The sequence below is a fragment of the Podarcis liolepis genome (genome assembly GCF_965112155.1).
Source record: "Podarcis liolepis genome assembly, chromosome: 14".
Taxonomy (NCBI): domain Eukaryota; kingdom Metazoa; phylum Chordata; class Lepidosauria; order Squamata; family Lacertidae; genus Podarcis; species Podarcis liolepis.
In genome coordinates, this window is record NC_139569.1 from 30,219,128 (window position 1) to 30,274,584 (window position 55,457).

At 46.0% G+C, this 55,457-nt stretch overlaps 2 protein-coding genes across 4 annotated transcripts; both read right to left on the bottom strand.

The window, feature by feature from the left end:
* Positions 1–7,162: 7,162 nt before the first annotated feature.
* On the bottom strand, positions 7,163–13,800 carry LOC310693299 (F-actin-capping protein subunit alpha-1-like). Of its 2 annotated transcripts, none has more exons than XM_083475242.1 (2): positions 13,697–13,800; positions 7,163–8,159 (listed from the first exon to the last, which is right to left on the bottom strand). In XM_083475242.1, the coding sequence occupies exon 2, from the start codon at positions 8,146–8,148 to the stop codon at positions 7,273–7,275; it is 876 nt and encodes a 291-aa protein (XP_083331368.1). In that variant the 5' UTR covers positions 8,149–8,159; positions 13,697–13,800; the 3' UTR covers positions 7,163–7,272. The 2 variants fall into 2 exon arrangements, with proteins under 2 accessions (XP_083331368.1, XP_083331369.1); XM_083475243.1 differs by having other exon boundaries at positions 13,727–13,782.
* Positions 13,801–24,563: 10,763 nt separating this feature from the next.
* On the bottom strand, positions 24,564–38,682 carry FAM174B (family with sequence similarity 174 member B). Of its 2 annotated transcripts, XM_083475279.1 has the most exons (4): positions 38,112–38,682; positions 28,783–28,914; positions 28,257–28,328; positions 24,564–25,618 (listed from the first exon to the last, which is right to left on the bottom strand). In XM_083475279.1, exons 1-3 carry the CDS (start codon positions 38,408–38,410, stop codon positions 28,280–28,282), a joined length of 480 nt encoding a protein of 159 aa, XP_083331405.1. In that variant the 5' UTR covers positions 38,411–38,682; the 3' UTR covers positions 24,564–25,618; positions 28,257–28,279. The 2 variants fall into 2 exon arrangements, with proteins under 2 accessions (XP_083331405.1, XP_083331406.1); XM_083475280.1 differs by lacking the exon at positions 28,257–28,328 and having other exon boundaries at positions 38,112–38,677.
* Positions 38,683–55,457: the final 16,775 nt, after the last annotated feature.

Here is a 55,457-nt window from a genome sequence, read left to right on the forward strand (position 1 = left end):
TAGAGATGCTTAGTTGGGGAATGGCCAAAAAAAAGGTTGGGAACCACTGGTCTAAACTAAGAATGACAAAACCTCTTCGTTCCTTTCTCTACAAATTACACACTGTTTTTCTGTCCAGTTTCCTCAGTAAAGTGATATCCAGACTTTCCTCTCTGGACTCTGTCAGCATGATTTAAGTGAATTGCTAACACTTCCCTCCAGCATTTTATTTTTAGTAGATGGGATTTTTGCTTGTATGGAACAGCATTCCTACATGGGAGCCCTCAGCCACACTTGTTGCTCACATACCAGCAAATTTATATTGAACAATTATAGTCAATTGGGATGCCTTGCACAACAAGCCCACTTCCTGTTGTGGAGCGGTGGGAGCCACAGTTCTGGCAGATAGAGGATGACCCAGAGGAAGACACACCAGCAGCTACTGGGGGCCCTTGGGACTCTGGCCAGGAGACCTCAGCACCCAAGTGGAACATGGAAGGGCATCAGAGGATATGGATGAGAAGCCAGTGGGAGAGCAGGAAGAAGATAAGAAGAAGAGATCCCACAGCCCTCCAACAGGGAGGGGGCTAGGATGCTGGAGTAGCTGATAGACAATGCTGAAATGGGGGAAATGACCGGGAGAATCAGAAATCAAGAAGACAAAAACTTTGGGCGGCTTCCACAAATACCAAAAATACACTGCCTTAAGGTGTCTTCTGACGGAATAACGGAAACCATGGAGGGGTGGAGGGAAGTCTTAGGGTTTTTATAAATGACTTTTATTGGTTTTACATACAATCACATTACGTAACATCATATCCTCTTGTTTTATCTCTTTGGCTCGACTGAGCCTAAGGACTTCCTTCCCTCTCGTCTGATGGTTTACAAAATTAAACTGTACATCTTTACATTTCGCTTCGTTTCCTATCCTTGTTATATCATTACCTAAAAGATTATATTACTGAACCTGAATAGGTAGCAATTTTACCTTACAGATTTTCAGATAACCCTGCGAATGGTGTTAATTGCTTACAGTTGTCTTTCAAATATAATATAAACTTGTTCCAGTCCTTTTGGAATGCTTGGTCTCGCTGGTTCCGGATTCTTCCCATCAGTTTCGTCAGTTCTGCAAAGTCCATCATTTTCATCTGCCACTCTTCTTTTGTTGGTAACTCCTGTTGTTTTCATCTTTAGGCTAACAAAATTCTTGCCACAGTTGTTGCATATAAGAATATTTTTTTATCTTGTCTCGGTATCTCTCTACCCACTATACCTAATAAAAATGCTTCTGGTTTTTTTAACAAAGAAGTCTTAAGATTCAGGAAATCCTAGTTTGTTTAAGAGTATGACTGATATTTGAATTTAAAATATATTTGTAAAATTGAATATTATTTTTTTTAAGGATGCTGCCGAAGCATGACTTCCCACCCCTGCTGCCTCCAAGGGCCAGAAGGCAGAGGGCAGAACAGCTGAGGCAACTGGTATGAAGGAGTGCAAGATAGAGAGCTCATAACTCACCACCTGAAGCCAGTTAAGGGCCAGGTCAGCACTGAAACCAATGGAGCCAAGACTCAGGTGGAGAGTCTGTGCCCAGCAACTGAGGACTATATAAGAGGAGAGGTAGCAGGCACTCAGGGTTGCCACAACTTTCCAGGGTGGTTGCTCGCTTGATACGAGAGTTGCATGGGAAGTGACACTGGAGAATGGCAGAGACAATGACAACTGAGGGAAGTGAGAAGAGCATCACCTGAGCAGTGGAGGAGCATGTTTTAACTGATTGTAAAAGTGCCCTTTCTTTGGAAATGATCAAAGACTTTCCGGGTGATGTTGAGGTGCTCCTGTGAGAGGAAGCACACAGCTTGATAGCAGCTGCTAATGGATCGCTCTGGGCTGGTGGTGTTCCAACCAGGAATACCATCATAGCTTCCTATTTGAGAGTAGCTCCCTATGTGAGACGGGAGGTGCTAAAAGCCCTTCTGAAATATACTCGGAGGTGCATAGTGATTTCATGCTCTTTATTGCATCTCATAACAGTGAATTGAGTCCCCCCCCAAAAAAAACCCTCAACCTTCAGGCTTTATATACATTATTTATACAATGGGTCCCGTGTGATTGGCTGACTCTGCTTCCCTCCTGGAGCCTGATTGGGCTGCTCCTGCAAGTCAATCAGTTATTGCATTCTAGGATCCTCCTGACCTAATAGGTTGATTCATTTCCTCCTGGGGCCTGATTGGGCTGTTCCTGCAGGCCAATCCGGTTGTTGCATTCTAGGATCCTACCTGCCTATTGGTCTAGGATCCTAGCTCAGTACATAACACCTTCCCTGTGAACTAAAATCATCACACACACACACACATTAAATGCTCATTAAATTTTCTGGTATGTGGTTGAACCCCACATGAAAATAGTAACAGCCTAGATGCACCCTGACTCTCTAAGATGCTACAGAAGTCTTTCTAAATATAATAATATTTTGTTCCTTTTTCCATGCGGAAAGTTACATTTGTTACTCAACAATTATATTCCAATTGAACAAAACTAGTCACTTCCCGCTCACCCAGCATCAATGTTTATAACCCAAATGACGTGCAGCTGTGTTTTAAGGTTCTGTCTTATCTAATTTCATCCTCTCTAATGTGTTTCTTAATATGTTCTGCTATTTTCTTACACTTCAAACTCCCCTGTGGTCTTCGCATATGGGGGGAAAACATTTATATAGACTAGAGAGGGTCTCCAGTCTTCTTTAAGATGCTATAGGTTGTTTTTGCTTCAACCCACAGTGTGAAGCCGCTTGCCAGTGTCTGCTGTGTGTGTGTGAACTGGCACTTTATTACATTCACCTTGAGTCTTCACAACAAGAGCATGATGGATTACGTTTTGAGAAACATCAGTGGGGAAAAGTGCTGCCGGAACACACACAAAAAGGCTTTTTGCGGTTATCAAAGGCTCTGTGCAATTAATGACTTCATTAGCAGGCCTTCAAAGCCGAGCGTTCTCAGGGAATCTTGTGTGACTGCAGGAGGGGACGTCAACGCAACACCCACAAAACACACGCCTGGCATGCAAGCACATATTATTTAAATCTCTGTAATTTACTAAGCCGCAAGGGGGTGGTCCAAGCTGATAACCTCCTCTTATTCTTTGAAGTTTTTTCTTTCCATAAAGGTGCAAGGCTGAAAAACGTTGGATGTGGTGGGTGGGTTTAGAACCACCAAAGCTGGGGGAAATGGGAATCCAATAAAGAAGGCTTGCTTAGGACAACCCTATGAGGTAGATGAGACAAATAGGAGTGACTGGCCTAAGGTCATCCAGTGATCTTCGTGGCTGAGAACTCGCTATTGACTTTAAAAATAATGTCAGCTTTGATGATGTGACAAAATCATTGGTGAACAGTTTAAAAGAATACATCACAGACTGAAGCTTAGGAAGAAAAGTCTCAGTTGCGGCAATTGTTGCGTACTAGAAGAAAATGGCACGGCTTGGTTAAATGGAGGTTTTAGCGGTTGTCATGACTCAGCCCCACAATCAATTCTGTTTGATTCCAGAGTTTAAGAGCATAACTTATAGAATCATAGAATTGTGGAGTTGGAAGTGACTCCAATGTTCATCTAGTCTAGCCCCCTGCTATGCAAGAATTGCCACTAAAGCATGGGTAGGCAAACTAAGGCCTGGGGGCCGGAATTGGCCCAGTCACCTTCTAAATCTGGCCCACAGATGGTCCAGGAATCAGCGTGTTTTTACATGAGTAGAATGTGTGCTTTTATTTAAAATGCATCTCTGGGTTATTTGTGGGGCATAGGAATTCATTCATTTTTATTTTTATTTTCAAAATATAGTCCGGCCCCCCACAAGGTCTGAGGGACAGTGGTCCAGCCCCCTGCTGAAAAAGGTTGCTGACCCCTGAACTAAAGCATCCATGACAGATGGCTACTCAACCTCTGTATAAAAACCTCCAAGGAAGAAAAGTCGACCACCTTCTGAGGGAGTCTGCTCCACTGTCAAAAATATCTTGCCCACAGAAAGTACTTCCTGGTACAACTCTGTAGCGAAGAATTAGAGCATGGGCTTTTCTTTTTCCTCCTCCCACCCTGGCATTGTGTTTGTGTGTGATGTATAGTAAAGGTAAAGGGACCCCTGACCATTCGGTCTAGTCGTGGCCGACTCTGGGGTTGTGGCGCTCATCTCACTTTATTGGCTGAGGGAGCTGGCGTACAGCTTCCAGGTCATGTGGCCAGCATGACTAAGCCGCTTCTGGCGAACCAGAGCAGTGCACGGAAACGCCGTTTACCTTCCTGCCGGAGCGGTACCTCTTTATCTACTTGCACTACTTGATGTGCTTTTGAACTGCTAAGTTGGCAGGAGCAGGGACCGAGAAATGGGAGTTCACCCCGTCGTGCGGGATCGAACTGCCAACCTTCTGATTTGCAAGTCCTAGGCTCTGGTTTAACCCACAGCACCACCCGCGTGCCTGTGTGTGATGTATATTAGATTGTAAATCTGAAGGCAGGGGCTGCCTTATCACGGGTATTTGCAAGCCATTCTGGAAGCCTTTGGGCGGGGATAAAAATGTTCTGTTTAGTTTTAATTAAAAGAAAAAGAAAAGAAAAATCCGCAAGCACCATCAATTGCCATCACATTACAAAGCTCCATGACAACTTGCCAAAGGAAGGTCGTCAATAGTGGGACATTTCCAAGCTGAGCAGAGAAAAGCTTGCTACATCTTTTTGAATTTTGTTCAAAATTCCCCACCATTCTGGGCTGTCGTATGAATCGAAGCCAAGCCTCGTTGCCTATCGCTAAGCATGCCCTTATCATTTCTAGCAACTTGTGGCATCTTGCCAAGCCAAGTTAGAACTTGGTTGGGAGCTGGGTTAGGAAGGTTTGGACAGCTGGTGTCTCATTGTTTTTGGAAACGCGAATGCATTCCCTCTCTCCACTCAGGCTCAAGGGAGACCAAGTCAAGCGCAGTGTATAAGCTGGACAGGTTTGCGCTTCTGGCTACCATGAGCTTCCCATGGTTACTGATAATACAAGAGCTAAATCTTCCCCAGCTCTTTCTGTCTCTACCCTTATTGTTTGGCTCCCACGTCTGTCAATGCAGGGGCCTGCATGGCAAAGGGGAACAAATCCTTTAAGTTGCAGCATTTGGGACTTTTTCATTTAGATGTTTTTGGCCTACAACTCCCATGATCCCTAGCTAGCAGGACCAGTGGTCAGGGATGATGGGAATTGTAGTCTCAAAACATCTGGATCGCCAAGGTTGAGGAAGCCTTTGCTAGACGTTTATACAGTTATGGTTGGTATGGAGAAAGTGTAGAGAGAAAAGTATTTTCTCCCTCTCTCCTAATATTAGAACTTGTGGACTTCCAATGAAGCTGAATGTTGGAAGATTCAGGGCAGATAAGAGAAAGTCCCTCTTCACACAGTGTAAACCAGTGTTCCCCAACCTTGGGCCTCCAGCTGTTTTTGGACTACAATTCCCATCATCCTTGACCACTGGTCTTGCTAGCAAGGGATGATGGGAGTTGTAGTCCAAAAACAGCTGGAGGCCCAAGGTTGGGGAACACTGGTGTAAACTGTGGAACTTGCTCCCGCTGTTGATGCCCACCGATGTAGATTTAAAAGTAGATTAGACACATTCATATGGCAAGCTGGGATCTGAAGCAGCAGCCAGTCATGGCCCCATCCCTTGGTGTAGCCTCCTCCAGCCAGCACCACGTGGAGTTCTGCTTCCTTCCTCCTCCTCCTCCCTGGACCTAAGGTTCCCCATCCCTGGTACACAGGGAACTTAGCATTGCAGAACCCATCTTCTGGGTCAAGGATGAGGAGAATGAAACATTTTCAGCTTGTGTTATTAAAGCCATTTCGGCGCTACATCCTGCAGTTTGCCTTTTTCCAGCAGACAGAGGGCAGGGACTAGGGAGGACTGCAGCTCTTCCTAAGCCAGACTCTCTGCTTTTTTGGAAGCAGGGTGGAAAGCGGGCTCGCCAGATGTCTCTGGGACTGACCTGCTCCAAGAGGCAGCAGCTTGATGAATATCTCCGTGGCTAATTAACGCCTGTTTTCCAAAGAGAATGGGAGGGAAAGGGGATTCATGCTCCTCAGATGGGAATCTGCATGTGTGCGTCACACTGTGAGTATCCGTAATAACATCCCAAATGACAGCAGCAGCTTTCTATACAGACTGCCCCTCCCCAGCTCCTACACACACACACACACACGCCGCAGCTCACTCACGCTTTATGTCTGCCTCTAGGTCTATTTTGGACTGCCTTGTCTCTTTTCATTTTCTCCCATTTCCTTTTGCTTCCCTCTAATAGGACAGGCTGCTTCTGTGTATTCTCTCTGGATGACCTCCCCATTTCCCCATAGCTGCTGCACATAACATCACACACAAACGCACACACGCCAGGCACCCACAGTGTTGGGTAGAACCCGGTGTGCCTGCTCAGGTTGGACTTTTGGGCTTTGTTTTGGGGCATGTGGTTGGCCACGGTGAGAGTACAGAACACTGTCTCTTTCTACAGTGTTCAGTATGCACACAGCAGCCTCTGCCAACATCTCCTCTGTGAAACTGGTGCCACACAATACAGATGCCATGTTTGTAAGAATTGTATCTTTCAGTGGGGCAGCACCCACACTCAGGAATTACCTTCTTTCTTACAACTGCATAGCAGGTCTTTTGTGGCACCTGTAATAGTGCCAGTTTCACAGACTGAAGTGGTCAAACAGGCCTATTTAAGGTAAGGCAATCCCACAACCTGACTTTGCTGGGGTATGGGCGGCGCTGTGGTCCAAACCACTGTGCCTCTTGGGCTTGCCGATCAGAAGGTCGGCAGTTTGAATCCCTGCAATGGGGTGAGCTCCCGTTGCTCGGTCCCAGCTCCTGCCAACCTAGCAGTCTGAAAGCACACCCAAAAAAGTGCAAGTAGATAAATAGGTACCGTTCCGGCGGGAAGGTAAATGGCATTTCCATACACTACTCTGGTTTCGGTGCTCCATTGTGCCAGAAGCGGCTTAGTCATGCTGGCCACATGACCTGGAAAAACTGTCTGTGGACAAACACCTGCTCCCTCAGCCTGTAAAGCGAGATGAGCACCGCAACCCCAGAGTCGTCTGCGACTGGACTTAAATGTCAGGGGTCCTTTACCTAACTGAATCCCACATGAAACCAGCAACAGCCTGGAAGTGCCCTCACTTTACTTTATTTTAAAATGCTATTCCAAACATCTCACATTTCCACAGGCATTGCCTCCCTTCCCTCATCCCTACTGCTGCATTGAAGTGGGATGTTCACTGGCTAGCACGAGCCGCAACAATCTTGGTCATCACAACCTTCTCCCAGTCAAGGCTGGTGCGGGTGATGGGCAGCTGTCTCCGAAAGGACTTCAGGTATGTGCCATTCATGTGCTGATATTCTTCCATCAGCCCACCTTGGATCTCGTTTTCTGCCTTCTCCACCAGCTTCGCAAAGTCTTGTGCTGTTTGGGTCTCATCCGTGACCAGCAGGGTCTCCTCGACGTCCTTGATGACCGTCAGGTGTGTGTTGCCATCCTCAAAGTAATGGGCTTGGACCATGATGGTGCCAGACACCTCGGTAGAAGTGGAGGCCGGTGCCAATGCAAAAGTCCATTCTGACTTCCACAGGCCATTCCAGAAAGAAGAGGGCTTGTATTGGTGGCTCTCGATGCAAGCCACAAAGATCTTCCGGACAGCTGTGTCCTTGATGAAGACGCTGCAAAGCCCCTCAGGGTAGTGGTTGCTGACATAGACCTTCAAGGCCTCTTGAAGTGCTCTCCTCCACAGTTCACCTTTCTCGTCCTCCTCGGGTTGATCCTGGAAATTGCTCGGCAATCTCTTCAGGTGGTCGTACTTGAAGGAGACTCTGTTCTGAGGGTCCAGGAAGCGGTTCTCCTCCAGCTCATTGTGACGGGTCAGCAACACCTCGCACTTTTTGCTTTTGACTGGAGTGAAATGATCTTTGTTGTGCACAGCGCAAAGGCTGGCCACCTCCTCACACATCATGGTGTCGTCATCCACCAGCATGCGCAGGTCACTGAAGGCCTCGTTGAACTCTCCGGGCGGCGCCTGCTTCAAGAGTCGGCTCACCACCTGGGCTTTCTCTGGCTTTGCTAGGCTGTGGTCCCCAGACTCTTGTTCCTTTGACATGCTTGCCTAGTCTGCAAATGACAAATCATAGGATTTTGGATGCAGCTGACCTACAAAAAGCCTAAATGGATTGACTTATTTTGATGCACTGGCTTCTGACACTTGATCTATAAGGACCCACCCTAGTTGCTATAGTACTTTGCTTTATACTCAGGTAGGTAGCCGTGTTGGTCTGACACAGTAGAAATATATTAAAAAAATATAAAAAAATTGTCTAGTAGCACCTTAGAGACCAACTAAGTTTGCCATTGGTATGAGCTTTCATGTGCATGCACACTTCTTCAGATACTGTTTTTAATTGTTGTGTTTTACATTGTTGTAACCTGCCCTGGGATTTTCCAGTGACAGGTGGATAATAATAATCTCATACTCTGGGTGGCTTCCAACATACATAAAAACATAATTAAACATTAAAAAACTTTTTGATACAGGGCTGCCTTCAGATGTGTTCTAAAGGTTGTATAGTCAGTTAACTCCTTAGCTCAGGAGTTGCCTAACTCCACACCCTCCAGCATTTCTCCGATGAAAATAGGGATGTCCTAGGGGAAAGCGGGACATTCTGGGATCAATTCAGAAACTGGGACATCTTCTGTAAATCTAGGACTGTCCCTGAAAAATGGGGACACCTGGAGGATCTTTAATCTAGATATATTTTGGAAAGTTATTTGTTCACTATGCTTTTGGACACATTTTAATACAGTATATTGCAACCAAATTCTTAATGGTGGCTCCTAAGATCAAGGATCAGGTTTCTGTCTATGTTTGGATGCAATTGGACGCCATTTTGAATCATGGTGGTGGACTGAACCTTTCAAAACTGCACTTATTTTAAACCACTTATTTAAAAACTGTACTCATTTTGTTGGTTTCTCAGAATCCCTGAGCAACAACTGAGTACAAGTAGTAGTAATGATAAATTATTACCTTTTACCACCAGGAACCTTCTGGAATCAAGGGAATTGTTCAAACCCTCCCTTGTTGAGAAGACTGAGGATTTTCTCAAACTAAGTTAGAACAGGCCTACTAAACTCAATGGCATGGTTATCTTAGCTCCATGAATTTCAGTAGGCCTACTCTGATAAAACTTAGTTGGAGACAAGTCTGGGTCTGTAATCCTATGTACACTTAGTTGAGAGTGGGGGCTCAGGTCCATAATTTTCAGTCACGAGTCCAGCAATTACCGTACATTTATCACTGAATTAGAATGATTGGCAGCCTATAGAAAAGTTGATTGGTGTTTGTTCCAATTCAGCAGTAAACAGCAGGTTTTCCTGGGGGAAATGACAGGATGGAGGGGGGGGGCAAATCCCTGCTCAGACCTGTGCTTGTAAATCATTGGCCTGTGCCCATAAATCACAGCACAAACAGAAATATGGGTGAGCTCACAGTTTAACTGCAGTTCCTGGGGCTTACAGGCCTGAGGAGACCTGTACAGAACATTAAACTGAGAGAGAATTGCATGATGACTTCTATCATTGCAGGATTGCTTGGCCACCTGGCACTGTCTTCACATTGATTCTTCAGCGGCGGATACCATATTTGGTCCCTGAAGCTGCCTACACAACCTGGGCTGTGTGGCGTCACTGCAGACCAGCAACTAATGGCTTGTGGCCCTTGTCCACGGACAACCACTTTGAGTAGCGCTGCACTAAGTGAAGCAGAAGCCATATCTTTTTCCAAAAGTCAGCTCTGTCCAAGCTGCAGATGCAAATGATAGCCTCAAGGACAGCATTTTGCCAAACAATCAGGTTACATCCAGACAAGCTGTTCATCATTTGTTTTACCAGGAGGTTACACAACTTGCATCAAAGAGAGTGCAATCCTACGTTTTCCACTGCATTTTCCAATCACTTTCCTTAGCACAACAATCTGATTGGGAGGGGAGATTTGTTTCAAGTGAGCTCCAAGACAACCATAATTGTGCAAGCTGAATTTTCCAGCCTTTGACTGGATCCTACCCAAAAACGACAGCCCGAAAGCATCCTGCAGTGACTGTTTATTGACCATTAATTCTGACTTGTTTATGGAGTGCTTAGGGTGATGTTGAGTCGAGCAAATGTTCTCCCACAGTTCCCAGTGCACTGATATGTCACTTTCCTTATCGCAAATGTCTGCTTTCTGGGGGAGGCAGGGTTGTTCTACAAGACCCACCCCCCAATCAACTATAGCTGCATACCCTGAGTTTGCCAGAATGCGATTGAGTCTGGCTCCCACAGGGACAGCCTGGCAAGGGCCACTGAGGTACCTTTGGTAATCCGCACAGAATTCTAGCCCAGTGGTTGACATTAATTTGATTTGAACTGATTTTATAATGAATTGATTTTAGAATGCTGTATTATTTTACTGTTGTTAGCCGCTCTGAGCCTGCCTTTGGCTGGGGAGGGCGGGATATAAATAAAAATTATTATTATTATTATTATTATTAGAGACTCTTAAGAGGAATAGTAGCATGCAGGGTTGGCATGACATGTTTCGGCACCTAAAACCAAAAGCCCCACTGCTGCCCCAAGAAGCTCTTGCAGAGTCTCCATTGCTAAGCAGGTGGGCCTTTGAAGCAGCTCCTCCCTTCATAAGAAGCCAGTTTAAAGCCCCATAGCACTGCCCAGCAGCAAAGCTGGGTGGCAGAATGCCTCTCCTCTGGCTGCCTTGGGAAGAGGGCAGGCATTCTGCAGAGCTTTGCCCCTGGTCCCTCTCTGCCCACAGAGACCAGGGAGACTGGCTGTAAAGGTGTGCCACTCCTTGGGGCAGGGGCAGATCTACATTTTAGGGGGTCCTGAAGCTTGAACTGTTATGGGGGCCCCTTCCCAACCAGAAACGAGGTCTGGGTAACCCCTGTTATCTTCTTCAATGGGGTTGTTCCATGACAGAGCACCACATTTTTTTAATCTACACCTCAGATTTTCATTTAAATTGCTGCACTGGATCACCTCACATGACAAAGTCTCCAGTGCGAATAAATATTTCCTATGCCTTATAGTTTTCAAGTTATGCGGGGGATGAAAATTAAGGAAATGTTATACACACACTAATAATGTTGCTTTTGGGGCCCCTGAAGCTTAAGCTTCGTTAGTTCCATAGCCTTGGGCTCTGGTAAGGTAAAGGTAAAGGTACCCCTGCCCGTACAGGCCAGTCGTGTCCGACTCTGGGGTTGCGCACTCATCTCGCTCTAGAGGCCGTGAGCCGGCGCCGTCCGAGGACACTTCCGGGTCACGTGGCCAGCGTGACGAAGCTGCAGCTGGCGAGCCAGCACCAGCGCAGCACACGGAAACGCCATTTACCTTCCCGCTATAAAGCGGTCTCTATTTATCTACTTGCACTTAAGAGTGCTTTCGAACTGCTAGGTGGGCAGGAGCTGGGACCGAATGACGGGAGCTCACCCCGCCGCGGGGATTCGAACCACCGACCATACGATCAGCAAGTCCTAGGCACTGAGGTTTTACCCACAGCGCCACCCGCGTCCCGCAGGGGCTCTGGTAACAGCTTCCCAAATATATAATGGCATTTGTTTTGTGGTGTACACAAACCAAAGGGGACGTAGACAACCACCCCCACTTGAGCATATGAACCTTTAGATGTCCAGATGCAACAGGCATAGTTGTCTTTTTGTGAATCTCTCTGTTTAGCTGGTGGCAAAGTCATGGTCCAATATTGATAGTTTTTGAATATAGTAGTAGTAGTTGTCCCTTATTAGTCACCTTTTTTGCTACAGCAGCTCAAAGCCACTTAGAATATTTTAAGCAAAAAACAAACCCATACATTAAAACCTTCCTGTGTTAAAATATCCCATCCATGTGAAAAGGCCATAGATAGGAAAAAGCCCAAAAGCCTGGCTAAAAAGGAATGCTTTTGCCTTTCGCCTGAATGTATGTAATGATGGCACCCTGGGGAGAGTTCTTAGAACCTGGGAACTGTTGGATGCATTAGGCATCTAAGGGTGGCGCTGTGGGTTAAACCACAGAGCCTAGGACTTGCCGATCAGAAGGTCGGCGGTTCAAATCCCCGCAACGGGGTGAGCTCCCATTGCTCAGTCCCTGCTCCTGCCAACCTAGCAGTTCAAAAGCACGTCAAAGTGCAAGTAGATAAATAGGTACCGCTCCGGCAGGAAGTTAAACAGCATTTCCGTGCGCTGCTCTGGTTCGCCAGAAGCAGCTTAGTCATGCTGGCCACATGACCTGGAAGCTGTACACCAGCTCCCTCGGCCAATAAAGTGAGATGAGCGCCGCAACCCCAGAGTCGTTCACGACTGGACCTAATGGTTAGGGGTCCCTTTACCTTTACCTTTTATAGCTTGGTAACTGGTGTGGGTGCAAGTTCTTTTATTCTGACGCTTTCTTTTTCAGTTGTTTCAATTGATTATCCTTCCTGGAAGAGACACCTATGAATGGGGGTTCGTGACTTATTACTATGTGTCAAAATAAGAAGACAAGAAGGGGAATCCATCCCAGAAACTGGTGTTTCTACCACCAATTGTCTCTCTAGATCATTTGTAAGTCTATGACAATGTGCACTGGCTGAGGTTGATGGGAGTTGTAGTCCAAAACATTTGGACAGCACCAGGTCAGCAAAAGCTGGCCTAAAATAACTATTATACCAAGACGATAGGATACTGCAGACCTAAGTTATTCCAAGTGAACTTGAGACTTTAGAGCATGGAACATACAGCCCTTCAGAGGCTATTGAACTACAACTCCCATCATGCTTGACCAACAGCCTTGCTGGCTGGAACTGGTGGGAGTCAGGAGTCCAATAACATCTGGAGGGCTACAGCCCTGCGCTTTTGAGCTATTTAGTTGCTCTGATGTTGACTTTACCAAAGCGTTCAGGAAAATGAACATTTAACGATCACCTTAATTAGCACCTCTGCCTAATTTGCTAAATGGGAGATGCCTAGATTGGAATTTACAAATAGAGTATAATGATATTTTGATCTGCTGCTCAGTGCATCTGAAATGTGTTTGGTTTCTAACGGTTCTTTTCTGAACCCTGTCTGAATGAACAGAAATATACTAAGATGTTTCACAATTTCAGCGTATTCCCCCGCTCTTATCTTTTATCTTTATCATGAGCCGAGTGTTTTTGGCATTCAAGAGGATGTTTTGAAAGCCAGCAGGTTGGAGGGGAGGTACTCAAAATCTTTCCCCAAGAGAAATTCACTTCGACAGACAGCAAGCAGTGCAAGAGAGACCACAAACAAGCTGCCATCTCCTGACTTCAAAGCCGTCTCAGGTCAGATCGGGACTACTCTGAAGCACCAGATCAGACCCCAAATTGGAGTGCATGCAGAGCCCTACAAACAACATCATTAACTTGCCTGTGTGAAGGGTGTCCATCCCATAATAAGTACCCATCTGCAAGCTCCTTTAAGGTTCCTGGGTGTTAGTATTATGAGAGAGGTTTTCTTAGCCACTGTCTCCACCGACTTCACGATTTTGAAAACCTCTGTCATATGGCACATGTTTCCTCTTCAATTATCTTTGTTTCTATGAATCTTGACCCTGGACCACACAACACTCTGAAATCATCAAATAAGAAGGTAGGCTGTACACACCTGAAAAGACACTTGGGGAATTATCCTGACCTGTTTCCGCTGCACTGTTCAAGTAGGGATTTCAAAGTGGTTGCATTCTATGTTCCCATAGCAACCAGGAGATACCTACCTGGGTTCTATATGAACAGTAGCATTACCCATCCGGTGAAGGGAGGACAGTTCCCCACTAAAATAACTCAATTACGCATTCTCTAGAGCTTTTAACAGCTATGACTCTCACGTGGTGCATCCCTCAACCTGCTCCTTTAGAACCATCTTCCTTAACCTGGTTCCCTCTAGATGTTTTGGGAAACGGTCACACTCACACCTTCTTTGTCATTAACAATCCCCAACCCATTGGAAAGGAGAGCAAGAGAGAGATTTGCAGCTTAATTTACACTTTCCATTCTCCTTGGCCCTGAGTGAATTGAACCCTTCTCTTAACCAAAAGAATTGGGGGGGGGGAGGGCGTGTTTAAATCCTAGAATACTTAACACATTTGTCATATCAAATGTCAGCAAAATGCCAACAGTGTTATAACTCTCAAGAACTGACAAAGACATTCAGCGTAATTCTGGGCATGGGAGCCTCTGTAATTTCTTTTTGGACAAAGTCATTTTGCTAATTGCAGATTTGAAAAGAAGCATAATTAGGAATGGAGAGAGAGAATGAGAAAGAGAGAGACAATTCCTTGGCCACAGAATAGATTAACACCATGGGATCCTTCATTATCTTTTATCTGTGTGAGGGAAAGGAGATAATCAGGGAGGTGGAAGGAAGACAGTGCCTTCATTTATGCTCTTTTTTTAATGTGAAACAGATCGTGGTAACGTTGGTTTCTCTAGTATGGATTTTGTTCTTGCTCTTTTTTGCAGTTCTCTTGAGGTCGGCAACAAATACGCAGTTAGAAATGGGGCTCCAGATAATCAAAATGCTTCTCAATTGACCTCTTCTTCACTAACCAAAGTGAAGATAGCAACGCAGGATGCTTTGTGTGGGGTGTTTAAAGATGCTCATTTCAGAGGGAGGCTGAAATTCATTCACAGAAAAAGTGTCTGAGGGCTTATCCATACTTACCTTTTACCTTGCTCTTCCCAAGCACAGTGCCATGCTTTCAAGCTCATTGTCTGAACGCTCTTTGCTCCTCCCCTGGAGTTTTCCCAGCAAAAACCTGTTCTTTAAAGCTGAGGCACAACAAACAGCAATTCAGGTGTTCCATGGATTTCCATTTGCTCCAGTTCAGCTTTAAAGAGCAGGTTATCACAGGGAAAGCTCCAGAGCAAAAAGAAAGGATGTTTGGGCATGTAAGGATGTTGTGAGTCTTCACTCCTTAATAACCACAATGAATTCAGCCCTGCTACTTTAAAGGACGCTGCTGTTCCCACATTCCATGATGCTCCCTGCTCTCTTTGGAAGCAGCCATGGAGCGAAAATCCACTTCATAAATCCCAGAGATTCCTCCAAGCAGCTCCTGTAAAATGAGATAGAGTAAGCAGCTGGTTTTGGAAGAAATTAGTTGCTAATATTCAGTGAGATTTGCTGTGCAGTCCCAAGGATGAAACGATGACTAAATAAAGGTGTGTTGGGGGGTGGGGAAAGTTTCACCCCACAGAATATTCATCCAGTTAGTACTTCTTCAGGCAGATCTTCACAGTACTGTCCTTTTTTGGCATCACACACACACAGAGAGAGAGAGCTTTGCCACTGACTGCACTTATTGGGGCTGCAACTCAACTCAGCTTCCAGGTGAAGATACGTACACAGTGCTCACCTTTGCAAGTACCTTCATATTGTAGTTGTATACTTAAAAAATAATTTGGGCATGCATCAGCAAATATATACAGAGTAGAAAGACACAACTGCAGAAGGCAGAGGCAGCGACAGAAGCGACTGCACTTCAGTTTGCACAGGTGGGTTGGAGCAGAAACAGCTTTGAATTTCATCTCTGATCGCTATGGCAACCTTCCTTCCAAGGTGATATGAATCTGGTCGCAGCAGCAGCCGAGAGGAGGTAAAGGTCACTCCTGCAGGAGGAGATGGGCATTGATGAAGGCCTTTTTAACAGGTCCCCACGGGGCTGGCCTTTGAAAGCTACCTGAACACTTTGATTGTGGAAGGGAAAGGGATGGAGAGAAAAACCTATTAGAATGGTTTCAGCAAAGTAGCGATAAAGAAAGTGCATTTTCTGATGCAAACAACCCTATCTGTTTCCTGTCTATTGATAAATTTCTGCAGCTATTTTGGGGGAGTGTTTTATAGGTCAATGGTTCCCAAATCTCCCCCCCCCCACAGACCACTTGAAAATTTCTGACGGTCTTAGTGGACCCCTTAATGGTTTTCCATTTGTAGCAAGTGTAGTGCAGCATGTTAAATGTTGTACAATGTTTACTTGTATTTTTACAAACACACCACGAACCACCTGAATCCATGGACCACAGTTTGGGAACCCCTGTTATCGGTTATTATATGACATTTGTTGCAATATAGTATTATTGGCAGGGGTGCCAACTTGAATAAAATATTGGGGGGGGGGGCAGGTAAGCCCCGCCCTGCATAATCAATCACATGACACAGTTCACGGACACCATTTGAATGGCAATGTCCATCAACTTGGGGTGGGGTACTCAAATATTTTATTGGGGGGTGCAAAGTAACCTCAACACCTTGGAGTTGGCTCCTATGCCCACAAAGTTGTTGTGGGGATACAATGGAAGGAGTGAGCCACATGCATAGCATTGAGTTCCTTGCACAAAAGTGTGTGGAATTTTGCTCCGAGGTGGAAGGGATCCCAGCCTTCAAGATGCAGCCCAGGGGGCAACTGTGCCATCAGAATGGGCTGGGGAGTTTCTGAGAGGTCAGGCTGTTGCCTCCTTAGCTGGAAAGGACTCCTGGTGACAAAAGTTTCAGGGGCTTGAAATAAACAAATTAAGGTCTTATATATATAATAAATGTTCATGGATGAGCCAGGCAAACACGTACATAAATGTATGGGCCACAGGTCTGAGGCAGCACAGGAGGGCAGCCCTGGAGCCATTTTGGCTCCCAAACTGACCAAATGTTTGCTCTTCAAGGTCAAAGGAAAATGGAAAGGCCTCCCCATTGTATTTTCATTTTTTAAAAAAAAACTGTCTTAATGGTATATCTGTGTATGAATAGGGTGAGCCTTTGACCTGGCTCAGGAACTATGTATTTGTCACTACAAAAGACTGGCCAGGCTCCCCAGGATAGCCAATCAAGTAAGCATTAACAGGTAACCTGCCAGACAGGAGATAAACAACGACAGGAGATAAACAATGCACTCAGATTTCTGTTGTAGACCACCCCTTCTGTGATGTAGATATGATGTGTCTGGGGGTGGTCTTGGACTCCAGGGCAGGCAATTTAAAATGTCTATATAAGGGCAGGCACGCCTTTGTTCGGGGTCCTCCTCCTTCTCCTGCGTGTGAGGGGAGCACCCTGTTGCAACAGTTCAATAAAGATCAGGCTTACTAGCTGCTTTGCTTCTCAATATTCTCTGGTTGGCCTCTGTTATTTTCTCTGACCGATGGAGAACCTACAAAGGACTCTATAAGGGCTCTTGTGTCTCCCATAAGGGAATAAGGGCAGATTTCCGTTTATTACAGGCTTGTGTTAGGCAAAATTTGTGATGGCCAAGGCCACCAAATGGGACCAGGCCTCCATTATGTAAACGTTCCCTTGCTGCCTTCCAAAAATCTGAACAAAGTAAGCTGTTTTCTGCCAACAACACAATGAGGCAGATTGAACTTTGCATCAGAACCGTTAGGAGAGCCTGCCGAGTCTTCCTTCTCATTTCAGCTTCGCTAATTTGGACTAATGACTGGGGAAAATGCTCGCTGGTTCATCGGAGGGCAGGGAGAGCTTTGCATTTCATTACCCTCTATGAACCATATTATAGATTTGGGCTATTGGATTATAACATTTATAACGGGACGTTTTGTTAAGGTGGGTTGTGGTTGTGAACGTTCCATCCTTCATAGTTCAGACCCCATTGTTGTCATCCCATCTCTCTAGCTTAAGCACCTGAGTAAAAGGAAGAGCTAGTTATGCTTTGTATCCTATTGATAACCAGGCTTACTTACTTATGTGCATATTCCTTTGTCTCCTGGATAAGAACCTTTGTTCATGCTCCATTTGGGGAATCAGCTGCTCATCAAGACCTCCATCCTTTACCAGGCCACCATTATTTTAATGTCTCCTACTAACATGCATTTCATAGTTCAGAATACATTTCCTAGGAATTCTATTTACAAAATACCATAGACCGGTAACCCTTAAAGCAGGCTTCTGCTATTGCCCCTATAGTGTGAAATGTCCTTCCCTCTGCCATGTCTTTCTGCCCAAGCTTTCCGTGACCAGTAAGACTGGTCCCTGTTATTGTTTGGATTCCCTAAACCTTCTTTTAGTAGGTTTTTATGCTGCTATTTTACACCGTGTTTTTGTTTTGTTGGTGTGTGTTTTTTATTGATGGTGTTGTTTATTGTTTTTATGTTGTGTACTACTTGGAGATTTTGAAAATGTTAAGGAGATTATCAATGATTTTAAATAAAAAGAAACAGTGCATCCTATAATATACTACCAGCAAATTCCTTCTCTGAGAGTAGAATCCTTATGCAGCTGAAACATCCATGCAGGAGAAGCACTAACCCTGAATGCAGATAGAATGTGTTTTGCAAAAACGTGCATATTGGGCAAAATTCCGTACATTACAAACATATGTAAATTAGGAGAAAGTCAACTAAAATGGTGATGGATTTGCATGAGGAGGTTTTTTTAAAAAACCCAACATGCATAAATGCAGAGAACTGAATTTAGGAATGGGAAAATGAGAGACAGAAAGTGAAAATAATAATAATAATAATAATAATAATAATAATAATAATAATAATAATAATAATAAATTTTATTTATATCCCGCCCTCCCCAGCCGAAGCCGGGCTCAGGGTGGCTAACAACAATAAAATAGTACAAAATTCTAAAATCATTCATTATAAAATTAATTCAAATCAAATTGACAGATTTGCCCACTTTGCATGCAGAAGATCTCACATTCAATCCCTGACATCTCTGGGATCAACTCCTGCCTGAAAGCCTACAAAGTTTCTGCCAGTCCTTATAGACAATACGGAGCTAGAGATGGACCAATGGATTGACTCAGGAGTGACCCACATGACTTACCCCAAAGAATCCTGGGAACTGTAGTTCCCTGCTTGCCCTTTACATAATTCTTTGGGGGAGGTCATCTGTTTTAAACATGCATTGACTGTGCTTTAAACATATGGTGTGCATGTGCCCCTGTGTCACCCTTCATTACTCCTTGCAGGCCAAGGCCACATCCATTTCCGAGTGTCTTGCTTCTAGATGCCCTGAATCCACTCCAGAGATTTAATAGCGCGTCCAGAATGGGCCGTTTTTGCAGCTTTGAGCACAATCACCTGGGAAGTTCTGCTTTGCACGCCCTGCTGATTATCAGTCAGAGCTCCACAAGAGCACGGTGCCCTTTGAACATTTCCTCTTGAGATCATGCCACAGATTTCCCTCTCTTTCTTCCCCATCCTCCCAAGTCTAGCAAACACTTTAAACGCTAAATGAGTGCTCTGTGTTCCAAATCTGCCCTGGCTCTGATTTCAAGACAGGAGAAACGCCCTTTTGAACATGGCCAGGCAAGAAATTCTCCTTTTGTGGTGCTTTGTTAATAAATAGCATGCAGTGGCTATAAATAAAAAGAGGTGACTGGATAATTCCTCACCCTCAGCGCTATGCAAAGATGAGAAGGGAGGTGAAACAAATGAAGAATTCCCCACTGCAACTCACCAGTACTCTTAGTTAACTGTGTTTATGTTAGCACAGGAAGCTTCTTCAGCCTGACGGCCATATTCCCAAATCAACAACCTTTCGATATGTGGAATGGGAGTGGGAAGGAACACCAAGTGTCATCTAGTCCAATACAGGAATCACAGCTAAAGAACCCCGGATAGATAGCCATCCAATTTCTGTTTAAAAACCTCCAGTGAGGATCTAGCACCTTCCAAATTGGTCCATTCCATTGTCAAACAGCTCCTACTGTCAGGTTCTTCCTACCGTTTAGCTGGAATATCCTTTCTTGTCATTTGAATCCATTGGTTCCAATCCTACCCTCTAGAGCAACACAAAAGAGCCTGCTCCATCGTCCATGTGACAGCTGAAATAAAAAAACTTAAGGTCCTATATATATAATAAAGGGACACAGGTGGCGCTGTGGGTTAAACCACAGAGCCTAGGGCTTGCCTATCAGAAGGTTGGCGGCTCAAATCCCCGCGACGGGGTGAGCTCCCGTTGCTCGGTCCCTGCTCCTGCCAACCTAGTAGTTTGAAAGCACGTCAAAGTGCAAGTAGATAAATAGGTACCGCTCCAGCGGGAAGGTAAACGGCGTTTCCGTGCACTGCTCTGGTTCGCCAAAAGCAGCTTAGTCATGCTGGCCACATGACCCGGAAGCTGTACGCCGGCTCCCTCGGCCAATAAAGCGAGATGAGCGCTGCAACCCCAGAGTTGGTCACGACTGGACCTAATGGTCAGGGGTCCTTTACCCTTTTTATATATAATAAATGTTCATAAATGTACCAACCAAGCACATACATAGATATGTGGACCACATGTCTGGAGCAGCACAGGAAACCATTTTGACTCCCAAACTGACTAAATGTTTTCTCCACAAGGGGGGGGGGACCTTCCCATTGTCTCAGGAATTGAGTAATCACCATCTCAAAGGAATGACCAGACTACCAGGAAAGGCAATCAGATAAGGTATTATCAGATAACCTGGCAGACAGGAAAAACAACAACATTCAAATTTCTGTTGTAGACCGCCTTTTCTGTGATGTAGGTATGATGTTTCTGGGGGGTGGTCTTGGGTTACACCCCTTCTGTGATGTATGTATGATGTATGGAGGGGTGGTCTTGAGCTCCAGGGCAGGGAATTTAAAATGTCTATAATAAGGGCAGGCACACCTTGGTTCTGGGTCCTCCTCCTTTCTCCTGCGTGTGAGGGGAGACCCTTTTGCAACAGTTCAATAAAGATAAGGCTTACTAGCTGTTTTGCTGTTCAATATTCTATGGTTGGCCTCTGTTATTTTCTCCTACTGATGGAGAACCTACAAAGGACTCTATAAGGGCCCTTGTGCCCCCCATAAGGGAATAAGGGCAGATTTTGTTTACAACACAGCTCTTCAGATATTTGATGACAGCTATCATATCTCCTCTCAGGTCTTCTCTTTTCCAGACTAAATGTATCCAGCTGCCTCAATTATTCCTCATAAGGCTTGGTTTCCAGACCCTTTATCAACCTTGGTTGCCCTCCTCTGAACACCTTCCAGCTTCTCAATATCCTTCTTAAACTGTGATGCCCAGAAGTGGACACTGGACTCCAGGTGTGGTCTGACCAAGGCAGAATAGAGCCTATTACTTCCCTTGACCACTAGCCTTCCATTGATGCAGCCTAGGATAGCATTCACTTTGTGTGTGTGTGTGTGTGTGTGCGTGTGTGTGTGTGTGCGTGTGTGCATGCTGTATGTATGCACACATCTTCCTACATGCAAAAAAAGTAAGACTGTTGTCACACTGAGGTCCGTGTGGCCACCAACAGCATTTAGAGGCAAACAGACCAGTTGCCCTTTCCAAAACAAAAGCCGTCCTGTGAAATTCATGCACTAACACATTTTGCAATGCAGTTCTGCAGCCAAGTAATAAGTAAAAAAATGCATGAACTAGACCAGCGTTGTGCCTAAAAATGCATATATCAGCAAAAAGAAATACCATACCAAAGGCATGTTATTAAGGGAAACGGCTTTGCAAAAATGTGTATCTTATGCAAAACTGCATACAAAAATGTTCATCAGAAATTTACACTAAAATGCTGGTGAATTTTCAAGAGGGGATATGACCCCTACTCTAGCAAGCACCCCCTCCAACCATTCAAGGCCCTCCAAAACCTGAAACCGGCACTGGGTCTTAAACATCAGTTTCCAGCTCTTAAGATGTCTGAATCCTAGCCCAGAAGAGAAGGCAGGGGAACTTGCAAACGAAAGTAGATTTTCACCCAGAGACCAGAGCTCTTTTAAGGCCATTACCTGCGTCCGTAAAGCAAAAAGCTTTTTCTTTCTGGATAATGAGAGACAGCAGGGGGAGAAAGAACCGCACACCTCTGGGATCAAAGAGCTGAACCAGAAGGATTGGAAGGGCAACAAATCAGCGAAACTTGAGGCAGATAAGGCTTATTCCAGCTGTCAAAACAGTTTTCTCATGGGAAAAGTGTGCAGGCTCAAATCCTTGCACTTAACTCCAAAACCTAGTTGGGAGAATTCCAGTGTTATGACTGAGCACTTATGTCATATTTAGAACATATGCTTGCATGATGCCACCACCCGTTGCCCTCCAAAGCCCACCTTTTCCATGAAGCTTGTGGTTTAACCCCTCAAGTCGTCACCACCATTAAAGAAAAGCTTTCATCCCTCAGTCATCATAATCTTTCCATCTCCTTCCTCTTTCAGTTTTGCTCATCTCCCTCTGGTGTCTTAGTTTAGATTCTAAGTGGGAAGGGATGGTTAACATTTTGCCATTTTGTTTTAATCATTTATATGTTTTTATCCTGTATTTTATTCTGTGAACCGCCCTCAGATCTTATGCTTAAGGGTGGTATATAAAATCACCGTCATCAAGTACCTCAGACCAGGAATCTGCTTTCTTTTGAAGTTTAAAAGGTAAAGGTAAAGGGACCCCTGACCATTAGGTCCAGTCGTGACAGACTCTGGGGTTGCGGTGCTCATCTCGCTTTATTGGCTGAGGGAGCTGGCGTACAGCTTCCGGGTCATGTGGCCAGCATGACTAAGCCGCTTCTGGTGAACCAGAGCAGTGCACGGAAACACCGTTTACCTTCCCGCTGGAGCAGTACCTATTTATCTACTTGCACTTTGACGTGCTTTCGAACTACTAGGTTGGCAGGAGCAGGGACCGAGCAACAGGAGCTCACCCCATTGCGGGGATTCGAACCGCCAACCTTCTGATCGGCAAGTCCTAGGCTCTGTGGTTTAACCCACAGCACCACCTGTGTCCCTTTTTAAGCTTACGTTCCTCAAATTTCAAGCAAGCCTACCCAGACATATACAAAGGTTTTCAAAACCTTTACTGATTTTATCTGTGTTTTATTAGGTCCACTGCTTAGGTCACCTTTTGATTAAGCCAGGTAGGCTAACAGAGATAGATAAATCATGAGCTCGACAATCTTGAACCCATTCGCCCTCACAAGCACCATCTCAGGTAAATATTTGCCATTTTCTGCATATGGAAGGGAGATCTTCAAGAAAAGGCAAGGTCTCGGGCAAGGGCCAAGATCTTTCAGGACAGTTGGTAGTATGAGCAAGGGAAGACTTGAGGGCAGAGGTTCAGGGACTCACACAATAGAATAGGGACCCAAACACAGCAGGACTGGCTTACTACAAGACCATCAAATCCAGAATCTCACCTAGCTGATGCTTGGGGTAGGGTTGAGGGGTCTACAACAGGGGTGTCCAAACTCTTTTCAAAGAGGGCCAGATTTGATGAACATCCATGAGGGCTGACCAAAGGGCCAGCCAAAGTTGTTGACCTTTTAGGATTGAAGTTGTTGAGCCTTTTTAAGGATTTTACCCCAAGAAATAAACTGCCCCACAGGGGGACAGTTTAGGCCCCTAAACTGACTTTGGACATGCCTGGTCTACAGTCAGTGCCAATGCAGCAGGATTTAACCATCACTGGTGAGCAAGGATTTAATCCCACTCTGTATGTTCAAAAGACAAAACTTGGCAGCAACTATTCCAACCAGATGTACATTTTTAAGGGCAGGAGGAGATGATCATCAGCCCTGTCCCTCCGAGGAGGAGCTGACATCAAGGGGTTTCTCAAAACAGTTCTATTTCATTTGAAATCTGCCCCAAGAATAACACCCGCCCATGGAGAACTCCACCCAGTTCCAAGCTATCAGGAAATCCTAAGAGTTGATGAGAGGTTTTCGGTTTCTGTGTGACAGCAAAGAAGCAAAAGGCAGGCAAGCCTCCCGTGGCTAGCCCTGAATATTTCTCAACCCACGTCCCAAGAAGGGCAGGTAAGTTCACTGGACAGAAGGCAGCAATGCAGAGAGGATTAAAACAATCCCTTTCTCAAAGAGCAGCAGGTCTGTTAACGCGGACCTCTACTAAATGTCCAGTTCTGGGAACAGAACATCAAAAGAAGTCAGCATCCCTCCATGAGGATGCAGAGAAGGTTTTGATAATAGTACCACCATGGTCTCAGGGTGAATGAGAGGCTGCTGGAACAGAAGACTGCAACCTGTAGACGAGAGAGGGAGGGCCATTGCAAAGGGGAATTGTTCTCTCCAGGCTGCTTTGCACAGAAGATGAAGTCTTTCAAAGAGACACGTGGTAGAACATGCAGTTGTGTTAACAATGGCAAGGAGGTAACTTGGTCTGTGCTGGAAAAGAGACCAGCTACAGTGGAACCTCAGTTCTCGAACCATCCCGTTCCTGAACATTCTGGCTCCTGAACATTGAAAACCCAGAAGTGTTCCAGTTTTTGAATGTTCCTTGGAACCCGAATGTCCAATGCGGCTTCCAATCTGCAAAAAGCCTAGCTGCCAGCCATTCGGAAGCTGCACCTCAGAATTCAAACATTTCGGATGTCGAACGTCCTTCCGGAATGGCTTACATTCAACTTCCAAGGTTCCACTGTATTTGGCTTTGTCTTACGCATGGCAAAAGCTGGACCCTGGTCGACCAAAGTTGAAAACAATGTTAAAAATCATTTTGGTTGGTAACAAGAATATTTGACCAGGAGCACATGACAACGCAAAAAAAGCAAAGTCATCCTAATTGCTCTTTAATAGCCTCACTGCAGATTGTCATGAAATACAATAGAGGTGAGAAAGAGGCGACTCACAGGCAGAGGGAGACACAGACACAAAACAACACTCGGTGTAAGGCAGGAATCGGGAACCTGCAGTTCTCCAGAGGTTACTGGACTCCCGACTCCCTTTAGCCCCAGCCAGCACAGCCAACAGTCAGAACAACATCTACAGGGTCACAGGTGAGCCCCCCCCCCCACCGGCAGTAAGGTTTGACTTCCTCTGGGACAGGGAAAGAGGAGCAAGGGGTTGCCAAAAAAGATCTTTCCTTTCCTCCTGAACTGGCTGGGTTTTTCTCCCCCTCCTTCTCAGAGTTTGCCCTCCCCAGAGGATTGTAGAGATATCCCCTTAGAGAGAAGGCAGAGAGCCTTATTGCAAGAGCAGATGATTAGTGCAATTGTTATCAGTAGTAGTAGCAAGTCATCACAGCGGCCCACGTCTCACCCACAAATAGCAAAACACACACACACATTCACACATCAATACACAGGTTCAATCAATTCAGCAGAGTTTGCACAAGTCCTGAGCTTCTGTGAGATGAGCAGAGGTTGCTACAACCCAGAACCACACAATGCCAGGCGTTTTAGTTGCCGTGGAGAACAACCATCCATCTAAGTTTAGTGCTTCTGAGCAGAGAGTTTTTTGGTTAGCCTGGGTGCCTTCGAACAAAACTGGCACTCCTAATAACTAGGGCTCTGGGTTGGCCTACAAACATTGCAGGTAACCAAATCTGTAACAAAACAAAAAGAGAGGGGTTTTTTTCCCAGTTGAAAAGCACCTCCAGTTCTTCCAACCTGGTACCCAGGAACGTAGTAGCAATGTATATGCCTGATGCTCAGCTGTCTCCTGTCAAAATCCATCATAAATTATGTATGTATATATTTTTGGAAAAGTGGGAAATTGTAAGTTTTGTTGATGCTGAGATTCTGTCTTCCTTCTCCCCTCTGTTGCCAAGGTTCTTGCCAGGTTCTTGACAGGAGACCTCCATCCTGATGAGCCTTGTGCAACAGCCTCACCTGGAAGAGAAATGAAATAATTAGCAACAGCAGAGAAGTGTGTCTCATAAAATTCAACAAGATGCAGGCCATCCTCACAAGCTGGGTATGTGGCCAACCTAGTCTCTTTGCTCCAAACCCATTTTGGGCAGTGGGCAACCAGCTTGGCTCTGTCAAGCAGTCAGAGAAGGAGCAGCTGAAGGGAGTCTGTGGCTCCCCAACATGAATTGGGGGAGGGAACACTTTGCTCCCACTGCCAGATACCTGAGACAGCCAAGTTAAAGGGAGGCACATTCTGGCATTGGCCAAAGGACTAAGTGTCCACTGGGATGCTGCACCCCTTGCCTCCCAGGAAGAAGAACATAGCAAAGGGGAGCCCAAGGTGCCACCAACCATCGGCCAAAAGAGGAGCAGCTTCTCCAATGTTTGTTTTCCTCTGCCATCCCCATCCTTATTTCCTTAACATGGTGAGTCTGCATGCCGGGACTGTCTTCTCTCTTAATATATGTACAGTGTTAGGAATGTTATGTACTTTAATGAATAATAATAATAATAATAATACTTCAAAAACTAAAGGCAGAGAAAGACAAAAGTACATTTGCCAAAGACAGAGGTATTTTGCAACACATTCACTATCCACAAATAGGCAACACGGGCAATGCCAGAGAAACAATACTGAGCATATATATTCATGGAAGGAGGCACATCCAGAACAGCAACACACAGAGAGACTCAGGGGGCAACCTCTCTGACAGGGCAATGAATGAACCTGCTCCATCTCTCTCTTTCAGGAGGGATGACTGCTGACCAAAAGGCATGGCTGATGCCTCCTAACTGAGGGAAAGGCTTCGGGGTCAATAAGAGGCTTTAATAGCTTCAGTTTCTTTCTCCCAAAGTGTGCTAGCAGGACTCTTGCAACACACTTTGGGGAACTACATGAAACAGCCCCAGGATCTGTCCCCTAATGGCACCCAGGGACATCGCCCAGGCAAGACGCTTGCCTTAGAAAGAGCCTCTTGGTGCTACTCCTCCTTCCCTCCACCCTTGGGCTGAAACAGTTCAATGATGGTGGAAAATTCAAGGCTGGCTGTTGCAATCTTGAGTAGTTGTCATTGTTAAAAATTAATTATTATTATTATTATTACACCTTGGGAGTTTAAGCATCTCAGCAAACTTGCCATTCTTCCCTTCTCCCTGCCACCTCATCCCATTCTGGAATAGCAATTATGCCTTCCAAGCAGGCAAGTCAGCCTGCTTGAGAGATCAATGTGTTCAAAAACCAGCTTCACACCCAACACAATCCACCTAGCAGTGTACAGAAAAGACCCTCCAGCTCTCACTTGCAAGACACCCAATTAAAAGCAGCCTCCAGAGAACAGCACGCACACACACCCTTGAACAACACAATGCTCGGCGTCTGTATGCAAAAGGGCATCTGTGCGTTGGAAAGGGGGGATATTCTATGGACGGGTATTGATCTAAAGGGGCCTTTATTATCAGAAGGAACAAAGGTACTCTGGAGATCCAGCTATGATGGAAAAGCATCCCAAGTTTTGATGAATTCAACTGTCTCCTTTTGTACTGTTCTACCGTCTTGCAAGGCGAGGGTTTGTTGAGAGACAGGCTTGTGTTGATGCAAAGTGCTGGCCATTGTCAACTGCACCAGTCCTTCTCGGACCTTTGTCAGGGACATTGAAATGCACATCAGAGGACAGTGATGAGGCTCAAGCTACTTCCTAAGGGAGGCGGCAGAGCAGCGGAAAGAACCTCACAGCCCTTCCAGCCAAAGGACGCAGCCTTGCCACGATCCTCTGACTCAGAGGTTGTGTACCTTGCAGTACCTCTGTAACCCCCAACCTCGCTACAAAGTAAGGTGAGGGTCCTTTAACTAGCCAGGCAGCTCCTCCAGGGAACACAGAGCCTACCACACATCGAGTCTGGTCAGCCTACATGGAGGTTCAGCTCCCTGCAGAGGCCACATCTCTTGTAGCTGGCCTCGGGAGATGCTTTAGCATAGCACACCAGGGTCCTTTTCTTGCATACCCTCCACTTGGAGCTGACCCTGCCTGCGTCCCCTGCTAGCCAGTATAGTGGTACCTCGGGTTACAGATGCTTCAGGTTACAGACTCCGCTAACCCAGAAATAGCACCTCGGGCTAAGAACTTTGCTTCAGGATGAGAACAGAAATCGTGCAGTGGCGGCGTGGCGGCAGCTGGAGGCCCCATTAGCTAAAGTGGTGCTTCAGGTTAAGAACAGTTTCAGGTTAAGAACGGACCTCCAGAACGAATTAAGTTCTTAACCCGAGGTGCTATTTCTGGGTTAGCAGAGTCTGTAACCTGAAGCATCTGTATAAAGCTTCAGTTGGCTCAGGTTCCCTGCAGAGACAACATCTCCAGAAGCTCCTCGGAGCTGTCCAAGGTCCTGTACCCTTTGTGCTTGATCCAGACTTAACAGCTGCTTCCTTGGTGACCTGCAAGGACCCACAAAGCTGGACAGGGTTACTCTTACTTTGCTCTTCATCACAAGAGAAAGTTGGAAATGACTCCACCAAATACATTCCAGGCCTTGTTTGTAAAGGGGAGCAGAAAAGGCGAGTGGCAGGGAACACTAATTTCTACCCCTGCCCGCAACAAATCCAAAATCGGCAGTAGGCTAATACCTTTGTTAGGACCAACCGAACCCTCACAAAGTTGTGAGCAACTTTTCAAGTTCTCCAGAACTCTTCTTTGGTCTGTATTTTAAAAACAACAAAAAAGGAGGGCATCATATTGAAAGACACCAAGTCTGCAGCTTGTAAATAAACTTGAAGATGGGGTGCATGAACAGAGGCTCAGACTTTGTACCTAATAGAAGCTGACCTAATTCAAGCAGCCTTTCCCTAAATTCCCACGCTGGTACCCTCTCCAGATGTTAATGACTACAACTCTCATCAACCCCCAGACAGCACAGCCATATGATGTTGGGGCTGATGGGAATTCTACTCATTAACATCTGGAGCTTGGGGAAGGTTGTACTAAACAGATTCCACAAGTGCTAATAATGGTTGCTCTTCTTAGGTGGAGATCTCGTAGCGAAGTACTGTCCAATTTATTCAATTCTTAATGGACCAACATAGATATCACCCCCCTTTAAAAAAGTTCCACCCACTCACCCATATGTTTACACCGTCCTCCCCCTCTCCTTACCTATATTTTATATCAAACACTGTGGAATCTTCATCATCCTCGTCATCTTCATTTAAGGGGGCCATTTCCACCCGTTCTGCTGGAGTTGTGATGATGTCATACTTGCGGGGTTTTTTAATCTTCCTGCCAGACCTAAAACAGCAAGAAAATTATATTGTAGGTGTACACGGATATTGTGGAAACAAAACACTGACAATTTATTTAAACCCATCCAAATGGGAGTGGAGAGAAAGATGCAGCAGACCACTGTTACCAGGCCACTTTTCCAGCCACTCTCAGCTTCTCATTGTTGCTCCAGCTAATACAGTCATACCTTGGATCCCAAACGCCTTGTGATTTGAACGTTTTGGCTCCCGAACACCACAAACCCAAAAGTGTTCCGGTTTGTGAACTTTTTTGGAAGTCGAATGTCCAACACGGCTGAAGCAGCTTCTGCTTGAGTGCAGGAAGCTCCTGCAGCCAATCGGAAGCTTTGTCTTGGTTTTCGAACGTTTTCAAAAGTCAAACCGACTTCCGGAACGGATTCCGTTCAAGAACCAAGGTTCGTCTGTATGAGAAAAACTTGTAGGCGGGGGGGGGGGAGAGAAGAGAGAGAGAACATCCTACAGTGGTACCTCGGGTTACAGACGCTTCAGGTTACAGACTCCACTAACCCAGAAATAGTACCTCGGGTTAAGAACTTTGCTTCAGGATGAGAACAGAAATTGTGCAGCGGCAGCGGGAGGCCCCATTAGCTAAAGTGGTGCTTCAGGTTAAGAACAGTTTCAGGTTAAGAACAGACCTCCAGAACAAATTAAGTTATTAACCCAAGGTACCACTGTACACGGGGATTGGAACCCAGATCTGCCTATGTCAAGGCAAATTCTCTACTCACCAGACCACCACACTCTACTTATTCGACTACATTTTGCAATTATGTTTGATTTACAAATACATGAACAGAGCATAGTGGGAACCAATGGGCTCCTCCTGCATCAGGTTAGCGCAACTACTAACCCTCTTGTAAATCCCTCAAAACAATTGTGTGCAGCCTCCAGGCTGCTTTCATTCCCATCTGTGTGGCCTTGTTCAAATTCAAACCAGAACTTGTCTCTAGGTGCCTTCAGGCCAGATCCCATGAAGCTTCTCATGTAGAGAATATTTTGCCTCTTTGTTGGTCTGATTCAAGAGTTGCAATCCGGTATGGTTAAGACTCTGATTGTCTGGAGCACGGTGTTCACACTTGAACAGGCTTTCATTTGCCTGGGTTGTAAAGACACGAATGCCGCTAAGAAATGAGGACGCCCCACCTTCCATAGCAGGGACCATCACTCTGCACCCCAACTGGGGCACAGACCTATCTGGGACTTGCTACGCTGCATCACTTAAGGACTGTAATTGCCAGTGATTAAATAACCCTTGAGATCTGCTGCTTAATCTGTTCAGCTGCCATTGTAAAGACCTTCTTTGAAATTACTACCATGAACCACAAACATAATGAGCCATTAAAAACCAATATAGCTTTTACAAGCCCATTTAGGAAGTGTCCACAAGATCACCCTATTTATTCCCAATTAATTAGCTCAGAACAAACACTATCCACTAGGTGTGATTGCTCCATCACTAACACTGATCAGAATTACTCCTCCCAGCCTTGGGATATGGATTAAAAACAACAACAACTACAGCCAACAGACATGGTTTTACTTCCGTGCATATTATAAACTTCCTTATTGCAAGGTACAGTGAAGGTGGGTTTTGTGATTTTTTAAAAGGGGGGGGAAATACTTTATCCAGACTTTCAAGCAGAAGGCCAGCCACATGGTCACCCAAATGACATGCTGTGTAAACAACCATTCATCTGTTTATTCCTAGCTTCACCTCCCTCCCTTTTCTATTGCCCCTACACTGAATTTTAAATTGCAAGCCGCTTGGGGCAGGGACCTATCATCTTCCTGGGCCATGCACACTGATAGTGCCATGTAACAAGTAATGGTATTATAACAGTAAGCTGCATAGGGCAATGGCCTGTCCTGTTGCTGCATCACACATGCTGATGGTGCCATATAAATCAGAGCAGTAGTAGCAGCAGGAACAGTCGTAGCAGTACTAAGGCTGTAAGCTGAATAGGTCCCAGAGAGCATGGGTACTCCTCTGGTACAAATGCTTGCCAAGCAATTATAAACCATATTTCTCACCACCTCCCAGATGACCTTGGCTTTCTCTCTTCAAGTTCCCCCCCCCCCCAATCTGGATGCTTAAACTTAGAACTCAGCAAGAAGACAGCTAGGAGAGAGGGAGAGAGAGATGGAGAAAGGTGGAGTCTGTGGCCACTCTCACTCAGCCCTTTCCATTCACCAGCCGTGATTCTGACCAAGCACTCAGTCACATGAAGAACAGCTGCTCCCCATCACGCAGAGGCTGCAATCGCTCGCTGTCAGCTGGCCCGCTGCTCAGACTGCTCTTCAGCCTTTAATCTATTTTTAGCCAGGCAGCCATCAGGATTAAAAGGATCCGCTCCTGACCCCATGATCCCAAGACGTGGCCCCCTCCCACTCTGAGCCGGCAGCACCACCACTCTTGAGAAGCAAGATTGGGGAAAGAAATACGGTCCTTGATACTTGCAGCTGCAGGTCAATACATTCATGAGGCTAAAGCAGGGAGGAGACCCTACATTCATTGTCCCTTACCTGATGCCCTCCATATCTTTTGGACTGTATCAGTCCCATCCAACACATATCACATATCAGTCCCATCCAACACAGCTGTACTGGTTGGGGGCTGATGGATGGTGGAAGGCTGCCCCACTCCATATTGGAAATAATTGTCCTCTGCCATGCACACACCCCAGTATAATTGTGGGACATTGCGTTGCCATTTCTCATTAGGCATAGACGTAAATCATGGGTAGGCAAACTAAGGCCTGGGGGCCGGATCTGGCCCAATCACCTTCTCAATCCAGCCTACGGACGCTCCAGGAATCAGCATTTATATATATAGTCCGGCCCCCCACAAGGCCTGAGGCACAGTGAACCGGCCCCCTGCTGAAAAAGTTTGCTGGCCCCTGATGTAAATAGTTCAACTATGGAACTCTCTCCCACAGGAGGCAGTGATGGCCACCAACTTGGTTTCCTAGTTTCTAGAAACCACAGGAGTGGAAGGAGCTCTTGTGCTCAGGTCCTGCTTGCAGGTTTCCTACAGGCTTCTGGCCAGCCACTGTAAGAACAGGATGCTGGACTGGCTGGGCCACTGGCCTAATCCAGCACGGTCTTCTTATATTCTTAATGATCCTATCACCTAGGGCTGGTGGAAGTTAGAGTACAACAGAATCTGGAAGGCTGCAGGTTCCCCACCCCAAACAAATTAATCATGGAAGGGCCCCTGATGAATCTGGCACCAGTTCAGAATAGGCTGCACATTGCTGGCCTTCAACATGTTGTTGTTTAGTCGTGTCCGACTCTTCGTGACCCCATGGACCAGAGCACGCCAGGCACTCCTGTCTTCCACTGCCTCCCGCAGTTTGGTCAAACTCATGCTGGTAGCTTCGAGAACACTATCCAACCATCTCGTCCTCTGTCGTCCCCTTCTCCTTGTGCCCTCCATCTTTCCCAACATCAGGGTCTTTTCCAGGGAGTCTTCTCTTCTCATGAGGTGGCCAAAGTATTGGAGCCTCAGCTTCACGATCTGTCCTTCCAGTGAGCACTCAGGGCTGATTTCCTTAAGAATGGAGAGGTTTGATCTTCTTGCAGTCCATGGGACTCTCAAGAGTCTCCTCCAGCACCATAATTCAAAAGCATCAATTCTTCAGCCTTCTTTATGGTCCAGCTCTCACTTCCATACATCACTACTGGGATGCCTTCGACATACCTCTTGGCAAAGTCAACATAGCAGGGGGGAAGGATGATTCGCCTACCCAAACTCCAAGGAAAGGCAACACACCAGGCACTTTTTGAACAGGGCAAAATTTGAGAGTGCAACGTCGAGGGGAGGAACCCTGCCAATACGTTTTACTGCTTTTTACAAAACCGTTCTCTTTCTGTGACATCGCTAAGCCTTTTCACTCCTACATGGTGCTGAAGTGGGGTTAATTTGTGTAACCCTGCTGGAAAGCCATCGGCTAGTTAATGTACAGATCCCATCCCATTGTGGAGGGAGCAATTTACCTTTCCATGTTCCACATACCCAGTCTATTCCTGTTGACAAGCCACAAAGGGCCTGAGACCGATACACAGATTTCTGCACGGCCATTACAGGTTGGGCAACACACCCACCCTTTTGATACTGCATCCAGTTCTGGTCATGCACAATATTATTGCTATACCTTGGCCATAATCACATGTAGCCTTTAGGCATGCAGAATATCCCCGAGCAGGGCTAGAAAAAACACACACACTTTTTGGCTCAGTTTGCTCAAGTGCAAGCTTCAAGTGTCTCAGTGACGTAGGTCACAAGACTGTCCACCTGATATCTTCAAGTGGTACCATTCATGCTTTCAGCACCCTCCATGAAACAACTATTTCCAGGGTTTCCTGGTGAATGAACGGTTGCTAAACTGGTTTAAGTCTGCATTATACTATATCAACCTCAGGTAGCCTTGCCAATCAGTTTCACAAAATGAGCACTAGCCTACTTTCTACTAGGCTGCTAGTTCCAATCACATATATCAATGCAACAATAGATGTGGGTGTGTTGTGTGTGAAGCTTCCTTGCTTGATCACCTGGAGAAAATTCATATGTTCCACAGGTGAGCAGGCAAGTGGCTATTTGCAGGCTTCCTTTAGAGGAGTCAAATTAACAGACCAGCCATCTCTCGGCCACAGCTCCATGATACAGCACTGGCTTTCCATGCAGAATTGGGCCCCAAATATCTTCAGCTAAAATTTGGGAAGCTGAATCCCTGGAGAATCACTGCCAGTCCATGCAAACAACCCTAAGGTACATCTGTCCTGGAAGAAGACAGTTGCTGTTATTCTTAGTTCAATTTCTGAGTTGCTTCCAGCAAAACTCTCGCAGCGACTTAGAAATGTTAACAATCCAATGTACAATACACTGTTTAAAAACTTAACACAGACGCAGCATTAGAAACTCAGATATATGAGCTAGCCACCAAATGGCTCTTTAAGCCAGGGTTACAGTCACCAAAACCAGTCTAGCTGTCATTTTAGGGCCAGACAGTTCAAAAGCCGTATTTTTCAGTATGATGTTTTGGTTCCTGAAATTTGTCCTGACTGTGCAGATAAAATATCATGGATGGAATTCTACAAGCTGTAGTGTTAGTGTGCAAAAACAGGCAAGATCCAATGACATGCACTTCCAGATGGTGGAGACGTCAGGCACCATCCTTGCACCCGGGCATCTTCACTTGGTTGCAAGTGGACAATAAAGGTAAAGGGACCCCTGACCATTAGGTCCAGTCGTGGCCGACTCTGGGGATGCGGCGCTCATCTTGCTTTATTGGCCGAGGGAGCCGGCGTACAGCTTCCGGGTCATGTGGCCAGCATGAGTAAGCCGCTTCTGGTGAACCAGGGCAGCGCACGGAAACGCCATTTACTTTTTATCTACTTGCACTTTGACGTGATTTCAAACTGCTAGGTTGGCAGGAGCAGGGACCGAGCAACGGGAGCTCACCCCATCGCGGTGATTCGAACCGCCAACCTTATGATCGGCAAGTCCTAGGCTCTGTGGTTTAACCCACAGCGCCACCCGCGTCCCCAATAGCCAGGTGCAAAATGTGCCTGGCAAATTTCAAATGCTGCAAAGAGGAATATAACAAATAATTGTCAACCTAAAGGTCCTGCCATCACTTACAAAGCTGAAAACACTTAACGTCAGACCATTCACCCATTTAGCTTAGTAGTGTTTACTCTGAGTGATTTAGGAACAGGATCTTTCTTAGCCCCACCTGGAGATACCAAGGATTGAACTTGGGATCTTATGTAGGCAAAGCAATTATTCTGCCACTGAGCTATGGCCTTCGACACCAACATCACAAGCTTCAAACATTTAGCAATGGGCCGGGGGGTGTGTGTGTGTGTGCAGACGTGTAACCTTCAGAGCCCAGCTTCCTCATCCCTTCCACGACATTTCCTCATCCCCTCCATGACAACTGCACCTGCAGCACCTTCTCTTTTTTGACAACATGACAGGAGAATGACTCATACCAGAAAGACAGGTTCCCAGGAACACACCGATCATTGGCAAGTCGGGGCGTTTTAACTCTGTGTACTTAAAAACTGCTGCTCATTTTTGCCTCCAAAGCACTAAAGGCAGTTCCAACTATTGTTTTCCTCCACCAAGAGGAATTCCTGTTGGGAGAGGCAGAATCCTCTTTTCAGGAAAGACACATGACCAGCTTTCAGAAATATTTGCAAGCAGTGTAACCTTTGGTCACAGATGCATCCTGCAGAGAGAAAAACATCCAAAAAGACAAGCAAGCCTGATGTGGCATCAGGGGAACATAGTTCGGTGTGGAAGGGGACATGTTTTGAATGCAGACAGTCATACTTATAATTCCCAATCATTCTTGTTTAAGAAGGACCAGGTAGCTGTTATTGGAAAAGATCTCTGCCGGAGATCCTGGGGAATCACCGCCAATACTGAGCCAAAGTCAAATAGTCTGATCCTTTTACCACAGTTTCTGATATCCCTAGTCCTCTGTACCATCAGGAGAGAGACTGCAAGGAAAGCCTTAGCTCAGTGGCAAAACATCCCAGGTTAAATCCCCGACATCTTTCTGGTAGGGCCTGAGAAACACCCTTGTCTGAAACCCTAGAACTGGGTTTCCAGTTGTTTTTGGACTACAAATCCCATCATCCTGAGCTAGTCAGGGATGGTGGGAATTGTAGTCCAAAATCAGCTGGAGATTCAAGTTTGGGAAACCTTGCCCTAGAAAGTCCTTGCTGCCAGTCAGTGTAGCCAATATTGAACTAGATGGACCAATGGTCTGCTTCAGCATGAGAAGCTAAGAAAAGACTTAGCTTCCACTTAGTGCAACACTTGGTCCAGTTTACCACTGGAAGTGTGAGATTTCCAAGTGTGCAAACAGTGGGAGGCTGTCCAGGTGAGGCTGTCACAGGACTCCTTATCTCTGCATTGGAAGTGACTTTTCCTATACTGTTCAAAAAGTCAAGGAAGAACGGTCAATATTCAAAGAATATCTCAAAAATTATACGGACAAGGCAAGTCTCCTGGCAGACATAGATTAAATCTTGTAAATAAAGAGAAGGTTTAGTAACACTCATTTTGATAATTGTTAAGAAAAAGCAGAAGAACAAACATGACATGTGTATAGAGATATGATGGGTAACAAAGCTCAAGGAGAATGAGTCGGAAGTCTACTTTGTGTGGTGTAAACGTCAGATTGTAGGTATGTTGGGTATGTATTGGGTGTGTAATCTTTGTATGTATGTAATATGCGATTTGGTATGTGTATAGTTTAATGTAAATTAATGTATAACAAGAATAAAGATTATTTTAAAAACAAAAAAGGAAGTGACTTTTCCTTAATGCCATTCCCCAGGGAAACTCTGCTGGGAAAAGTTTTTTTGGGGGGGTACCTTGCACCTTGTGTAAACTCTGCTCAAGAAACCACGATTCAATTATGAGAGAGATACAACTCTGATAGGTCTTTTCAAAACATACACAAACATGTACAACAAAGCTTGCAAAAGGCAGAGAGCACCCCTCCAGAACATGGAGGGTCCAGTAAAGCAAAAAAGACCCCTGAAAGGGGAATCCTATCTCCACCCCACCCCACATTTAAAGAAATGCAGTTTTCATGGTAGATATGAAAAGAAATGGGGGAATAGGCAAGTCACTCTCAGCTGGAACATGGTAATCATAATAAATACAGCCCAACTTTTCCTTAGGACATGGGTAGGCAAACTAAGGCCCAGGGGCCAGATCCGGCCCAATCGCCTTCTCAATCCGGCCTACGGACGCTCCAGGAATCAGCGTGTTTTTACATGAGTAGAATGTGAGCTTTTATTTAAAATGCATCTCTGGGTTATTTGTGGGGCATAGGAATTCATTCATTTCCCCCCACAAAATATAGTCCGGCCCCACACAAGGTCTGAGGGACAGTGGACCGGCCCCCTGCTGAAAAAGTTTGCTGACCCCTGGTATAGGAAAGCCTATTTTGCAATTGGTTTTCCCCCCTTAATGTTAAGAATAAGACTTCTGAAGATGCAGATTTCTATGAACTTTCAGCTCTAAGGGTATAGTACAATAAATAAGCCTTCCCTGGTCTGGAGCCCTCCAGATGTTGTTGGACTACAACCTCCATCATCCCTCACCATTTGCCATGCTGTCTGGGGCTGATGGGAGTTGTAGTCCAACATGTGCAGGCACTAGTTTGAGGAAGCCTGCAAATAAATATCAGAACAAAGCAGTTTGGACATGCTAAAGCACTGGTGCCAATACTGACTAGTCTTTTAAGAAACAAAGTTATTTCAGAGTGAGCCCCAACCCTTACAACATGAGAATAACGAATACTGACAGCTACCTTACAGGGCTGTTGTGAAGATTACCGATTTGATGTACATGAAGCACATTAAGGCGGCAATCCAACATAAACTTGTTTGAGAATAAGCCCCGCTGAAGGTGGCGGGGTTTACTTCTGAGTAAGCATTGTAGAGGACTGCGCTGTAAATACTTTTTTTAAAGGGCAGGGTGCTATTTAATTAGTACTACTGGCCAGCAGCTAAAGAAGCAAACCTTTTATCGCCAATTTGTAATATAGTGGAGAACTGATACTAGCCTACCTTTCTGAATTGTCATAAAGATTACCAGTTCACTTGAGATTTACATCCGCCTTTCGCCCGAAGGGAAACAAAAGCAGTGTACAGGAGCAACATGAAACATGCACATCGCCCATTCAAAAGAATGTGCAATCTGATAAAAGACATTTCTAATGTGCACGAAGTACTTTGGGAGTGCCAGACAATGCCTCCAATTGTCCTGCCGCCTTTAGATGCCACCCTCCACTCCGGCCCACCATCATCCACCCCCTTGCCCAAGGGTGCCAAAGAGCTGGACCATAGCTGTCAACCTTCCCCTTTTTTTGCGGAAAATTCCCTTATTCCAGCGCCGTTTCCCGCTGCCATCCCGGATTGTTAGACTGTCCCCGGGACAGGTGAGGCTGCTGATCCCTTATTTTCGAGGCTGATGATCCCTTATTTTCAAATCTGAAAGTTGACAGCTATGAGCTGGCCTGGGAGCGGATGGGGGGGCTCCCGGCCTGGCCTCCTCCTGCGCCCACTGCAGCCTGCCAACCCAGCTCCAGTTCTGCGTTGCAAAAGGCAGAGGAGCCTCGGGCTGCGGAAGCAGCTGGCAACCCCCCAACTACGCACCTGAGGACGCGGAGGAGCAGGCAGGCGATGAGCCCCACGCTGGCAGCGCAAGCCCCGATGACGGCGGCCTTGAGCGCAGGCAAGTCCCGCAGCAGAGCCCACATGGGGCTCCGCTGGGCGCCCTCGCTGCGGTTCCCGGCCGGCGGCTCCGAGAGCCCCGAGCTGTTGGAGCCGGAGCCCGAGGAGGAGGCAGCAGCTGCGGCGACGCTGGACGGAGGAGCCACGGCGGCCAAGGCGGGCAGGACGAGCAGGAGCGAGAGCCAGAGCAAGGCCGCCACGGCGCCCGGGAAGGTGCGCATGGTGGCCGGGAGAGGAGCAGGCAGAGGCGGACTCAGCTGCTGGCCGGCGCCGCTGCGCGTCCTTCCCTCCTCGCTTCCGCCTGCTGCCCGGCCTCCCACCGCTTCTCGTCCCCGATGAGCCGGATCAGGGCACGCGGAGGGGCGGGCAGAGGAGGAGCCGCCGCGGCCAGGAAGGCGCGGGCAGCAGATGGGCCTGGGCGCCAAGAGGGCCCCTGCGCAAGTGCAGAGGGCTTCCGCCGCGCTCCTTGCCACCTGCAGTGCCGAGTCATCACAGCACGAGAAGATCCAGAATTGCCCCTCCCCGCCTCCGTCACGGTTTCTTTTTTTTTTAAGGTAGAGACCCTAAGGTGAGCGCCAGCACCCTGGGCAATATTTAAGGGTGCGACGGAGGAGGAGACGGGGTTAATGGCAACCCGATCCTATGCGGTTCTGCTCCCAAGAAAGCCTTGGATGGACAGGATCGCCCTCCCTTCAAGGCCTGAGCTCATTAAATGGGCTCATCCCAGAGTCACTGTTATTATCATTACATTTATATCACACCTTTCTTCCATACTGTTCCCCGCCTCTCCATATTATCCGCACAACGACCCTGAGAGGTAGACTAAACTGAGAGGCAGTGCGTAGTCCAAGGTAAGCCAGTGAGCTTCACAGTTTGGGGGGGGGCGAGATTTTATCTCCCAGGTCCTTGTCCAACACTCGATAACACTATACAGTGGTACCTCGGGTTACAGATGCTTCAGGTTACAGACTCTGCTAACCCAGAAATAGTACCTCGGGTTAAGAACTTTGCTTCAGGATGAGAACAGAAATCATGCGGCAGCAGCAGGAGGCCCCATTAACTAAAATGGTGCTTCAGGTTAAGAACAGTTTCAGGTTAAGAACGGACCTCCAGAAGAAATTAAGTTCTTAACCCGAGGTACCACTGTACAATACTGCCTCTCTGGTCATAGGGTCATCATGTATCCAGTTCTGGTTCTGCTCTTAGACCCATCAAAATGAATAGATATAACTATCTGGGCACCATTAATTTCATGGAATCTACTATTGTGTACATCTTGGATACATGCCAGTGCCAAAGCAAAGTTTATTTATAAACAGTGTTTTTTGCCAATATGGTATGATCAGAGTGGGTCACAGAAGACCATTTTAGTACAACAGTGCAAACGTCCTAAGGAATAAAATTGTATGTCCCTCCAGACAAGCTTTCCTCAACCTGGTGTGTGTGTGCGCGCGCACACACACACACACACCCACCCCTGCTACTAAACTCTCATCTCCCATCAGCTCCAGCCAACAAGGCCAGTGGCAGGAGCTGTAGTGGCAAAAGCCCAGGAGGGGACCTCATTGGCAACCCCAGTTCAGCACGTTTGAAGCACATTCTTTCCCTCAAAGAATTCTGGGCACTGTAGTTTGCTAAGGGCTGCTGGGAATGGTAACTCAGGGAGACCCAGAATGCTTTGAGTTGGGAAATGCACTTCAAATGTGCTTTAAAGGTTTAGCCTAGTCATACTTGACACAAAAAAGCAGGAAGTTCACCCAAGTTATTTGGTGCTTCTGAGGAATAATCACAGGTGGTTTGTTTGCTATACCAAACTGTATTAAGGGGGGGGGCAGATGGTGCTTTGTCTCCTTTACAGCAAAAGACCCCAAAAGTAATAAACACAACAGCTATGTCTCTCCCTGTCCCACCAACCAACCACCCATTTGGGGAACCCAGGCTAAAATTGATCTGGTAAAAGTAGCTTCAACGTGGACTTGCAGTGATAGAGAAAGTGCTGTCAAATACTGAGGATGAGAGAATCTTGGAATTGTAGAGTTGGAAGAGATGCCAAGGACAGGGTTTGATGAGATCCTAAGCTACTGAAGGTAGGACCCTTTATATGCCCAGCTGTCCTTTGTCAACAACAACAACAAATTGTTGCTGTTTTTTGTGTTGAGTATATGCTATATGGTAATTTATGGACTTAATAGGTATCTAAAGCCATTTGCACCTGCTGCCATGCAACCAGTCCATGCAGAATGTAGGCACCCTGTATATAGAAATGAGCAAACCAGTGATATTTTAGGGAGCAGGCTAGCAGGCAGGGCCCATTACTTACATCATAGAAGCCTACACAACACAAAACACAGTTGCTGTATGTAGGTTTTATTTTATTTGTTTTTTATCTTATATTTTGGAAATTTACATCCAGGCTTTTTTCCCTTTAATTTTTTTGGGGGCCCCCAAGAGAGTGAGGCCCTAAGCTATAGCTTGTTTAGCTTATATGTAAATTTGGCACTGGCCATGGATCGTCTAGTCTAACTCCCTGTGGTGCAGGAATCGTGCATTCTGAGCATGTGCAAGTGCTTTCTGATGGATGTATTATTGCACAGATTATTCTAATAAGCAGCAAGAGCAGGTCAAGGCGTCTTGCAGGCTCCAAGTGGCTACGCCAGGCTTCCTCAACCTCGGCCCTCCAGATGTTTTGAGACTACAATTTCCATCATGCCTGACTGCTGGTCCTGCTAGCTAGGGATCATGGGAGTTGTAGGCCAAAAACATCTGGAGGGCCGAGGTTGAGGAAGCCTAGGCTATGCCTTTGACCAGCCATTTACTCAGACACACATACACACAGAGAGAGCAAAAGCACCCTTTATAGGGAGTCCCAGGGAGAATAGTCTCTGATTGCATACAACAAAGGAAATATGCTCCGTTGGTCTTTCTCAGCCAATCAGGATACTGCATCAGTTGCCACCCACTCTCAGCTTGAAAAATAAACACTGTTCTTTCCCCCTCTCCAGCCCAGAGATGACTGGGGGGAAAGCAAAACGGGTTATCCCATTCTTTCACAAGATTGTGGGCCTCCAAGTTGGGAAAGGGGCTTCTGAGTGTGTAGGAAAAGACCTCTCCTCTCCCCCAAACTGCCCACTCCTTTATAGACCCATGTTCAGATTTGCGAGCTGCCCACTTCACTCTCTGTTTTCCCTTTCCTTATTCACCTCTGTCCTTCGTGAAGGATAGCAGGAAAAAGAAGGTGAATGCTGAGAGCTCTTCACCCTTTCTGGGCTTGTTCACACTGTGGGTTAACCGCAGTTCGCTGTCTCGGGGTTACGAGCAGCATATGTTTTGAAATGTTGCTGGTGGGCCCTTAACAAAAAAGAATTAGAGCATTCAGCTGGTGAACAGAAACTTACTATTAATCAACACAGTGCTTTCTTCCAATACGATCCTGCCCGTGGTTTTAAGATTTTATTTTATTTACTTATTTCACAAGATTTCTGTACCACTTGCTTGCAATCACTGAATTGTAGAGTTGGAATGGATCCAATGGGTGATCTAGTCCATCTCCTTGTCTAAACCACTGAGCCTCTTGGGCTTGCCGATTGGAAGGTTGGCGGTTTGAATCCCCGCGACTGGGTGCGCTCCCGTTGCTCAGTCCCTGCTCCTGCCAACCTAGCAGTTCGAAAGCGCACCAAAAAGTGCAAGTAGATTAATAGGTACCACTCCGACAGGAAGGTAAACGGCAGTCATTTTTAATTTCTTGTTTTATAAGTTTTACAATCTTTCACATCATTGGGAGTACAAATGATGTTAGTTATAAGAATTGTGTTTCATATATTGCTATTGTCAATTTATAGTTTGTTTATTTGATTGTATGTCTGTCTGTTGGATTGTTTGCTTTCCTGGCATAAATGTATCTATTTTAAAACAATAAAGATATATCACTCACACACACAAACAGGAAGTTAAACGGCTTTTCCGTGCACTGCTCTGGTGTCGGTGTTTCATTGTGCCAGAACAGCTTCGTTATGCTGGCCACATGACCCGGAAAAACTGTCTGCAGAGCAGACAAACGCCAGCTCCCTTGGCCTGTAAAACAAGATGAGCGCCGCAACCCCAGAGTCGTTCGCAACTGGACTTAGCTGTCAGGGGTCCCTTTGCCTTTTTAAAAGAAAATAGTTTGATCCGCTGTAGAGGTCTACTGAGTATGCTTCTCAAATTGGGTCCCCAGCTGTTTTGGGGCTACAACTCCCATCACCCCTAGCTAGCAGGACCAGTGGTCAGGGTTGATGGGAGTTGGAGTCCAAAAACAGTTGGCGATCCAAGTTTGAGAAACACAGGGCGCTGTCCATTTACAAAGGAACGAGTCTTCTGGAATTGGAAGTTGCCTCATAGGGAGACCCTTGGTGCATCTAGCTCAACAGGGGTCACCAAAGTGGTTTCTCCAGAGGTTGTGGACTCCGATTCCCATCAGCCCTAGGCACCATGGCCGATAGACAGGGTTGATGGGAGTTGTAGTCCAAAAGTATCTGGAAACTGCCGGGTTAGCTACCTCTGGTCCACAGCGATTCACAGCTGCTCACATACCATAGGTCTCAGCCATGGGATGTCTCCAAGCCTTTCCTGTAGACAGCAGGGACTGAGCCTAAGACTTCCTGCAAGCAAGGCAGATGCTCTCTGAGCCATGACCCTTACACTGCAAAGTGCAGTGCCAGTGAGATCCCAGGACATCATGATTTGCTCAGAGGCCTAAATTTGTCTCTACGCATGCAAATTAGCATATGCACACTTTATGCAGATTTGTGTTGTGGGCCTGAGTTTGTCCCAAGTCTTTTAAGTACTGATTCTGACAATGCTCACGCCACTGGTGAAGGCAATAGCCTTTTCAGGAGCCATGGAATGGTGTTGATTGGAAAAGAAAACCATCTGCGGAATTAAACACAGTGGTACCTCGGGTTAAGAACTTAAGAACTTCACCGGGAGAATCCGCGACCAGAAAGAAGAGGAACATCAAGAAGACTGGAAGAAATTTAAAGACTATTTGAATAAATATTGCAATATTAAAGATATGTAACCACTTGAAAGAAACAATTAGGCCTAGGATTAAAATGGAATTAAATTTATAAATAAGAAAATGTATGATAAGGAAAGCTATGTAATATGATTAGGACTGTGATATGGTCTTTTGAAACACTGATATTGGAAACTGCTACATATAATTACTAAGAAATTCGGATGGAAGAGATTCGAGGAAGTCAAATACTATGTTTATGAAGATGGATGGTGCTTTATTTTAATTAATTAAGTGGTAATATGCTGTATGTATCTTTTTTCTTTTTTCTTTTTTCTCTTTTTCTTTTCTGTTTGTCTTTATTATTGTTAATCTTTTTTCTCTTTACTATGTTTATTTACTGAAAGTAATAAATATTATTTGGAAAAGAACAAAAAAACTTAATTCATTCTGGAGGTCTGTTCTTAACCTGAAACTGTTCTTAACCTGAAGCACCACTTTAGCTAATGGGGCCTCCTGCTGCCGCTGCGCCGCCAGAACACGATTTCTGTTCTCATCCTGAAGCAAAGTTCTTAACCCGAGGTGCTATTTCTGGGTTAGCAGAGTCTGTAACCTGAAGCGTATGTAACCCAAGGTACCACTGTATTCCAAAAGAGGGCGTGGCTGGCTGGACAATAAATATATAGAAAATAGAAAGGTGGGAACTGCATTGGTAAGAGAAGATAAAACAGAAGAAGAAGAGTTTGGATTTGATATCCCGCTTTATCACTACCCTAAGGAGCGTCAAAGCGGCTAACAATCTCCTTTCCCTTCCTCCCCCACAACAAACACTCTGTGAGGTGAGTGGGGCTGAGAGACTTCAAAGAAGTGTGACTGGCCCAAGGTCACCCAGCAGCTGCATGTAGAGGAGCGGAGACACGAACCCAGTTCTCTAGATTACGAGTCTATCGCTCTAAAGCACTACACCACAGTGGCTCTCACCACACAACAGGCAGAAAGGATCTGTTCTGGATGCTGAAAGCGTGTTTTCGTAGTAGAACAATTTAACAATCCATCTTGAAAAGCTGTTGTGAGGGGATGGGGGGCAAGAAAGTGGGCCAGCCAACAGAGTCAAGCCCTTTGCTGTAGCTGAGAGTGGAAGAAACAAAGGACAGTGAACCGGCGTCACCTGTCTGGCTGGCTGGTCGTGCTTGACGTGCCGATTAGGCTACCTAAATGTAGTGGACAAATTCCCTCTCTCCCTGCTTGTTTTCAAATAGGATTGCTTGGCAGGCCAAGACTTCAGACCAGTTCTCCTGCTTTTCAAACCCCAGCTATTCTACTTGTCTCCTTCAAGAGAACATGCCAAGCACTCCGGCTCCTGCTGATTTCTCAGAGACTGGGAAAAGAAATAGACTGTGTAAACACTATACATTTAAGTACATGACTTCCTCCCCCCCCCCCCAAAGAAGAATCTTGGGAACTGTAGCTTGTTGAAGGCGCTTGGAACTTTAACTCTGTTTTGGGTAAACTACAGTTCCCAAGATTCTTTGGGGTACGCCATGCACTCTGAATGTGCTTTAAATGTATGAGGTGGCTATAGCCTTAAGGACTGGCCACGGTTTACTGGGACATGTGGCCAAAGTGAATCTTTTATTGTGGTTTGTTGCGTGCCTGCATTTCATTCTTGTGAATCTGAATCTTAGCTGCTGGAGGCAAACTACACAGGCAGGGTTAGGGGCTGTTATCTCCCTGTCCATTTTTTTAAAAAAACAAACAAACCCAATATTTAGACTTTTCAGGTTTATACGTTTCGCTGATTTTACAATCATATTGACATTTCAAAACTTGACTTCCTTCCCCCTCTTTCTGTGGTTCCTTACATTTATTTTTAACATCTTCTGCATATGCAAATTAACTTAGAATCATAGAATCATAGAGTTGGAAGAGACCACGAGGGCCATCGAGTCCAACCCCCTGCCAAGCAGGAAACACCATCAGAGCACTCCTGACATATGGTTGTCAAGCCTCTGCTTAAAGACCTCCAAAGTAGGAGACTCCACCACACTCCTTGGCAGCAAATTCCACTGTCGAACAGCTCTTACTGTCAGGAAGTTCTTCTTAACTTCCTGCTTAACTTGCTCATTTATTTATCTTCCTGCTTAACTTGCTCATTTATTTATCTTCTTTAAATATATACTCTTACGAAACTGTAGGTTATTACAATAATCCTGCCAATGTTCTTATCTGTTTACAATTTATCTGTAAATATTCAATAAACCATTTCCATGCTTTTATAAAAAGTTTGTTATCTGGAATTCTTAGTCTTCTGGTGAGTTTTGCCATTTCTGCATATTCCATAAGTTTTTGTATTTATTCTTCCTTTACTGGGTCTTCTGCTTCTTTCCATTTTGGGGCAAGTAACATTCTTGCCACTGTAGCAGCATACATGACTACAATTCCCATCATCCCTGACCGCTGGTCCTGTTAGCTAGAGATGATGCGAAGTGTAGTTCCAAATATTTGGAGGGCCAGAGTTTGCCTCTGCCTGGTTTAGGCAGTTCTGTCCCTATAATTTGTTATCTCCCTGCCCTGCCTGGGCCTCAGTGCAAGAAAACAATATTCATTGATTTGATTTGCAGGCCACTCTTTTCCAAAGCCTTCAGTATGGTAACAATGGGAAAAAAACAAAGATCGTATCCATACATTTAAAGCACATTACTCCCCCCCACCCTGGGAACTATAGTTTTTAAGGGTGCAGGGAGTGGTAGTTTTGTGACAGACTACACTTCCGAGGTGAGGGTAATTTACAATCATAATTTGGCTATTATCAGCCAATGCAATTCTGGGCTGCATCAATAGGAGTATAGCATCTAGATCAAGGGAAGTAATAGTGCCACTGTATTCTGCTCTGGTCAGACCTCACCTGGAGTACTGTGTCCAGTTCTGGGCACCACAATTCAAGAAGGACACTGACAAACTGGAATGTGTCCAGAGGAGGGCAACCAAAATGGTCAAAGGCCTGGAAACGATGCCTTATGAGGAACGGCTAAGGGAGCTGGGCATATTTAGCCTGGAGAAGAGGAGGTTAAGGGGTGATATGATAGCCATGTTCAAATATATAAAAGGATGTCACATAGAGGAGGGAGAAAGGTTGTTTTCTGCTGCTCCAGAGAAGCGGACACGGAGCAATGGATCCAAACTACAAGAAAGAAGATTCCACCTAAACATTAGGAAGAACTTCCTGACAGTAAGAGCTGTTCGACAGTGGAATTTGCTGCCAAGGAGTGTGGTGGAGTCTCCTACTTTGGAGGTCTTTAAGCAGAGGCTTGACAACCATATGTCAGGAGTGCTCTGATGGTGTTTCCTGCTTGGCAGGGGGTTGGACTCGATGGCCCTTGTGGTCTCTTCCAACTCTATGATTCTATCATTCTATCATTTTAGCTCAGTGGTGGAAACACTCAGGGGGACCTAAAGTCCTCTCTGCCCAGCCCCTAAGACTAGCCCTGCCGAATCCCTTCTTTGAGTGCTTTATCCACGCTGGGAAGTGCCCTTCAACTAGGACAGTGTTTCCCAACCTTTTTTGGGCAAAGGCACACTTGTTTCATGAAAAAAATCTCGAGGCACACCACCATTACAGCCCCGTGACGTCAGCGTGCAGCGTCACGCCGGGAGGGACGCACGAAAGTGTAAGTTTCAATTTTTTTCCCTCCCGGAGGGGGGGAGGGCGAGCGGAGGCAGCGGCGAGCCCCGTTCCTCCCCATCCGCCCCATTCCGTGCAAGGAGCACGAACAGGTGTGAACAGGTGTGAGAAGGGGGTCAAACCTGCGGGTCGGCGCCAGGGAACCTCCAAGCTTTGGGGGTGGGGGGGGAGGCAGCAAAGCGAGGCAGGAAGGAGAGCGCGGCTTGGCTGGGTGAGCTTTGGCAGGGGCAGGGAATGAGAGCCGCGAGGCGGGCACTGCGGATGGAGGCGCTGCCCGCCGAGCTCGCAGGCAGCCAGGCAGGCAGACGGCGAGAGCCCCGCGCTGGGCGGCCTCTCCTCGTCGCCGCCGCCCTGCCTCTCGCCGCCCGACTCGCCCGCCTCCCTCCGGGGACTAGTGTGCCGCGGAACAGTGGTTGAAAAACACTGAACTAGGATAATGCCTCTTCCTTGCACCTGAATAGAGACAGGTGTGCTTAGAAACCAGTAGCCAAGGCTACCGATTGCGAAAAATTGGAAAAGTGGTATTATACCGACAAAAATAGAGTGGCTTGCCTAATTATTGGAGTACTAACTACACTATATGCAAAACAATGGGAGAAATTGGAAGGATCTCAAAAGAGAAGATAGACAGGGACTGGAAGGATATTGGCAAAACCATATTGAAAAAATCGGAACTCCTATTAGAATAAACAAGTTCCGTTTTAAATACTGGAATACTAAATAAGATGGGTAACAATGTGTAATAGAAAAAGAAGCATGAAATTAGGTTAAGGGTGTGTGAAAGAAAGTAATAGAAGTGGAAAGAAATTGCAATTGAGTAGATTGGAAGTCTAACACAAAGGTGAGGTGAGGGGTGGTGGATGGTGATGGGAAAAGGAATTATCTGGGATTGAGTGTAGGTATGTTTGAACATTTTTAAGGATTGTATGAAATGTATGTTTGTATATTCGCAATATGTGTGTATTAATGCTGAATTATTTTAACAATAAAAACTTTTCAAAAAAACAAGAAAAAAAGGTGTGCTTAGAAACCTCTGACTTTTGTGTGGCCTGAAAGAGTGAGTCACATTTGTTGCCCCGCCCATTTTTCCTTTGGCCCTGCCCACCACTGGAATGCAGGCCCCGCCCCTAAGGAATGCAGCCCTCAGGCTGAAAAAGGGGTCCTTCCGCCTGTTTCAACTGGGTCTGCACACTTTGGCTGTTCAGCTGGGGGAGCCCTGGCTTGCGGCCGTCTTCCTTCCACCCTCCCGTTCAGAACCCTTAATGGAAACTCCCATCTTTGTTCCAGTCGGTTTCCTCTTTGTTGACATTTGTTAAAACAATCTGACGGGCGGTGAAAATTATTTAAGAGCCGACCTTGCTACATCAAAGCAAAACCGCTTTTGCAGCGTACACGGCTGAGGCCGTTTGCACAATTGAAATGGGAGGCTGGGCCAGTTCTTGCAGGACGTCTTAAGAATTTGCATAGTGGGAAATGTGTTCTCCCCCACCTTTAAACGTGGGAAAGAAATACAGTGGTACCTTGGGTTACATACGGTTCAGTTTACATATGCTTCAGGTTACAGACTCCGCTAACCCAGAAATAGTGCTTCAGGTTAAGAACTTTGCTTCAGGATGAGAACAGAAATCGTGCTCCGGCGGCGCGGCAGCATCTGGAGGCCCCATTAGCTAAAGTGTTGCTTCAGGTTAAGAACAGTTTCAGGGATTAAGAACGGACCTCCAGAACGAATTAAGTACTTAACCCGAAGTAGCACTGTATACAAAAGTGAAGAAGAAACGAGAGTACAAAATGGGTCCTCGGAAGAAGGTTATAAAATCAATATAATGTGAGAACGGTCCCTTGCTGCCTGCTAATAAGAGTCTGTTTGGGGCTTCTGTAAATAAATCAGAGATTGCAAATGGGCAAAATCCAGTCCTCGTAGTATTTTTAATACAGTGGTACCTTGGGTTACATACGCTTCAGGTTACAGACTCCACTAACCCAGAAATATTACCTCAGGTTTGAACTTTGCTTCAGGATGAGAACAGAAATCGTGTTCTGGCGGCGCAGTAGCAGCAGGAGGCCCCATTAGCTAAAGTGGTGCTTCAGGTTAAGAACAGTTTCAGGTTAAGAACAGACCTCCGGAACAAATTAAGTACTTAACCTGAGGTACCACTGTAATCTTAATTTAAGTAAAAGAGTTAGGCACCTGCTTTAAACTGCCCCACTGAAGTGAATGGTAGTTAAAGGGGCTGTAACAAGCTCTTCTGTTGCACCTGGAAGGCCTACAAATTTATTATGTCATAAGCCTTTCTGGACCGCAGTTTGCTTCATCAGATGTATGAAGTGTCCATGTATTAATGATTGTGAGGAGGAGAGATTTTCAAACAGTGAGGCAGGGGGAAACAAATGCAGAAAAGAACCGACTGCAATAATTATGTAATTAACAGTAGCAACTGACAAAACAGTTGTCGGAGACACAGACATCTTGGTGTTGGTAAGCCAATTAACGCATGCTATAAAAAAAATTCTCTTCACCCAATTTGCAGTGACATCATTGAACCTTTTGATGTATTGTACTGCAGCGATCTCCCTTTGAACCAAGCAGTCAGGTCTGAGGCCAGCATTAAGGACACGGAGCCTGTTATCGCTGCAAAGTGCGAGGCTCTTATGAACTCCAAATGTGCGTGCTGCGAAATGATGCTTACTGTACTGAGAAAGGCAAGGAGCCATGCCCAGCATTTGACTCGCGGCTAAGAGTGGCAACGCTCGCAAAATGTACGAAGGCGTCAAGAAGGCCTTTGGACCAACAGTCAGGAAAACTGCAGTGCTGGAAACTTTGTCTGGAGAGATCATCAAAGGCCACAGCAAGCAGATGAAGCGATGGGCAGAGCACTATCAAGAACTGTACTCACGGGAAAACATGGCAGTCAACAGTCTCCAGACAACAGTCTCCCCTGCCTTGGAAGACCTGGATGTTCCTCCCTCCAATGACCAGCTGAAGAACGCCATCAAATGTGAGGAAACTTTAGCCCTCCAGATGTTGCTGAACTACAATTCCCACCATCCCTGTCTGTTTGCCACGCTTGCTAGGGCTGATGGGAGTTGCAGTTCAGAAACAACTGGCAGGCCAGAGGTTTCCTACATCTTATGTAAACCTTAGAACTTCTTACTGGTCAGGAGAGTACGGAGCAAGTGACAATCCTCAGGGCCGGATTTAGGTTTGATGAGGCCCTAAGCTACTGAAGGTAATGGGGCCCTTTATATGTCCAGCTGTCCTTTGTCAACAACAAATAGTTGCTGTTTTTTGTATTGAATATATGCTATATGGTAATTTATGGACGAAAGGACCCCTCACCATTAGGTCCAGTCGGGACCAACTCTGGGGTTGCGGCACTCATCTTGCTTTATTGGCTGAGGGAGCCAGCGTACAGCTTCCGGGTCATGTGGCCAGCATGACTAAGCTGCTTCTGGCGTACCAGAGCAGCGCACAGAAACGCCATTTAGCTTCCCGCCGGAGTGGTATCTATTTATCTACTTGTACTTTTGACGTGCTTTCGAACTGCTAGGTTGGCAGGAGCAGGGACCGAGCAACAAGAGCTCACCCCGTCGCGGGGATTCGAACCGCCAACCTTCTGATCGACAAGTCCTAGGCTCTGTGGTTTAACCCACAGCACCACCCGCTTCCCATTTATGGACCTAATAGGTATCTAAAGCCATTTGCACATAACAAAATATGCATTTTAGCAACGTAATTGTTGAACTTATCTTATGTTTTGGAAATGTACATCCTTTAAATTTTTGGAAGGCTCCCAAGAGAGTGGGACCCTAAGCTATAGTTTGTATAGCTTATACGTAAATCCGGCACTGACAATCCTAACAAATGTTTCTGAGCACCTTTGGAGCAATTCATCTTGCTTTTTGCCGTTTTTTGTGAGGCTGAATTATTCTCCCTGGCCCTCCACCCCCTAGCACTCCTGGGCCAGGGGTCTTTCGCATGGATTTTCTCAATCCAAAAATACAGGACAGAAGCTCTTAACCTTCACCTCCACCCTTTTCCCAGCACGCACAACCGTCACCCAAGAAGGCTCTGGTTTGTCTGCAATTTACTCTTCACTCTTATTTCTTCCTTTCTGGTCTGCGATGCCAGTTAAGATATTTCCAGCGTCAAATTTAATCCAGCCTGCAATTTCCAAGAAGGACAGAACAGCACTTCAAACGAGGAGGATTGCTCTGAAGAGCCTATCTGGTCTTAACTACCTGCTGCCACCCAAATCTGGAGCCCAGCTGCGGGGAAGAGTTTGCGACGTGATGGCACTGATAACAGTTTCCATTGTTGCTGCAGCGTTTGAGATGAAAGATGCTTCAGTTTGGGATCGTTTATGGATTCAGTGCACCACTTTTGTGCCTCCCGCATTGCCATTTGACTAGTCTGAGCAACTTTCCAGAAAGGTACATGTTCCAAAGCTATCACACACCTGACAAAACACACAGAGGCACCTAGCAATGTTTCTTTTTGTGCGTACAGACGCTAAATAAATAGCATTTTGATGGGCCATAAGAGAGCCCTGCTGGATCAAGACAAAGGCTCATCTAGTCCTGTTAGTGGTCTGGCAAATTGTAGGGCAGTTTTTCTATCTTCCATACCCTCTACCCCTCACACACCTTCATCAGCAACCAGGTTTCCGGGCATGCAACTTAATCCCATTCAAAAATATCAAGAATCTGGAAGCATCCTGAGCGGCATGTTGCCAGATATTCCTACAAAATAAGCAACAGTAGGGAGGGGCTTAATTCAGCTGCCTTTAAATGATGTGCTGAGAATGAATTTTGCTTAATGAAGTTAACTGATTTAGTTCAGAAATCTCTCAAGTACATCTCACAGTCGTTCCCATAGTTACCAGATGAATGGACTGAATTAAGTTCATCCTGATAGACCTTTGAACAATTTCAATTCCAATTCATTCTTACGTGTGTGTGGTTTTTTTACTCTTCAGATTCTTTGGGTCTATAAGGTTAATCGTTGGGGGGGGGGGAATAAACATCTCACCTTGCAGGCTCTGAAATTTACTTTTCAGCACAACAGCTTGCAACATCCCGAATGTGGAATCCCTACTCGCCCCCCTCTTAGGATCATTTGGATAAACTGGAACTGAGAAATAAACTAGTTCCTTTTCCAAAGGGATGAACATGAGCTGGAATTAGTTCCCTTTTTGGACGTGTCAAACATAAGGTAAAGGTAAAGGGACCCCTGACCATTAGGTCCAGTCGTGACTGACTCTGGGGTTGCGGTGCTCATCTCGCTTTATTGGCCGAGGGAGCTGGTGTACAGCTTCCGGGTCATGTGGCCAGCATGATGAAGCCGCTTCTGGTGAACCAGAGCAGCACACGGAAACGCCGTTTACCTTCCCACCGGAGCGGTACCTATTTATCTACTTGCACTTTGAGGTGCTTTCGAACTGCTAGGTTGGCAGGAGCAGGGACCGAGCAACAGGAGCTCACCCCGTTGCGGGGATTCAAACCACTGACCTTCTGATCGACAAGTCCTAGGCTCTGTGGTTTAACCCACAGCGCCACCCGTGTCTATTTCGTTTCTCAAGAGGAGCTGTCCATGCTCTGCTTTCACCGCAGAGAGGGATGCCGCAGTATCTGAAGAGGAAAAAGATATTTGGGAGCCGTACGTTCTTTTATCATCTGCTTTTGTGACAACAAGGCTTGTCGAGAAGGCTTTCAGAGAGAGGTTAATACACTCTTAGCAGGCTAAAAGGCTATCTCCTTCGCCAAAGTGACAATAGGCTAAGTGACACCTGGCATTTCACAATGCAAGATTCATTGCTAGATGGCGGTACTTTTTCTAATGGATTGCCCAATAGCAAAAGTGCTACAGGACTCTGCTATTGTTGGGTGGCGTGTATATATATATCTCTCTCCCGGCTGCTGACAAGGAACATCTCCCTGTAAGCTGCATTTGCTGAGGATTTAGCCCACACAAGTGAAACTTAATAGCATCTCATTTGAAAGGCCAGAAAGGAGCAAGGAAAGCGGGGTTTGGGGTGTACTGATACAGCAACATCAAAGTGTGCAGTGCTTTGCAGAGTGACCAGCAAAAACAAAAAGAAAGAAGGATCCCTGCCCCCAAGCATAGCTGTCAACGTTTCCCCTTTTTTTAAGGGAAATTCCCTTATTCCGAATAGGATTCCTCGCAAGAAAAGGGAAAAGTTGACAACTATGCCCCCAGTCTAAATTCAGTCCAGCCGGGTGGGGGCGAAGAGGGAAGAGGCAGCAAAGAAGAGGCCAGGTAGGAATATGTAGACATGCAGTTACTCACTTGGGGATAAATAATAATCCAAGAGAAGGAATGTCAGTGGTGGCTGGCGCCCTTTGCAACTGGTAGGGCCGAAGGAAGGAGGCCAACAGTAGGTGGCGCCAGAGCAAATGTGAGACAGAACCAAGTTGTTCTCGGTTTGCCAGCACCCTCTTCCTCCCAGCTGGGTTGCACAAGGGGCAAAACAGACTTAGGAGGAGGAAGCTGGCAGCTAGTATCATTCTCTGGGCTGGTTGGAAGCCAGTGGATGGGGGCCGGTTGAGTACAGACCAGAGTCAGAGGGGCAGCATAGCTTTCCATTTCAAAATCTTTAAAATATTAAAGGAGGAATGTGTGTGTGAGAGAGAGATTTACAAACCAGAAGAAGCAAAAAAAATAATATTAACATGCACAAGCAAAAACACAGCATGCAAAAAAATAATCTCCAAGTATTTCTTTTTATGTCATACTTTATAAAAGTTCAACAACAGCAGCAGCAAAGAGAGAAAGGGGGCATTAAAAAGACAAAGGAAAAAAATCAGCTTACATTAATAATGCAATAATCATCAAGTAAACAACAAGTACTTGTAAATAATAATAACTTATTTCTTTTAAAGTGGCATCAGTTCTCCCTAAACTGTAGTGAGGTCAAAGGCCAAAAAACCACCACCACAGCCAGGGGTGGAAAGTTAGAAATAGTTTATTTTCAGACATAAGCATGAAGGCACAGATGTGTTAAAACACTGAGTCTGCACACTATGCTGAGGTATGAAGCTCATAGTTACAGGTTTTTCTACAAAGTGTCACATGTGCACTACATGTTATAAGTAGGCATTACTTCCTGAGGCATCACCAGAACATGTGTACAATGCGCCCAGTGGCGTAGCGTGGGTTGTCAGCACCCGGGGCAAGGCAGTGAGAGAGAGTGAGTGAGCCAGGTAGGGGCAGAGAGGTGCGAGTGCACCCCCCCCCCCCAGATGTTGCGCCCGGTGCGGCCGGGCCCCCCTGCACCCCCCACACTATGCCACTGAATGCGCCTATCTTCATTAAACCATGCCATGGCAGCAAGGAACTTTGAATCAAAGCTGCATTCTTTAGCTAATTCTACTACCCCATATAAATGTTACATTCCCTCCTGCCCGCCTTATCAAGCTGTCTTCGAATCAGGTGAGTTACTATTCTTCTGTTTTGCCTCAAGTCCTGTAGCTCTGCCAATAGACCTGAAGCCTTGCGAATACCCCTCAACCTTTCTGTTATGAAAATAAGGAAAAGCAGGGTATTCCAGGATCAAATCAGAAACCGGGACGGTCTTCTGTAAATCTGCGGCTGTCCCTGGAATATAGGGATTATTGGAGGGTCTGCTTGCAGCTGGGGGGGGGGGAGGGGAGGTTAAGCTTGCAAAGTGAAATATACTCGGAGTCGAGAGTGGGTTTCATGCTCTTTATTCCGCTCATAGTGGTGAGGAGGAATGGAAGTTCCCCCAGAATGTCTGCTTTATATACATTATTTACACAATGGGCCCCATGTGATTGGCTAATTCCAGGATTCTCCTGTAGGCCAATCAGGTTGGGGATTCACTTCCACCTGGAGCTGGATTGAGTGGCTCCTGTGGACCAATCAGACTGCTGCATTCTGGGTCCTATTGTTCTAAGACCAATCAGACTGCTGCATTTTGGATCCTATTCAACTCAGTGCATAACACAAAGAATAGGAAAATATATTTTATTCACAAGGGAGAAGGGAAAAACCTCAGTTTTAAAGATAGAAAAAGACTCTTTGCGCTTTGATCCTATTCACATCAAAACCACATCCCACCCTTGCAGCCTCACGGCTTCTAAACGCCTGCGAGCTCTTCTTTCCTTTTCTCTTATGCTAGAACCCAGCTGCAAAGCGACTTTGTTCTACAGCCCCACAACTCTGGCTGTTAACTGTAACTTCCACGGCCATCATTTGGCCACGAACAACGCCAGGTCCTTTTAGGAGGAAACTGCACGGATGAAAGCCTAGAGGAGTAGTTGTCCCTTCACAATAGCAACTCCCTAACATGACGGAATTGATCAGTCAGCTGTTGGTTCCTTAATTTCTGCACATTTAACTCAACACATTTAATTCTCAAAGATTATTGACAGGCCCTCCCCAGATTATTATTTTTTGTTACAGGATGCAAAAAGTAGAATGACTAGCAGCCACTGCTCTCTGCTGGGTGGAATCGGAACTGCATCAAATTATCTGAGGTTTTCTTCCCAGTCCCTTACAGTGAGCGAGGTGGCAACCTCAAGGGGGGGAGAGGCGGGCCTTTGTTGACCCCAA

Coding starts and splice junctions, on each gene's coding strand:
- LOC310693299 (XM_083475242.1), bottom strand. CDS start 8,148: ATGTCAAAGGAACAAGAGTCTGGGGACCACAGCCTAGCAAAGCCAGAG.
- FAM174B (XM_083475279.1), bottom strand. CDS start 38,410: ATGCGCACCTTCCCGGGCGCCGTGGCGGCCTTGCTCTGGCTCTCGCTC. Junction 28,915..38,111: donor CTGCTCCTCCGCGTCCTCAG/GTGCGTAGTTGG, acceptor TTGCTGTTTTAG/GTCTGGCAGGAAGATTAAAA. Junction 28,329..28,782: donor GTGTTTGATATAAAATATAG/GTAAGGAGAGGG, acceptor TTTAAAATACAG/ACCAAAGAAGAGTTCTGGAG.